This window comes from Coturnix japonica, chromosome 10, assembly GCF_001577835.2.
Source record: "Coturnix japonica isolate 7356 chromosome 10, Coturnix japonica 2.1, whole genome shotgun sequence".
Taxonomy (NCBI): Eukaryota; Metazoa; Chordata; class Aves; order Galliformes; family Phasianidae; genus Coturnix; species Coturnix japonica.
The window spans coordinates 11,408,500-11,469,447 of record NC_029525.1 but is presented as its reverse complement, the minus strand read 5'-3'; the positions used below and the strand labels follow the sequence as shown (position 1 = coordinate 11,469,447).

Sequence of the window (60,948 nt, the reverse complement as noted above, 5' to 3'; positions counted from 1 at the left end):
GGAGCCTGGAGTAAAGATCTTCAACTCATTGGATATTTCAGCATCTTGTTGCACACAGCAGTTATTACCACACCATCCTTCCCATCAGGCGGACCCAGCCTGCAAAGCACAGAGATCAAGGCCACTTTGGGGAAAACCTAACAGGAAGGTGGGGGGGAATTGAATCTCCAGGTGAGGAAAATGAGCTCTTTTGGTGCATTGAATCCACCTGAGAATCATTAAGGGCTGTGAGTCTATAAAGGCTCAGGTGCATGATGGTAGGTTGGGTATTTGGGTTGGTGCCTGTGAGAGGAGGACTCTCTGTGCAGAAGGAGCTGGTGGTAGGAAGAGGAGCTGCTCAGGGTCCTGGCTGCAGTTTGATGTGGTGAGTGCTCTGCTTTTGTGGTGCTTGTAGCAGCAGCTTTGCTTTAGGACTCAAAAGGATTGCTCTACCTGGTGCTGGAGAGATACCCCCCATTGGCCTGAACTTGTTACAACTCTGCAGGAGGCACTTAAGGATACAAGATGTACTGTTATTTCAGTAGGAAGCAATGTGGTCTGATGGGTATTTGTCCTTGGTGCCACAGGCTCTGTTGTGTGTGGTGCTGGTCTGCATAGCAGAAGCATGGAGAAAACCTGTGGTCCCCCTGTGTGTTTGCTTGGAGGAGTACAGCCTGTGTGGCCAGGAGGCATCTTATAGTGCCTTACTCCCTGCAGACCAGCCTTGTTCAATGATGGTTTTGCTGCATGGTCTCAAGCTAAATTTAAGATCTGCTTAGGAGAAGTTACCACTATTTTTAACTCTGCTCATCAATCTGCTTTACTGTGCAGCTGTCATGGAAGTAGTAAGGTGGGGCTGAGGAACTGGGGTAGATCAGGAGGGTGTCCTGGTGGCTATGCCCAATTCACACCTGGAGTGGGGCTCTGAGCTCCCCAGAAGGGTCAAAGTGGAAACAAAAGATAAAAGATCTGTCTGCAGGGTTGGGAAGTAGTAGTGGCTGCGTGTCTGCTGTGCCCAGCACCAGCAATTTGGCTCAGACCAAGCTGAACCAGGCTCAGCCCCACCTTGCAGTGCAGTTGATGTTGTGGTGGTCCACCCAGAGAGGAATATATCCCCAAGGCAGGTGAGTTTGCAGCAAGCTGAGGCTCCAAACAAGATTTTCCTCCTTTCCTTTGCTCCTGGTCTCAGAGCTGGACTCCTGTAAGGCTGAGCAATAGCAGTGACATCCTTGCCTGTATTTTAGCAAATGCTCCATGTTCTTAAGGCTTTTTTCCTTATACCAGTCAGTCAGAAGTGGAAGGAATGCAATGGGGAAAAATGTTTTCCACAGTTTAGAGTTGTAAATTCTATAGGATGGAAAACACTTTTAGCTATATTTGCTGTCAGAACAGAGTGCTGCCAGCTCAAATGTTTTTGTGATGCTTCTGTAAATAAGGCTCACAGGTGTGACTGATACAGCCACCTCTCACTGTGCCAAGTGGCTGCTCTGCTCCGTATCTGCGACTTGACCCCAGTGCTGAGCTACTCACTTATTGTATAGGGAGAATAGGCATGGCTTGTTTTCCCAGGGTGTTTCTTCTCTAGAAAGATAAAGAACACAAATCCCTCAGTCAAAGCATATTAATTACACGTGTGAATATTGGAGGTCTTGTGGCACGCTTCTGGGATATGTCAAAGATGACACTGGGCAGTACGTGGATCTGACACTGATGGGAAAACATGAGGAGAACAAATTTCCCCTTTTCTCTTTGAGTAAGTGAGCATTCCCAGCAGTGTATCCATCATAGGATCTGCTGAGATTATCCATCTTCCAGAGCCTGAAATCTGATAGGATTTGAGAGTTTCAGAGTGGGGAATGGAAAATGCTTTGGCTTTGGGCATAGAAATCTCTTTCTGGGGTGAGATTGATGGCACAGGGAAACCAACTCCTTTGGGCCTCAGCTTACAGCCACTGCTCTTATATGAAGAATGTCGGTGCTGTGGGAGCTGCAGCCTTTGGGTTTCCTGCACTTGTCTTGGTTGAAGTGCTGCATGGAAGCTGTTGTTACAGAATGCTTTCTGCAGCCATATGTTATATACTCGAGCAGTTTCCCATTGCTGAGGCAGTGTCAGGAGGAACAGTGCCTTCTGGAGATATTTCATTCCAATGTCTTCTGGAAAGTTCATTGCTGCCTTGACAAAATTCAGTTTTTATTAAAAATGATTAATGTCTGGGAATTTAATCAATGCGTGTTCACACGGAGGCGGCTTTACTATAATAGTTTGATTTTAAGCAGCTTGTGTCCTGATGCGTGAGGTGCGTTATGCTGCCTGACAGCGGTGACATTTATATTTGTAATTACTAAATGGCGACAACCCACTGCAATGCCTGCCCCACTGGAGGGAACAGAATAGATGTAAGTACACAGCACTGAGAAGCATGAAACTCACAATACATCAGTAGATCCCAAGATTAAAAAGCAGGGGATGACGTCCTCCTTCCAACGAAAGCACGTGAGTATTCTGAGATCATTTGCTGAGTTCTATTTATTTCTTTAGTGCTTATGGAATAGACTCTTCCCGCTTATCGCCTGGCCCTGTTGCTTTTATTTCATATTGTGGGAACATCTTGAAAACAAAATGTGGCATGCAGGAAGATGAGCCTCTTAGGGTTTGATTATAGAATGCTGAAAAACTGGGTGAGTCAGGCTGGGGTAGAGATCCCAAATTTGATATAAATCTCGATAAATTGGTCAGGGAGAATATTTGGAGCTGCTGTTTTTAAAGTGCTGAGATGTAGGATAAAGTTATCAGCTGGTGGAAGCTATTTTGGAAGTGGCTTTAGACTATTAATGCTGTGCAGATAAAATCCTTTCCCTGCAGGAAGAAGCTCGGTATTTATCCAGGTGCCTGAAAAACTGGGGCAGTAGGGAATGTAGATATCCTCTGGCCTGTTGGTAATTAATAGGATTATCTCCTAGTTAGGAATGAGTTGTGGGATGTGGTTTGCTACTGAGATTGGGCAGACACAGAAAGCATGCAGAGCTTTAGATGGAATTTGTGGTTTACGTAGCTTGTGTTACACTCAGATATCTTGTGGTGCTGGGCTTGGTTTGTCCTTGAATCCCATCTACTTTGCTCATCTGTGAGGTATCATAAAGCACTTCATAGTGCCAAACTGGATATCTGTCCTATCTACAGAGCAACCAATGGGAGAGAGAGACCTCATTGGATGTGCACAGCAACTAGAAAACCCATTCATGTCTGGTCCTATAGAAGATCCAAGTTCTTTCTAGTTGACCCAAGGACCCCTCTGAGGTGGTGCCCATCCATGGGTTGAGCACCTGGCTTTGGGGTGCACAACAGACCTGGCTCTGCCTAGTGGAAACACTGTCCACCCACCTTCATACAGCGCAAATTGCTGCTCACAGCATTTGGGCTTTTTTGCTCAGCTCCAGTTGCAGAACAGGTCTCACTGAGAGCCCTCTGCCACGAGCTCTAAATAGCAACCGTGTGACTTCCTCCGGCGGGTGTTGCACCTGGGTATGTCTGATAGTCATAAACATTTTCTCTTCTTGTGTATTGGATTTATCCTTTGCAGACAGTAATTTACCCTGATTGCAGCTCATCTCGTCTTGCCTGCCACAGCGTTCCTTATGCTTTCTAATTTTCTCAAGTGCATTGACAGCCCAACGCGTGGGGAGCGCGGCACTGAATCCCTGCAGAGAGGTGGGGATGGGATAAACCACTGACACTGCCCAGTGCTTTTGCTCTCTAATGTTTCATAATGATAATCCAGTGATGGCAAAGGTAGCGAAAGGTTTATGATGGCCAGCTTAGTTAAAATCAGAACGCTGCCATAAATAAGTGACCCATTTGTCATCCTGCATAGGGTCCTTCAGTCACAATTAAGTGTTTTTTTCTTGCTATATACTAAAGCCTTCCTCCCCGAATGGTTTGCTAGGTTTTTAATCACATCTTGCTTTCAGGAATGATCTATAATCTCCACCAGTATTTATGTAAAAAAGAGTTCATAATTCAGCATGGAGAAATGAAATATTTGGGTAAGATGAATCCTGAAGACATCACTGCTTCAGATGTGCAATCCTTCATCCAGCGTCATGGGCGTATTTGTTTGGCTACTAACTTTTTCCTTTGAACAACTCCAGTCTCAGCACAACCTAAAATATGAAGGAAGGCTTGGATAGAAAGAGAACACGGTGTGGGAATGGAAGCTGCAGGTCTTTAATCCAAAGGCAAACTGCATCTGGCACAGGAACAAATGTAATTAAAATCACTGTGTTCTGAAAGCAGTCCCTGACCATATGTGCCCACTTAGTGCAGTTTACAGGTTTCTGTCCACAGTGTCCCTTGCAGGCAGTGGGGGGCTGTGGTCACACCGCCTGCCTGGGGGTGAAGCTCCACTGGCTCATCCTGTCATAGAATTGTTTGAGTTGGAAGGGACCCTTCAAGGCCATCTGGTCCAACTGCACTGAACAGGGACACCTACAGCTCGATCAGGTGCTCAGAGCCCCATCCAGCCTGACCTGCAGTGTCTGCAGGGATGGGGCACCTCTCTGGGCTACCTGTGTCAATTCCTACCATTTCAATTGCCTTTCAGAAGTTGCAGGGGTTGTAGCTCACTTTGGCTTACCTTTCTTCTGGGTTGGCCACCATCTCGCCATCCTGCTGACTGGCTGCTCTCTCCAGCAAAGCATTGCTGCGTGCTGCTGTGTGTCTCAGTGCATCGCGGCCGGTTTCATTAAATGAAATTGAATTTCAGATGTCCTGAGGCTGAGAGAGATTTTGCTTACCTGTCTACAGTATTTCCAGACCTAAAGCCTGATTGCTGTTGTGGCAACCTTGAACTTTTGCTGTTTCTCATCTTGCAGCTAAAATATTCAGCCTGGCAGGAGGCTGGTGAGGCACTGAGCTGCTTATGAATGCATAGCTTATATCAATAAGGAAAATGAAATAATTCCTCAAAACCATGCCACGAGTCAGTTCAGCCACAGTGTAGCAGTCAGCTGTTGGCATTCCGTAGCTGATTATTTTGCTAAAACATTGTGGAATTGATCCCCTGCTCTGTTTGGGGGTAATTAATGACATATGGCCAGAATAAAATCCCAACCCACCCAGGCCTTGGGCAGTTGGAGCTTATGAGTCTTAGAGCAGGTGCTGGATCCCCACCTGGTGCCCAGCCCTGCCATTTTCCAGGTACTTCGAGACTGGGATGAGGAATCTGGGTATGTCCTGAAGATGCAGCTTCTTAGAGCATGGGATCAAATGAGCTCTCAGGTGTTGTGCTTGTTTGTTTGTTTTCCATTAGAAAAGAGCATCCTGCTGCTATCCCACAGGGGACAGGGCCACAGGCAGTCACTGTATTTACAGCAGGTGCTGCTCTGCAGTGAGCCTGACCTCTGCTCCATGCCAAGGCCTGAGAGTTTTATTGGTCTAAGTATGAATGATAAAATTGTGCTGACATTCCTGCAGTTGTATAATTGAACATAAGTCACAACTAGTTTGATTCTGCCCCTAAATTATTCATTTTTCCAATATTAGGCTCGTCTCTCTTTCCTTTTAAGAAAAACTGTATCTGCTTCCTGGAAATATGCAGTGAAGTGAGCCTCTAGAAAGGCAGTAGTTTTCCTGCAATGGATGTATGGTGATTTCAGCATCTCTGTCCATGTATGGGAATTCAAAGCCAGCAGCCTCATGTCTCTGAGGGAGTGAAGGGTACCAGGCTACTTTGTTGGTATTGCCTGGAAGTTCTCTTGGATCAATAGCAAATCAAAGCAGCTGTAGTAGGGTTGATCCTGTCTGCCCTGCACAGTAAGAGAATTATTTGTCTCTCATGGCTGTGGCACGGATGTGATTGTAGACATCTGCTTGGTTTTACAATCCATTTTGCCCCTGTGCATTTCAAGCGGTCAGAGTTTAAAGCTATTGAATCACTATTTGTTCTGCAATGAAGTCAAACGAAAAGCAAATATGTAGCACAGTTGCTGCTGGTTAACAGTGTGATGTAGTGATTTCTAACAGTCAGATTCTTGAGTGCTCCAAACTGGCCCCTTGTAGAAAGCTATGGTTGAGTTTTTCCTTGCACTGGGTGAAATAATGCATGAGGTATCATCTCTGACCATCGGGTCAATTCCTCTGAAAGAAAATCTGATCAAACCCTTAATTTATCTTCAAGCGAAGACAGCAACAGCACATTGAGAAGGCTCTTATAAAAACCACTTCAACCTTAATAAATCCCAGGGAAAAAGACAGTTCTTAATTTTCCAGTTGGCTACGTGGAATTTGTTAAAGCTGTGTTTGGTGAGAGTTGGCCCCTCGCAGCCAACATACAGTCAGGCCTTAACAAAGGGCCTCTGTGAAGCAACAGATGAGCACTGAGATCTGAATAGCTGAGTATAGTAGGTGATTCATTCAACCTTGATGATTTGTTCTTGTCAACCTAATATGCAATGGGGCCATATAAATTGTCTTATCCTTTGTTCATGTGACCCAACTTCCCAAAAGTCATCCCATGTGAGATGGAACTGCTCAGGGAACAAAGCAAGGCGTCAGGGTGTTGGACTTGATGGTCTCCAGAAGTCCCTTCTAACCCCTATGAGATCCTACTCCCTTTGGGTCTAACTTATGAATGAAGTCTACTGTCATACTTCAGTGGTTGATCCTGTTCCTTAGAAGAGCCTTTACCTTACAGAGACTTTGAGCATACAAGTTCCTTGTGACCTTTTTGTAGTGGGTGTTTTGCTGTGAATCTGCCTTCTGCTGCTGACAGCTGAGTTGAGACCCAAACTATAGGGAGTATCACCATAAGGTTATGTGCTGAAGGAGAATGGCGTGTTTTGTGCACAGACATAATACATCCACCTGCCAGCTCTGCTCTTGATTCCAGCACTGTGTGGGACTCCAGTATTTGCAGAGCAATCCTTCCAATATTTGTTAAAGCTATCTATAATATTGGGCAGGGCTTCCTCTTGTGTTGAAACAGAGTTACTGAATGTATGCACAGAGATGTTTCCAATAGGATTATTTTATAAAGCAGAAAACAAACTGAAAAGCAGCCCAGCTTAACAAACAAGCTGGATTTTTCTTTAATTCCTACTGCACACAGAAATTAAGACTATTCTTAAAAGAATTTTCCCTTGCAGGGACCAGTTCTGAGCACTTGCGTGTGACTGAGTGGTTGGTAGCTGCTGCCTGCAGCATCTGGAGTGAGGTGAGGGTTGGCCTTTTCTCCCAGGTAACCACTGATAGAATGACTGGGAATGGCCCCAAGTTGTGCTGGGGGGGTTCAGGTTGGTTGTTAGTAAAGAAAGTATTCTCTGAAAGGCTGGTAATGAATTGAAACAGGCTGCACAGGGAGGTGGTGGAGCCAGTGTCTCTGGAGGTGTTCAAGAACTTGTGAGCATAAGGCGCTGAGGAATGCAGGTGTTGGGCATGGTCAGGGTGAGTTGACAGTGATCTTACCGATCTTTTTCCAGCTTTCCAATCTTAATGATTCTATGGATGGAACTTTTAAAACAATGACTCTTAGGGCTTAATTCATGACTTTAAAGCTCTTGAGGGGGGGAGTCTGAGGCACATAAATAACAGTAATAGCCTCTTTGTTGATTGAGCTCAAATGAGGAATGTAGGACACCAGCTGTGCTTGGTAACGATGGCAGATAAGTGACAAATCCTGGGCAGTCTCTGGTCTGAATGCACCTGGGTATCTTCACTTGGCAGATATGAGCCTGGACTGTTTAACTGGATATCCTGACTCGGAGCAGATAGGCTGAAGACCTTCTTATCTCCAGTGAAGGCTTGTCCTTCAGGAAGGCAGGTCCCAGTGATGGCGTCCTGACCTTTTCTAGTGCCTCCCACTTCAGTGTAGTAGAAACACGTGGTCTTGGCTTGTGTTTTTGAACCTCTGTGTGAGAGCCATCACTTGGGAGTTAAGCTGTCTGTTGAAAATCAAAGGGCTTTGTTGGAGTTGTGTGAAAGTCAAATCTCTGGGCCTAAATGATTAATGATTAAGGGCTTGCAGCTTGCAGAGCAAATCCATGAGTTCTGCTCTGAAAGGAGGAGTAAAGCAATATATCCTGGCTGTCAGGGCAGTGGTAATTCAGGCAGGCTTCATCGCTGGGCTGGAAAGCTGTTCTTTTCCAGCAAACAGCCATATGAATCCCTACTCCCTCCTCATATGAATGGGGGGGGGGGGGGAGTGGAAGTCAACCACCCTGTTTAGCAGGCAAGTCAGCTTTCCTGCAGCCTGATAAATGCTCCAGGCTTGATAGTCTAGCTTCCTCCACAGCAATGCTAGTAGTCATTTGCCAGCTGTTTGCTCTGACCTGCAGTCATCAGTGTCCATCAATGCACTTTTTCAGAGGTGACAACACGAGATCCAGCAGCCATCAAGTAATCTGCAGCATTGCCCAAAGATCTATTAGACAAACTGAGTGAAGCAGGAGCCAGAGCTGGAATTTGCCTTATGCTCCCAATCTTAACTGCAAGAAGTATTTTAAAAGCAAGGCTTAAGTTGGGTAGAACAACATGTATAAGGTAGGCTGCCTGGAAATGAGTTATAGGGAAGTATATGCTTAGGTTAACATTGCTTGGGTTTAAATGGTAATATAGGAGGGAAGCAGCTGTGAGTGAGCTTTATGTGCCTTGCACGTGGGAGCAGGACAGTTCTGCAGTGGATGTGTTGGTTTATGCAATCCAGACAAATCTTCTGGCCAGAAAAAGTACCGTCCAGGGGAAAGGATTCTAAACTGTGCTGAATGCATAGAATTTTGCTGCACATGCCATAAATATTCTGTGGCAAATAGCAACGGCTATAAAACAAACGTATATGATTTTGTTATCAGCAAAACACTTGTGCTGTCATTTGAATTCTCCTCAATCAGAAACTTTGCCAGAGCAGCAGTTTTTTATTTTTTTTTATTGTTGCAGCAGACAAAGTTTCTTGGAAACAAAATCACATTTCAGAATTAATAAACGCTGATCCGAAAGTTCCTGTTCAGGGATGATTTGCTGGGCAGGAATTCAAATGTTCTGGTTTGCCTGCAGTGGTTTGTTCTCATCTGAAGCACCAAATGCATCCCCTGTGCCATAGACCAGGAGCTGCCACCAGGGCAGGGTGAGAAGTGCCCATCTCAAAGCTGTCTGTGCTGTCGCCATCAACGCGGTGTTTAGGAGCTGGGTGACACCAAGGCAACAGCTCTGAACTTAAGGCTGAAATAGCAGTTTTCTGTCTGAATGTGGAGCTGGTGCTCAAGGCAGCGTGCCATGGCTGAGGGATGTGGTTAGTGGGCATGGTGGGGAGGGGCTGACAGCTGAACTGGATGAGCTCTGTGGTCTTTTCCCGTCCTCATGATTCCATGGCAGAAAGCATTGTCTCCCATTTTCTGGGTATTGGATTGGCTGCCTCTTTTTCATCCTTCCCCTTTTGTCCCTATTAGAGGCTTCCTACAACAGTGCCAAACCTGTCTTCCTCAGAGTGCATGTAGAATGAATGAAACCTGGCTAAATTGCCACATTTCTTGGGGTGGTACAGCAACAGCCACCAAATTGAACAACCATTGCTGGTTGATTCTTGGCTGGTGGATGGGCTGTCAGTTTTCTTGATAGCAGGAACAGATTTTTTTTTGAGGTTATCTCATTTCCATTGTATTTCTTCTAGGTTTGTAGCCTATAGTAATAGATTAAGGACTGTTCTCCTTGGTGATATACAGTAGAACCTCTGGAGAGCACAGTATGTGAAAATGGTGAGCTGATGTCTGTTTTGCAAAGTAATCTGTGCGTTGTGCTTTGGGGAGAGCTCTTGGCACTGGTTGTTTGTGTTAATTGGGCATCACTGCTGGAGCCCTAGAAATTCCTCAGAGATGCAGTTCAGCCTCACAGCTTTCCTCTGTTCCTGTCTCATCACCCTGACTTAAACAGCAGAGCCCTGTGATGGTGCAGTGTTTAACGTGGGATGTTTTCTCAAACTGCAAAGCCTTTAGCAGTGCTTGTCAAGTCATTGGCACTGGAAAAGGACCTCTCTTCAGGGGATGAAGCAGGAATACTCCCTATCCTCACCCAGCAAACCTGCTGCTGAGACATAGGCAAATCATAGATGTGGGGATTTAAAAGGCTTTCTAAGGCTTCTGCTGCTACTTGGGACCACGTCTGCTGTTGCAGACTCCTCCTTCCCTTAGGCAAGAGGAAAGGACAGATAAGCAACTATTCATTTGAGTCTTGTTAGCTCTTCTCTGCCTTTTGCTGGGTCTCTTCTGCAGCCCTTTCCAGGACAATTTTGCTGTATCTGAAGACCAAATATGCTTGGGGACAGGGAGTATCCCGTGACCCCCGGACCTCTGTAAAAATGCCTTATTACTAAATATGCCTTACTGTCAATCTCTAATTTTAAGAGCTCTTTGGAACAGTAGTGTTCTTCAAGATTGCTTTCATTAACTTTGGCATTAGTTTGAAGCAAATGTGAGATTACATCTTCCAGCAGCACTTTTTAATTTTAAGAAACACTGTACTTGAACCTATCAGAAGTGCTGTTTGCATACAAAACAACAATTATGTCCAGTGAAACTTACTGAGTAAGCACTAATTGCTTCAAGTTGATTAAATATGATATAGGTTGTTTTCAAGAGAGGAGAAAAACTGAACTGAAAAGGGAGCTGGAGACATTTAACTATTTATCAGCCAGTCTAGGCCAAATATTGACTGTATCCAGAGCAGAAAATGTGGAAAGGTTAAATATTTTTCTGTTGAAACAGAAAGAACATTCAGAAAATGAAGAGCACTGTGATATCCTTGCTTTAGGTTTCAGAGGAACTTCTCACCTGATAAGAGTTGGGGATACTTCTGCAGTGTGGTAACCTCATCCAAAGCCTTTGAAATCACACAATCATTAGGGTTGGAAAAGATCCCTAAGGTCATCTAGTCCAACCATCAACCCATGGTCTCCAAGCTTCTGTGCAGGAGTTTGTGCAGCCTCTTGCACTCCTAAATGACTCTATCAGAGTTGCTCTGCCTGTCATTGCCGGGCTTCTCATCAGTGCTATGTGCTGAGTGGGAGAAATGTAATTCACCATATATTGGGAAGAATAAGCAATTATCCCTTGTCAATTAAGCCTTCAGTCTGTGCATATAAACAGCTGGTGATGCGGAGCTGTCTTCATTTAAAATTAGCAAACCTTTTTGGAGAGCTTGTTAATTTCCATATGTTTACCAAATTCTCTCCCTATAAAAAGCCATATCTTCTTTAAAAATCTGTGACTTAATCCTCTTGGTCTCTGGGGCAAGCGATATATTTTTAGTGATTGGCTAAGTGAACATGTAGAAGCAGAGGGGGACTTGAGAGCTGCTCCGTGGAGAGCTCTATCACTTGATCGTTTGGGCAATGGTTGCTGGCTATGATCCATTGCCAGCTGTTCCTGGTTTGGATGGATGGGGTTGGACTCTCCCAGGGAGTTTGTTCTTAGGCTGAGCACAGCCCTGTGTGCTGGGACAGGGCATGGGAGAGCATGGGGATGGTGTTGGGGTGATGCTTCTTGATGAGCGTTGCTTATAAGCTATTATACAGCTATGTGTAACACGCATGGCAGTTAATTTTGGCTTTAATTTTATTTAATAGTTCATAACATTTAATCTCTGTATTTAACTCGCTTAAATAGAATGAACATCTTGTGCGCTTTTTACATTAATTGGCAATATTTTGCTGCTGACTGCTCCTGGGCTCTTGGTCCTTTTAAATCTTTCCCTTGACCTGAATTGATGCTCACTGGACCTTTTGCTGCATTACAGTAGAGGCTGTTTTTCTGCTATTTGTTACCATTTTTGTGCAGAGCATCCATAACAGAGCAGGGAAGTTTGAAAGCAGACTTGTGGATGCCTTGGTCCTACAGCCTCTCTGGGGCAATTTTGTCTGCTGGGCACATCTACAACCACCATTCCCAAACACTCTGAACAATGTGAGACCCCATACAGGGTGTGATTCCAAGAGGAGAGAGAAAACTGGAGCTCTTGTCCATGACCAATATGCTCCATTGACTGGAAGAAGTCAAATTTATTTTGCTTTGTGGGATTGCTACTGTTTTAGACCAAAATGGAGTTTACCAAGGAGTGGAACAAATTATACCACTTTGAAAGTATGTGCAGTGGGTGGCTTGGGGAATGGCTGGCTTTGGGGAAGATGCAGAAGTGGAAGAACTCAGCCAGAGATCAGAGCTTATTTTGTGAAGAAAATACCCTCACCCCAACATGGCGATAATAGTTCTCCATCAGCACAGCTGAGCAAGGATAATTTTTCTCCTCTCAAGTGATGATGGGTGGAACAGCACTGAAAAACCTGCATTCTACCTGCTGTCTGATTGAATTTGGGTCACAGGACTTCTTACTGTCCACTGCCCTCTTGCCTGGTGCTCGTAAAATGAATGGAGCACAGTAATTCATTCTGTCTGTGTTCCCCTTAATAGACTACATCTTATTAGAGGGCCTAATAGGTGCCGGGAGCTCATCTATATAACTTATCAGCAGTGCATTTCTCCCCACCTTTCTCCAGGGTACCTATAAATGTGCAATATGCTGTCTGCACTCATCATTAAACTGGAGGTAGTCGGTGTTATTTCTTCTCATGAGATGGCAGAAGTTGGGGCTGTGTAAACTCATTTGCACCAGGCAGGGTTTGGAGGCCTATATCTGAACTTTGTCCTGTCACCAGAGTTAATACTCAGTGATAGATGCTGATAGCAGAATGATGGATTGACTGAGGTTAATTTCTGTGGCGGTTGAAGGATATGTGTAGAGAAGGAACACGTCCATCTCACAAATCAGTGTTCTATATTTATATATAGGGAGCAATTGCTGCCGCTCAGCTTATCAGGAGAAATAGAAATGTGACTTTGTCACACAAAACCAGAGTTCTTCGTGTCTCTGTTGCTTTTTGTTGCCCACATTCTTTATTCTCCTTGGAAGCTGTGCTCATAGAAATAAGATTTAATACAACCCTGCAATGCATTTCTTTAAGTGTGTATTCCTATCCCCATTTATGCCTCTCCTGTGGGTTGGTGAGGTCCCTGCTCTACTTGCACTCCAGTGCAACCACAGCCATCTGGGAGCAATAATGAGAGGAACTGCAGCTTTGCAAGTGTTAACTGTGCTCTTTGAGTTCTGTTATAGCTGCGCAATTAAGCTTGGAATAATAAGTTATGGCTAATGTGTTTATTAGGAAGTCTAGTGAACCAAAGCAAACATATCCATACCTGATCTGACAAAGTTATTTTCCACTGAAGTTAATTAAAGAGGAGAACTTCTCCTGACTTAATATTTTTTTTGCTTTGCATCTTAAGAGCAGGTCACTTGAAACTAATTGGATTGTTAAGTATTCTCAACCAATTGTAATTCTGACTGCAGGGATTTCCTAGGACATAGTCAGGCTTTGTATCTATTGAGTGCCCAGTTGAGCAGGACCCAGTCTGGTGCTTGGACATAGGAGAGGGATGTTTGAGTGTTTGGCAGTGAGGAAGGGGCTCTGAAGCCAGGAACTGGGATGTCCAAAGAAGTCCTGGAGTGGTCTTTGCTTGAGTGATCTCGAGTCCCCCCAAAAGATACTGAGGGATGAACACCCCCAGGCAACTGGTTGTGGTGCTGCTCCAGTGGTGGCTGATTAGGGCTTGGAGTGAAATAGTAAAAGATTGGTGTCAGTTTTCTTGTCTCTCGAAATATATAACTTCCTGCAAGTAACACTTAATCATCTTCTATACATTTCTGAGCCTCTATACATAGATGGTTCCCAGTGAGCTCCTGAAACTGGAACTTTGCAATCCAATTTTTTTTCTCTGAAGACTATTGTAGAGATACTGTCAGCTCTGTCACAGTGTCCAGCTTAATATCGCAGTCTCTTCAAAAGCTGTCATTGCTTCTGCCACCTGTTAAGCAGGAGTGATATTTGTTTAGTAGTGAGCAAATGCTTTTACTTATTGAGTGTTATCCAAGATTAAAAACTTGATTTGGTTACATTCTGAATGGTGTATTGGTATGATCTGATATTCGTGTGGTAACTCGAGCTGATTTGATTTTTTTTTTTCTCTGACTGAAATATTCATCAGGGGATGTGAAAAAAAACAAAATATTCTGCAATATTAAATTCATATTCTTCCCCTTCTCATAAAAGATCGAATGCTTGTGATATTCATATATTTTAAGCTTGCTAGAATTCCAATTGCAGGTGTTGCCCTTTGTAAGGAATGGCTGTTTATTCATTATTCCTGCAATAATAAGTGAGATCTGGCTTGTTGTCATTGATTTCTGTTCCACAGTGGCTGAACCTGTAGTCTCAGGGAAAGCAGAGCTGTGAATTGGTGTGTGCCTGAGCTGCCCTAAAGCAGCTAAATGATTACAAATTACATCACTATAGGTCCTGCTTCTGTTGCCTATTGGCAAGCCAGTGTTCAGCTGTTGATGAGGCTGCTCCTTATAGGTGCTTTCCCAATGGGTTGAGCACCTTCCCATCCCCAGCCTCCTCTCCGTGTTCTTTGCCACAGTACGATCCAAGAAGGGCTTGGGTTGGATAATCCATATTATCATTCACATCCTTGAGCGGGTGATATCCTAGCAAGTCTGCTTGGTGCAGAGCTGTTCTCTTCAGCAGCCTCCCTGATAGCCTGTGTGCTGTTGGTCGTTCTTGTGAATAGCTCCTGAACCTGAGATCAGAATGCTTTTGATTAGAGCATGCTGGGATGGAGACAGAAAGTGCCTGCATGATATTTCCAAAATAGGCACCTTTGCAGCACTGCCACATTATGGCCTGGAGACAGGAAGATTGTGTGCCAGCTTTCTATATTGTTTTTTTTCATTTACAGTATTCAAATAACTTCCTTTTAATACTTTGGCTTGCTGTGGTTGGGGTAGAGAGCTGTATGATGTTATCCAGCCTGATTTGAATTTTATAGCAGTCTCACACCACTCGGTGTGAGCAGCCTTCCCTGATTTTATTCCTTTAATTGCCATACAGATGCATTCATGCTGGTGAACTGCCATTGCTAGTAATAGGAAAATCGTGCTTTGTAGGCACCAGCTTGTGGGGTGAATAGCTGGGGCAGCAAGGAGAGCTCAGGTGGGTCTGTGTTCCTGCAGGCCAAGAGGAGGATGGCTTTGAGAGATCTGAGCACTACATGGTTGGCTGCTGTCTGGACTAATGTCATTCCTATAAGGTACAACATCTTCCTGTGGCTGAGGAAACTTGTGCACAGGGCATTTCTGCAGCGATTGGTGTTGGGTTTGCATTGTGCTTAGTACTGGTTAAATAGCCATTAAAAAAAAAATACAGTGAGCTCTTCCATTTGAATCCTGGAGGATGGTTCAGTATCTTTTCCTTGCTGGTAGATATCCTTTCCCAAACAGCGCTTTTCTGTACTGTGGGAAGTACTGCATGACTGGGGAGATTAGAAACATGATGTTTTATGATGTGAAATTCCTACAAAATATTTTACAAACAAAGGAGATTTACAGCACTGTCACATTCTGCTTCTAAGGACAGGAAATTGTTGTGCTACTTGAAACAGGCTCGTTCTGTGTGTTGGTTTATAAAGCACCAGAGATGTGAAAATTGAATTTAATCAACTACATATATAAAAAAAAGCCAAAACAGCAAACTGACAACAACAGCAGCGACCTTAATCCTTTAAGGTTTATCACAGATAAGAGATGGGAGGGCAAGAACAAAACACAGGGAAAACATTGTGCTGGCAACTGGTTAGTGCTAAATGTGGTGTGACTGTCAGCTGGGGGATGCTGGGCAGGGACATGTGTATGTCACTAGTAAGGATCTGTTTGCAGCCATATAAAGACAGAGTTGTCTTTTTTTACATAAGAACAGCGTTACTGTTCCCAAGGTGGTGATTTCATAACTGCATGTGAAAAGAAGATCCTGAATGGATCTCCTATGGCCTCAAGTTGCCCCAAGGGGAGATTCAGGTTGGATGTTTGGAGATAATTCTTCTCTGAGAGAGTGGTCAGATGCTGGAAGGGGCTGCACAGGGAGGTGGTGGGGCCAACAACCCTGGAGCTGCTCAAGAAATGTTGATGTTGAACTGAAGGATGTAGTTTAGTGGGTAACACTGGCGGTAGGCAGGCAGTTTATTGCCAAGTTCTTCACAGATATCCAAACAGATTAGATCTACCATATTTCCCCTGTTGAAAACCAGTTATCTTTTCGAAGAAAGATATTGGATTTGTCAGTTTCCCTTTGTAAATCTATGCTACTTTTTATACCACTTTCCATTAACCGTTGTATCTTTTAATTACTGTTCCCTTCATAACTTCTTCAGGAAATCTTGCACAAACTTGCAATTGAATTAATGGGGTTTTCTTAAACGTTGTTCTACATTTGCTGTTCCCTAGCACCCACTGCCATCTATGCCTTGATAGATTAACTTTTTTAAATTCACTATCCTCAGGAATTACCTAGTTCCCCAGACTTGATTGTTCTAAGCTCTGAGCTTTACTTCCACTTCAGATGGGGGTGATTTCCATTTCTATGGACTTGTTTGTATTAGTCAGTCTGGAGCTCAAAATCTACCTGAGTACATACTGAAGCTTCAAGTGTTCATTTAGTTTTGGGTCCACATCATGTGATATTTTGTCCATAGAAGTTGAAGCACCATCCCTGGAGCTATTCAAGGCAGGGTTGGATGGGCCCTGGGCAGTCTGATCTGGTGGCTGGCAACCTTGTCCATTGCAAGGGGAATGGAGCTCGATGATATTTAAGGCCCTTTCCAACAGAAGCCATTCTATGATATTTATTCTTGACTTCATCCTGTCATGCAGGAGGCCCCTGTGGTGGACGCTGCACCGAAGAGACTTTGGGGTGAGATGGGAGCTGTGTAGGTAGAGCACAAGGGGAGCAAAGCATGCAGTGACTCTTCCCTTTTGAGATTTGCCTTTATTTCCCTTCTCTATACCCAGGAACCCAGAGTCCTACTTTGGTGCCTGTACTGCACCACCCACTTGCCCCTTGAAAAGCAATGACTAAGATGCAGGAAGTTCCCAGGGTTGCTCTGAGATTGCTATCACTTCCCGTAGAACCGTAGGATCCTTGGAGTTGGAAGGGACCCTTAAAGGCTACCTGGTCCAACTCCCTTGCAGTGAATAGGGATACCTACAGCTGATCAGGTGCTCAGGGCAGGAGATGTAAATGTGCCCCCCAATGCAGTTTGCTGCTCTCTTTCTCCCACAGCACAGTGTTGTTTAAAGGAAAAAAGATTCAATTTAGTATAAGGCTGAAATCAGCCCTTAAAGAAATGCCTGCAGTTTCTTTTTGTATTTTCTTTTCCCTTCATATGAAAAAATAGGAGAATGCAGCCTGAAAGTCTCATTGTGCACACAGGCTTTTCCTGTGATCAAAAGAAACCCTTTCAGCTCCCTATCAGCTCTATACCTGCACCCAATTTGCATTGATGCGGCTGTGCAGGGACCCCAGATTTGTCTTTATTGATATTTGCAAATATTTAATTGAAGGGTTTGATGTGACTGTGTGTTAGAGCTTTATAGGTTAAGGGAGAGCATCAAGTCTTGTTGTAGTGTTAATTAGAAGAGGGAAGCAATCTACAAAGGGAAATGCATGCTAGCAGCCTGATGGGGGTGGGTCTACTGTCCCAATCATGGCGTGGGGGCACTGGGGGGATCCAGAAGGCAGAAATAACCAGGACCAGAGGTATCTCTGCACTCCAAAGAATGGTAGTAAATGGTCTGATGAAAAGTGTGAGCTTGAAATTGATTGTAGTTATTTGTTAATGACAGCTTGCCTGAATGGGGTAGGTTTTCCTGTTCCAATCAGGGGGTTGTGATGGAAGGAGCCTACTTAGCAGGAAGAAAATATGGAAGAAAGGATAAAGATGAGGAGGGAGGGGTAAGGAAAAAGGTGCTTTTTTGGTTCAGCATAAAGAAAAAAAGAAATGAAGATTAAAACCTTTGCTTGCTGAATTTGGAACGCTAGGGAAGTGGCGCACAAGGAGGCTGAACAAACCGATGGCCTTGATGAGATTGTTTGGACACAGCAGGATTGAAACTGAACCCTGAGCAAAACATTGCTTAAAAGCTTGTAAACAAAGGCTGCTGGGAGCACAGGGCTGGAGCAGCTGGGTGGGCTGCAATCCTGCAGCACTCTGCTCTCGATGTGTCTGTTTGGAAACACTGCTCTCTTTCTACTGCTGTAAGCACGGGGGGTAATTCATCAGTGTGTTTTGCTTTTATTTCTTTTCTTTTTTTTAAACATGGCTAACCCTGCAGATTAAAAAGGGACCCATGAGTAATTAGGCTTTTCTTTTTCCTTTGTTAAGTGAATAAGTGATGGTGACAGCTGAAAAATGCACGTGTTTTTCTCTCTCCCATTCCGCAGACCTTGGAGGTCCCTGAGTGCAGGAGGAAATGTTCCGAGATGCACATTTTCTTGGGTTCCCCACGGAATATTTTTCTCTGGCTTTTTCAGTGCTGTCTGCACAGGTTATAAATCTAGTTCAGTAGAAGCAAGGCAATTTTTAATGGGATTTTTTTGGTTGCTGTTAAAACTAATTAAACATCTGTCCCCCTCATCACCGCAAACGGACAGAAGATTAACTACAAAATAATGGCCGGCTTGGAATTTGAGCAAGGAGTTTGGAAGACTTAATAACTTGCATCCACATCCTGCTTTATAGGTTACTGTGTTTTCTGGGTGTTACAGGAAATTGCAGGCAGCTCGGGGGTTGTGCTCACTTGTGATGGCTGTAGAGCAGGATTAATACAGGCAAACATTCAAGGGGTGGGAGCTAATTAAGACCACCATCTCCAGCGGTGATTTTTATTCCCTTAATCATGTCTTCATCATCTGCAGTTTGCAGGCGAGCCTTGACTTCACGCATCACGGTTCTGTCAAAAATCAAACTGGCTGTTATGGAAATGCTGGAAGGCTCTTGACAAAATTGGAGCAGACACCTTTTCTTTGCTCTGACGTTTTGTTGTAGGTAAGGCTTAATTAGGTTTTGAGAGTGGTCGCTCTTCCCGCGAATTGTGTTTTTGACAATATTATGCCTTATAATTGTGGGAGGTGCTCACAAAGTGGCCCTGCTGCACCATGTTTATCTCTTCCCTTGAAGTTAAGCAGCTGCAATGTCAGTCCCCAAGTGTTAAGGTTTGTGGCTTGATGAAGGCAAGCACCAGAAATCCTCTTTCCATCTGCTGAGCTTGAGGCATAAATGTCATAGTGATCCTTTCCAAGCTGAATGATGCCAAGGTCACCCAGTCCAACTTCAACCCACCCCACCATGCCCACTGACCATGTCCCTCAGTGCCACATCCCCACAGTTCTTGAGCACCTCCAGGGATGGTTGACCCCACCATTCCCTGAGCAGCTGTGCCACTGCAGCTCTGCTCTCTTGGAGAAGAAATTTCTCCTGACAATGGCTCTCCTGGTTGGCAGGAGCTCCTTGGGACTGCAGGTAAATCTCTTCAGTCAGAGTTTCTTTTCATCTTTTTAATTGTTAAGCACATTGATTTAGCACTTCTGCTCCTATTATTCTGTCCTGTTTTCAGACATAGGAGTCTTTCAAGTATTTTGGCAAGAAATCTGTGAGTGCATTGGCTTGATATTCTCCCACATTTAATATTTTGATGTCGTTCTTTTATTTCCTTCTCCTTTCTTTTTTCTCTTTTGGCACCTCCACCTTCATTTGTTAAGGAAACAAACCTTCAGAACAAAAGAACTTCTTTGTGTTTATAATGCTGTGAATAAATGAACGTGGGCTCTGTGATTAATGTGCCTTTACGCAGTGTATCATCATGAGGGGACAGCAAATGCTTCGCACTCATGTTCTGGAGAGTGTGCAGGGAGCTGGAGGCAGCACCCAGCATTCTGGGAGAAGGTAACAGAAATGAAGGATGACGATGCTCTGGATGTAGAAGTAGTTTATTATATGAAGTCACAGATAAGCTTTAAATCTAATGAGCTTGTGGTTTGTGCAGGGCAAAACTAGGGAGAGATGTCTTCATGGTGACCCTGTGGTTCCAAGCCAGAAGGGTGCAGCTGCAGCTCCTGCTGCCTCCCCATCACTGCCAGCATTGGGTGGTCACACTTTGCTGGTGGGCAGAACATCTTTGCAGTGTCCATAGTGATTTCAGAACAGGAGTGAGGTGGTGAATCCATGTGGAAATCGTTTCCTTCTCCAGGTGGTAGCTCTGTGCCCTGTGGAAACACTGGAAAAAGGAGAGGGATGCTGTAGGGCAGGAGGGGAATCTCTTCCCATGATAGCTCAGCTTCCCCATCTACCCAGGCTGGCATTTACTCTCTGAGGGGTTGAGCTCTGTGAGTAAGCACAAACAAAACAGAAAGTGGCACTTCGACACTAATAGAAACCAATAGCACAGTGCCAAAACAGGGTAGATGCAAACCCTATAAAAACAAAGGTTGGAGCCAAGATCAATGTCTTTGACATTCAGCTGCATTTAGCACAGAAATCACATAAGATATTCACTTAGCAGGAGAAAATGAGATTAACGCTGTTAGTTGAGAGAATAATTAGGCAATCTCCAATTTTATTTACTTTTTTTCTGATTGGGAAAGTTCTTTTCCATTGTTTTTTGTCTGGCCAAGGCTATGAAATCAAATGGAGCATCTTCAGGAGGGAATGGGGAGCAGGCAGTGGTATACTTCATATCATATCCCCTGCTTATTGTCCTGAGGGATGGTGTGGCTTTGTGCTCGCTTCCTTGGTTTTGTCTGTGCTGGAGATAACTGCTTTCGTCTCACTGAGGTCTTTGAATCTAGCAAGCTTCAACATCTAATGCAATTTGAATAATCAACAGCAGCAGATAATGAAATGTTGGTGTCAAGAGGAAAATTCCTACAGCTTAATGTCCTACTGCAGAGCATGGCAAGATGTGCTAAGAGTTTTGTAGCCTACTAAACTAATAATGAGGCTGACTGAGCCATGAGTGTACATATGCGCCTAGAAATTAACCTTTAAAGCTGGTGGGCTCTGTCTCAAAGTCTGGGAGTTGAGGTATTTTCTGTATAAAATGAGGGTTGTGGGTTCCTCACTTGATAAGACCAAGTGAAGCTTTAGGTTGGTTTGCATAGGAAGGTTGAATTTGTCTTTTCATCTGTCATTGTCTGCATCTGTGAGCATTCAAGAGGGTATATGGGAATGCATAGCAAGAGGTGCATCTCTGCCCTGATAAAATCCCTTTGTATCTTAACAGCGCTTCACATGGCTTCAAAAAGATTGTTCAGATCTTCAGTTTTTGGATGATAACAGGCAACAAGGAATTTCAGTTGTATGATTGTTCCAGTCTGTTTGGGGTAGCTGGCATTAAAACAGAGCAGTTTCTGTAATTGTGGTGTGAACAGGAAGACCTGGGTGAAGTGAGAAGAAAACACAGCTTCTTCCAGATGACACAACTGAAGTGTATGTGCCAATAGACACTGTTTGGGAGAGGATGGAGAAGCCTCTTTTACCTTCATGTAGATCACTGAGAATAAGTGTTTTGCATTTCTTTTTTTTCTTTCCGGGGGAAAAACACACATAGAGAAAAACACTGCTGAGCAAGGACAGTCTTTCTTTTGAGCTCGGAAAAGCACGTGTGTGTGATATAAATCCAGCCACATGTGCTGGTGGCTTCACTGAAGGTCCTGGCCTCTGCTCTCATCCTGCTGTGGGTGTGCAGCACAGAACAGGGTTTGTGTTCATTGCTTGCAGTCAGGGAGCCAAATCCAGTTTGACCTGAGAGTTTTCTGTGTTTTGCAGATGTTTGCTGTCCTGATGCAAGCTCCCATGTCGCTTTTACAGATGGCTTCACACGCAGGGCAGGAGGAGAGAAAACCCCTCTGAGTGGACCGGGGGTGGGCTAATGAGCACAGTTCATTGTGCTTGTGTGCATTTTGTTAGTCCATTTGTGTTCTCAGTGTGTTTAAGTTGGAGCACAGCTGTGTTAATGAGGCTAATGTTGTGTGCTGATCTGTGTGATAAGTGCTCATACAATCTCCAATTGTTTTTCAGTATTTCCTTTTGCTGTGCTCTTTCATTGGCAACTGATCCTTGTAATGCTGGCTATAGAAACATCCCTCTTCAAAATAACATGTTTCATTCTGGAGGGATTTCAGACATGTTTAAGAACAGAATTCCTCCAGTGACTTCTTGCAAGCCCAGTGGATTTCTCCCTGCCACTTTCATCTTGAACTTCCACTGTCTTTTGCAGCTGTTTACTTGTATTTGTAGAATTCTTTCCCACGAAAGGCCCTGGTGTAACTCTTCTGCCGTAGCCAGGACAAGTTGTGCATGAGTTGTGTGGCAGAACAAGATGTTCCATGGTACAGAATTAGCGAGCTTGGAAAAGGCCATTAAGGTCTCCCAGTCCAACCATCAACCCACCCGTGCACAGTGCCATATCTACCTTTTCCTTAAACACCTCCAGGGATGGGGACTCTGCCACTGCATCACCACTCTTCTGATTTTTTCTTTATATCATTTCCAGAGGAGACGAGGGGGCTTTAGGAACCCAGTAAGAACCTCCCAGTGCCAGTGTTGTGTTTGGAACTGGGGCCCCAGGCTCTTAACTGATGTTGTCTCATCTTATTTGTATGGGAGTCTTGGTGAGAAATAACTCTTTTGAAACGGGTGAGCCTGCAGTAAAACTCAATGTACTCACACTGATAAAAGTGGTAATAGGTAACCCAGTTCTGGGCAGGCTCTGGGCTGCTGTTCAGTCTTCTCTAGAGTCACCAGAAATGAAAGGGAAGGATGGGGGAGAGGAAAAACAGATGTCCCAGATACAGCGTTCCTGATAAGCTGCCTCCCAAAATAATCTTGTTTTGTAAAAATTGATTTTGTTCTTTTTTTTTTCTATGAAGAACAATAGCGTGAGCTTCTGCTTCCACAAATCCTCTCTGAAGGCGCAGCTCTACATAAATCAAACTCTGTTTGGGAGGTTTTATTTATTTATTTAATCTTTAATATTTAATTTAAGCCATCAGCTTGGACTGACGTGTATTCGCTTTCAAAGGGCGTCACTCCTTTATTTTTTCTTTCTGTAAAGAATTGATATTCCCCTTCAGTAGAGATTTAACACCATGTGAGGGGAATGGGGAAGGCTACTCAGCCTTGCTTTCCCCTCAACTGCAGTTTTTCCTTACAAGTTCCCTTAATCCAGGGAAAAACACTTTGAATTCCAGCACTAGGTATTAAAATGAATGTGTTTCTCTTCCAGGAGTTGGTTCGGCCTGGAAATAAAATCTGCCTTCACACACAGGCAATCTACAGGGTTTCAATTTACAATTCATTGGGCTTCATAGAACAGCGTGCAACTTTTCTTCTGGTGTGTGTAGAAGTGTATTGAGGACCATCTTCATCTGCATAAACTGGGGAGTAAAAGCTGGTTGAGGATTCATAGGCCTACAAAAATGTACGTTACTCTTGATTTATCCTCCTGATGAGATTTATAAAGAACAGCGATGGTCTCTGTTATGGGGAATAACACCAGCTTGTATAAATACAGATAAAATTGATGGCCATAATGGTGTTATCAGCCCACAGAATAAGAAGCAACGCGAGCTAAGAGATGATGTCCAGAGTAGAAGAATGCTTTTCCTATTTGTGCAGAAGGGGTATGTGAGCTCATTTGGGTATGCAGGAGAGTTCTCATGCATGACATGAAGCAAGAGCAATGAGAATGATGTTGCTATTGCCCCGCTCATTGAAATAACAGTATACACTTAAGTCTCTGCTGCTGGATTCCACTTGTTTATTGCTAGATCATTTGACGCTTTCCAGTGTGATACACAGGGACTGAGAATGCATACATCTCAGGAGTCTTCTATCTAATTTCCTTGCGGATTGCAACAAAATGTAAAAGCAAAGCCTTGCATTAGCTGTGTGCCATCAAATCAGCTCTGCTGCTGTGATGTAAAAATACTCGAGAAAATGATGTATTTGCCCTGAGAAAAAAACAGCTTACAGAAGATGCTGGAATATATGATCTGATGGGAAGGGAGTGTGCAAACAGAGAGAGTGAATGTGCTGCACTGAGATTCAGCATAACAAAGTGGTATCCTTGGCTGCTGTGCTTTTCCATGGGAAGGGCTGTCTCTGGGGCTAGGAATGGCCTTGGTGTTTGTTTGCTGGGTGATATGTAGAGTGCAGGTGAGGAAGGGCTGCAGGATGCTCTGTAGTCCCTCCTGGCTGCTAGACTGGGAAACCACAGCCTTGTTGCAAGTACTGGCCTTGTAAAGATGAAAACACAAATCTATTGGAGGCTCTGTGGGTGCTGTGAGTTGTCTTCCTGATCTGTTTAGATGTTATTAATGAAAACATTATTGAGGTTCATTTTGTGATGAAATCTGTTGTGAAAAAGACCAACAAATGAATCTCAATTGTCACGCCTGCAATACCAAATGCAGGCAAATAAAACATTCTTGGGCACCTCCATTTCTCAGGCTGTGTGCAGTTAGCTTAACTTCAGGTTGCAGCCCTATCTCAATATATTTAACCTCTGTGGTTCCTGCAGGAACAAGCAGCTCAGGTATGATAGAAGGCATTTAGCAAAGAATGGCTGCAATAAGGTTTGTCATGAAGGTGGAACATACTGAATGTACTCTCCAACTTCCATCATTCTCCAAAAACTGCAAGCTAATGTGGTCTTAGCTGAGCTGGTGTGATAGATGGCTGCGTTATAATTGAATTAGTTGGGAAGCACTGACCTTTTTGATATATAATGTCTCTGCATGTGAACAACAAATACGAACTAATGCTTTTATGAGTTTGCTGGGTGAGTTTGGTCATCAATTGACTTGTGATAAATAAGATGTTGTACACTCCAGTCAATGGAAAACATGTTTGCAGGTCCTGTGCTTATAACAGTGTACTCTGTGTAAGCATCTCTGCAGGCATGTTACTCAGGTACAGCTTTTACATTCTGAACTGTACCCAAATGTGAAGTCAAGTCCTCAGAGGACCTCATACATACTTCTGGGTAATGATGAGCCCAGCAGTCAGTGCTGGGTGTTAATTGTTTGTGCCCGTGCTGTGTGGTCAGATTAGCTAACAGCGACCTGATGAGATTTCTGCTGTTTCTGCAGCACCAGTCCTGGTCAAAGTAGTTGTAGATCGATAGCTGTTACCTCCCCAAGTCGTACTGAAAGGGAAGTTAGAGGGGAAGTGCCATTAGAGGAGAGGAAGCTGTTTGCAAATTGTTTGTGCTGTTGTTGTTGCACTCTGGGTCCTCCCAGCTTCAGGGCAGGAAAGGAACTTTGCTATTTATCTGTTTTTGTTAGTTTGGTTTTGACAGGGAAATCAGTATTGCTCTAACCTGGGACGTTTTATTAGTGACTATTTGGCCATGATAAATTCACATAGTGCTACCTGCAGCTGGAGCCAAAATAACATGCACAAATACCCACCATCCCAAGGGCTTCTGCTTGGAGCAGGAACATTGCCTCTGCCCTTTGTGCCTATCTGCAGTTGCTGTCAATTCAAGGTGTATTATCAGGGTTTTCTGCACTTTCCAAGCGCAGTTTGCAGTTGCTTTCTTACCCACAGGAGTTGCCAAACTCTTTTCCAGATCTGAGCCTTGCCTGATGTCGAGCAAATAGCTCCACAGCAAAAACCACTTCTTCTGGGTACTATTGATTTAGGTAAAAGCATAAATGTTGCCTTCCTCCAGTTTGTGTCTCTGTCTCTGGCCTCAGGCTCTCCCTTTTCCTCTGTGGGATCAATTACCTTCTTATCCTCTGATGCAAAGTCTGGCAAGCCCTGCTGGAGTGCAGAAACAAGGGCACCTCTGCGACAGATCAGATCAGATGGATCCCACTGATGCAAGGTCTGGTCACTGTGGAGGGGCATCAGCAGACATCTTAGGGAGCATTGTAGAAATGCATTCCTAGGGCAGAGTTTTTATCCAAGCAAGGAAAAAAAACCCAACAAATCTAAAGCATTGTAGTGTACCAAAAGTGAGGCTGATGTAAGCCACAAAAGAGCAAAACCAGGGCAATCAGCTATGGGAAGAAATTAAACTATTCTCATCATTTCCATTTCTCTCTTTAAGTATTAAAATTTCCCCATATTCTAAATGAATCCTGTAAAAACTGTTGTATCAGATATGGTTCTACACAGTCCACTCTGATAAAGCATTTATGGAAAAGCTAGACTTGAACATGTGTGTAATCTCTAGGATACTGCAAGAGAATGTATGTGTATGGACTTGGAATAACTAATTAAATTCAGTAGAGATGTAGAAGGAAGAGATTATTTTTCTCACTGACCTGCTCATAGTCAATGGGAGAAAAGATTAAATGCTAGAAGGGTTTCAGTCTATTTATTGTGGTTAAAGAGGCTCATACAGGATGTGTCACCAGCAGTTTACTGTCTCCATAATGTAATTTAAGTTATTGTGATCCATGTGGGTCATCTATCTTTCATCTGCCATTTTTCCCAGCATGGGGAAGCGTGATTTCCTGGCTAATAGAAGCGAGTTGTTGTGATGCATCTTATTTATGCCATATGTTATTTGATATGAATGATGCAGCGACCCACTGCAGGGCTGTTAGGAGGAAAAAGAATGTAAAAGGAAGAGAAGTCCTGGAGATGTAGCTCGAAGGAATGGATACTACGAGCTGTGAAAGGTACAGAGATTTGGGGCAAAATCTGTGGGATGGCTCTTCTGGTTCTTCCATGAAAGGTAACATCCTAAGGAACCTGACCTTGGGCCCTGTACAGCGTTTGCCTTCTGCCTTTCCTTTTGGCTCTTCCCTTTCCATAGGCTCAGTCGGAACGTATTGCTTAATTTGTGAGAGCCTTGGAGCTTCTGGTTGGTATGAGATCCTTATTCCCACAGCAAAGGAGGAGATGGAAATAAAAGCAGAGCTGAAGAAGCCTGAGGTTACGTGGAAATGCATCCTGCCCACTGTCAGATGTGAACACGCTGGTTCTAGGGCTGCTCCCAAGATAATTGCTTCCTGGAGCAAAACTCACAGGGGAGATGGGAAACCAGAGCCTAAAACAGCAGGGAGACAGTTCTGAGAGCTAAAGGCAAACACATGCTACATCTGATCTGCTGCAAGGAGTCAGAATTAATCCTCTCTGTTACAGTGACTGGTGCTTCCCTGAGCCTTTGGTTCTGCCTTGAAAATAGAAGTTTCTGTCCTTTACTCACCAATGAGTAACAAAAGCTCTTCCTTCATTTTCCAAACCTCAAGGCTGAAATGAGGGGCAAGTAGAACAGTACCCAATGTTTCTGTGAGGCACCTGGGGTTACTGTGGACATGAACCTGAGAGGACGCTGAGGGTGGATGAGGCTTTGGATGTTGATGCTCCCCAAGCTGAGCTTCTGAAGGTGCTCAAATCCAAGGGGAAACTGTGATAAAAGTTTCACTTTTAAACCCAAGAGGGATCAAGAACCAGACAAACCCCTGAGGTCAGTGATAGCTTCTTCATACCGTGATGTATTTGGTGCAGACTGAGGCCTTCATGGAAGGTATTTTTAATCAAATACTAACTGCTCGACACTGTGGCTATTGGGTGAGATGCTATGGATTGTTGTTCTGCAGGCTGATGAGCTAATACTCTGTTGCCCCTAAAATCAGAATGGATGTTTTAAGAGGCTTCCATAAAAAGGCCACCCTCATAAAGAGTTACTCAGGGTGGTTGGTAAAAGCAAAGCGCTTGTGAATTCTTTGGTGTCCATGAGAGGCTTAAGGACTTTGCACGTTACCTTGCTGCCAGTGGGGGCAAGCTGACCCCTGATGATACATATAGAAGACCTGGTTTCAGTGGGCACTTAGTGCTCTTTTCCAACCTTACTGATTCTAAGATCACCTAGTTCAATCATCGGCCCATTCTTGCTATCTGTATCCCTCAGTGCTGCATCTCCCCATTTCTTGAACACCTCTGGGGATGGTGAACCCACCACCTCCCTGGGCAGACTGTGCCAATGAGTTAGAAAAGCAGTGCCAGGGCTCAAGGGAGGGCTTCCTCCATCCCTGAGCATTGCTAGAGCTGAAAGATATTCCTTCAGTATTTAACTCTCATGGGAGGGTAATTCTATTTTTCCTCTATAAAACCTTGACCAGTAAGATTTGAGAATGAGCCAGTAAGCAACAGAGAGACAGACTGCATAGAGGATTTACTTGAACTTGCAAGAAATCAGCACGTATTTTGCACGGCTTGGAAATACCTTCACCTCTTCAGTGTGTGGTATGGAAGGAAACAGCTTCCTCAGAGCTCATGCAGTACAAACATGTCCTCAGCTCCAACCCGTGGCCCTACTACACATCCTGCTGCTAAGCTGTGGCCATGGCCATCTTGCAGAGCAGACAGGTGGTCACCTGTCACATTGAGAGGGAGCAGTGCTGAAACAGAGTGAAACCTGAGCGCAGATGGGTGTGAGCCACGCTGACTCCATCTGCACAGTCTTCCAGCAAGATGCTCCCTTCCTCCTAGGGGATCTGTTTGAAACGTAGCCCTTAATTATCTCTTCCTTTTTCTCTCTAAACCAAGTTGTACCTGTGCTTTTGTGCGTGTTCACTCAAGGGAGGGAGTCTGAATGTGCTGCTCCTAAGAAGTGCCTGAATCTGTTTCTTGCGGTTAATGATGCATTCAGAAAGAGCTGAACTAAAGAGTTCAGGTGAAGGCTCATTTATAACATAGCAGTCATGAATACAAAGACTTGAATTGTGGCTATGCTTCACTTGGTCACACAAGCTTAAATGTGAAGTTTCTGCTCTCAGGTGTATCAGCATGCGACCACTTCAGTTATCTATGTTTTTGTACGTGGTCTAACCTGGAACTCATGTTTAAAGTTTAAATCAGTGCTCACAGAATTATTTTATATTATCTGTTATGCTCCAGATTGTCCGTTCTCTTTGTTTTTAAGTATTTTAGGGGAAAAGCTCACTTCTGTCTAGGATTGGTGTCAAGTGTTTTGCTTTGAACACTTGGCATAACCTCTAGTTGATACATCTGGAATGGCTGGATGCTGCTCAACAGACTGTTTTGTATCGTTGCTATATTTCAGGGGATCCTGTGCTGAAACCTGTTTAGCTGAACAAGAAGTTTTCCCATTATCAATCATGCGCTGCGCACTGGCCGCAGAAGCCAACTTAAGCAATATTGGTACCCTACTGAGATATGAGGGAGCGCAAACGTGGAGTGCTGGATAAAAATAGCAAACTGCAGGCTGCGTATTGCTAAGTGCTATTTAATGAAGCAGGAAGTTTGGGAGTTTGTCTTAACCTCTGAGGGAAACAAATGTTTTGCCCAGACTGTGATGGGGAGGAAAGCAGTCAGGACAGGGCTAAAGCAAAATGAAATTCATTATCTTTCAATGGTCAGAAAAAGGGATTCATCAAGAAATGAGCTGGGGGTTCCTGAGATCACATGAGGATGGCAGATGTGTGCAGCCTTGGCTTGAGGGGATGTCACCATCCCTAAACATGGGAGGAGAGGCTGGGGAGGTGGGGGGAAGGTAGAGGCTATGAAAGAGTTAGACAAGAAAAATGTGCCAGCAACTGAAGGAAAGAGATGAAAGGGAAAAGGAGTGTGGAAAACAAAGTGTAGACGTCAAGGAAAGGTGGGGAGGGGAAATGATGATGGTTCTAAAATTGGAATGGGGACAGGGAGAGCTGCTATGATGCTCACCTCTGGGATGAGATTCCCACTGCAGCTGCTGCCCCACAAGGTTGGGGTTATAGGGGTGAGGACTGTGGCCTTTGTTGTCCAGATGGGAAAGTGGGGGATGTGGTTCCCTGCAGCATCCTGGGCTGTTTGGAAGAGTTCCCTGTTTGGAGCTGTCTTTGCTTCGTGTAAGCTCTGTTTTGACTCTCTTCTCTCCAGATTTGCCTTCAGCTCAGGACACGCCACTGTGTCTGTGTGAAACCAGCTGCAGCATTTCATGGTTTCAAACCAGTTTTTGCAGGTAATTCCTAATATCCACTGCTGCTCACAAACAGGTAGTGAAAGCCTTGCCATCAGTTATACCTAACTTCTGTTCTGAAGGGGAAGTGAGGGAACAACAGGAAGAGCTCAAACTATGCTCTGGCTGCAGCCTGAGTTAACTTCTGCCTTCTTAGTATTTGTAGTTCTGAAGGACACAGAGATCTTTGTGGTGTATTCTGGTGACCTGAAGACATGCTCTATAAGATGTGGTATAGAGCTGAAGTCATCCAAGCATGCAATTTACAACTAAGTGGCTGCTTAGAGTACGAAACTCTCGGAGAGAAGCATGGAAAAGGGGGCTCAAGGACACTGCCTCGTTCATTATTTCTGTCAAGTGGTGGGTAAGAATAAATTCAGTGCAAACTCTTTCAATTTGCAAATATACACATTTACCTTTTCTTCTTTTATTAATTGTTGCATGCATGTGTCTTTATATTATTTATGCATATATATATGTAGAGAGAGAGAGACTCATAAATACTGGAAAGACCCCTGAAGGTCATCATCCCATCACCCCCATACTGCTGACCCATGTCACTCAGTGTTGTGACATCTACCCTTTTCTTCAATCTATTATATTCAATGTGTGTATGTGTGTACCCTGAATCATGTGCAGATTTCTTTCAAAGTCAGTGGAAGGGCTTTGTGTATCAGTGGGTTTCAGACAAAAACCCTCTCTGTCTTTTCCAGAAGAGCAGAATTATCTGTACCCAAGTTTGTCACAGTAAGTAAGACAGGGATGTCCATGACATGCAGTCTTTTAGATGGAGTCATTATGGAGAGAAAACACGATGTTTCACCTCCTGAAGATTACTGAGAGATGAAATATGAAGCTTTGATACCTTCCTGCTTTTTCCACCTAGCAACACCTCTATTAAAAACTCTCTGCAGTATTTCCTGGGTGGAACAGCAAGTTGACCATCAGGAATGGAAAGATGCATTGATGCTGGATGAGCTCTGGTGAGTGTGCCTCGGTGCTGCACGTGTACAACAGCCAAGGAGCTGATTGCCCTGTGCAGCCATTCTCTGTACCAGTGACCCCATCCCAGCCAGGGACACTGACCCTCTGTGAGAAGAGCTTGGGTATGAGGGCTGCCATCCCTCTGTGTGAGGTGGTTTGGTATCACGGACAGCACCACATGGTGTCCTCAGCCCGGTGGGCTCAAAGGGGTGGATGCTGGGGGGAGCGAGGTACCCCTGCATCGAGCCACAAGTGGGAAGATGCCTCGCTATACTTGCACCCCAAGACACCCAATGCGTGGATTTGGGGTGCGGGAAAGAAATAACAGGGCTGAAAGCTGGACGCTGGGTCGCTGCGAAATCCACCGTATGATAAGGATTTGATACAGCTCGGAAGATGCAGCATCCCTGGTCGGGCGCCGAGCCCCAGTGCCGCAGCGCTGGCTCCCGCCGTGCCGGGCCGAACCCCCTCCTGCAGCTGCGGGCTCGGGAGGCGGTGCGGGGAGGTTCGGCTTGTGCAGCCCCCTCCCTCCTCCCGTCCCTCCTCCTCCTTCTCCCGTGCCAACCTGCTACCGCCTTTGTCAGCGCAGCCCGGCGCTATGGCATCCTGCCGGGGTTTCGAGCTTTTCCTCCTCTTCCTCCTCCTCCCGGTTGGGAAGCGACTGCTGCAGAGGAAGGGGCAGCCCTGACGGCCGCGCTCCCCTTGCAAGAGGCAGGAGGAGCCCCAGGTGAGCATCGGGGAGACGTGCGGGATGGGGTGTAGGGGACGAGTGGTCCCCATCTGCCAGGTGGATGCACGGATTGGAGGAGGGGAGGTGACCTCAGCATCGGTACCCCCCGATGTTGGAGATATGGGGTGCAGGATGGAAGTCCCCGGTGTTTTGCTGACACCTGGGGGTGTCACCTCTTTGTTGGGCTTCCCCAGAAAGGGGAGACTTAAAAATCTCAAAACTCCATGACTTTGGCATGAGGCATAGTCCTACACAGATTGGTTTGTCTTTGGAGGTGACCAACACTGTGAGCCCCAACACTGGCCCCTAAATCCCTGCTGGAGATTCTGCAACCCCTGGATTGAGGAAGCCCATCTGAGTGAAGTCAGGTCCAGTGTGTTTGTAGGTTTGCCATGCAGAAACGCAGGCAGAGCACAGATGGAACGATTCGCTTGTGTTTGACTTGATCTGTGTTTGTCTGGCAGTGTTTGCAGTGATTTTTGTTTCACTGTGCAGAAATTTTTTGGGGAAAAAAAGAAATTAATTTGGGTGTGCTTTGATATAATGCATTGGCAGGACAGTGTTTGTGTGTGCTTGTTGGCCAGTAGTTGGCAAAGAACAACTGGGAGCATATGATGCAGTAATAATTCAAGTAATTTATTGCATGGTTTTAGACTGATTGTTTGCACTTTGCCAGACCATACAGAAACATTAACCCGTGTTACATAACCAAACAATACAAATAATAAGCCTGATGTTATTGTGTGAAGAAAACCTACGGCAAACCCTGTTTGACACTGCTGTGGGGACACGCTGCCTTTACCCACAAGTTCCCCATCAACCGATGCCCTGGAAGGCTTTGGAGGCTGCTGGATTTTATTGGGGAGCTGAAATGCAGAGTCTCTTTACAGTATGGGAGCTGGGTTAGCACAGTGTGCTTTCACAGGGATTGTTTAAACACAGTGCTAGAAAACAGCAACTTCTCCCATTGTCAGCCCACCCCGGGTGAACATGGATGGGGTTGGCGGTGGCGATGCCCGTAAAGATGCTAAGTGTGCATTGTTCCTGTGCAGAACAGAGCCAGTGAATGAGCCCCTCCGGGCTGTCTGTCTGCAGCCATTCTTCCCCTCTGGCTCCAGAGGAGTGAATTAAAACCCTGGCAGGGCAGCACAGCGCAGAGCCAGCACAGCTCCCTCCACCCTGAGGTTATGGTCTCTCCAATGCTGCTGTGTGAGCCAGAGCTGCTTGAGTGGGCTTTTCCATTCCCATTGCATGGACAGGGCTCTGAAGTGCACTTTGGAGTTTTCTTTTTAATGAGCAGAAACAGGGGGAGGAATAAGGCATGTGAGAAGGGACTCTGCTTCCACCGGGTGGAAAGCAAACAGAGATTGAGGTGCTCGTCCATCAGCATTTCTTAACGTGTGGGCAGTGAGATGTGTTTGTGAGTGTGAGAGAAAACAAAACCAGAGCCCCGTCTCCATGCATTCCATGTTTCATGCAGTGTACCCTGCTTGCCTTGTTTTATTGTATCTGGCGCGGGGAAGACAGGCTGTAAGATTTATGAGCTGAAGCTAATAGTAAAACAGCATATTACAGCCTCTGTATTAATGTTCTCCTGCACTGAAGTAGCTCTCTGTTCCTGGGGGAATTGATGTGAGGATTGCATCTATCTGTGGTTGAGGTGATAGTGCTGTAGGGTGGCCCGATAGTCAACAACAGAGGTAGAACAACAGCAAACCAAGGGAAGAGGGAAGTGATGACTCTGGTAACCACATCCATGTGTGAGTGCTGGGAAATAGGGAGAGCAAATGTCAGAGACACTGAGAGCAGGGAAGGAAACGAGGAAGGGCACCATGGAGAGGGTTAACATGAGCTGACTGCCAGCAGCTCCTATCTGGGCTCGTGCAAGGCACCTTTCCATTGCCAGAGGTGGGACTTGGAGTCCCATGTTGGGATTGGTATGCCCCAAAGCAGGGTTTGGGCTGTAGCTGTCATGCCCCAGCTCTGAGTTGAGCCACCAGAAAAAACAACAGCACATTCTCCTTGTGATGGAGGCTTCCATACTCTTGGTTTGTACCCCCAGAGGCTGCGAGCATCTTTGTGGTAAGACGAGAGCTCCACTCGCTGCTTTTGGTGCAGGGCAAAAGGAATTGATTTGTGGTGAGCCCGGAGCTCATCTGCACACAGTCAGAGCCAGAGCCCATCGACTGCCCGTGCAATATGATGCTGCACAGTCCACGCTGTGATATAATTGTGCTATTAGGGCTGCAGATGTCGAGGCTGAGGAAGCTAAGTCCAAGTAACTCTCCTGGAGTTAATAGAAGAAAATCATTAAGGATGAAGTGTTAAGTGGCCTGTTTGATCAGAAGCTGTCTTGCTGAGGATAAATAAGCTGGATCCTGTCCCTGTGCCCAGTATGCTCCATCTCTCTGGAGGATAAAATTGGCCTGGGGAGGGCTGACTATGAAGATAAGGCAGGAGAACTCAGGTGGAATTGAGGCCATGTGTGCATTCCCCCCCTCCATCCTTCCGTGCTGATGTGCTTGCTGTGGGTGCTTTCATTCTCTTTGCTGCCTTTGACTGGTTCATGACTCTGTGCCCTCTCTGAAAGTTCTTCCTGTTCTTATTTTGGAGCTTTGCATTTGCGTGCCACGTCCAGGTCTATTCTGGTCTTGCTTTGAGACGTGATGAATGAACATGGCCCCAGTGCCGGGGATGTGGCAGCTCCTACGGTGACTTGCCAGGAGGCTGCTGCCTCTGTCACAGGTATAACAAGAGACAGGAGACTGTAACTTGCCACTGAAAGCCTGGGCACCAGCTTCGCCTGGAAACAAGATTTGGGGGCTGTCATATTTAGTCCTTCTGTGGTATTACACCTTATTTTATTCTCGCAGGGTGAATCTGCTGTGTGTTCCACTGGCAGAGTTTCTGATGCTCTGACACAGGAGTGCTCTCATTTCTATGCTCAGTCTGAAGCCCAATGAAGCTTTTGCACCTGAGCACGTTCACACTGGAGAGGTGTTTGTGAGCAGCCAAGGAGTGAAGAGGGAATGATTCCAGCTCCCAGCTAGCTTGTTTCTCCTCAAGGCCTGCATCTAATTTTCTAGCCTGCCTTTTCCATTCCCAGATCCCAAAGCTCAGCCTCAGTTGTGCAAACTGGCCAAATTCCCACCTATACAGGGTCATTTCTCTAAATGACTCTGTTTCAAAGCTTTTGTCACCTCCTTGTTCCCATGCTTCCCCATTAGCTGCCTTACCATCGCCTTGCTGGTGCTGGTCCAGCTGAGCAATGTGAGACATGGGATTGCGTAGAGCTTCCTCTGAACCCTACGGAAGATGTCAACACTCAGCACTTTGAAAAACAGACTGCACCTAAGTTGTAGGACTAGAGGTAATGGCTTTGAGTTGCACCAGGGGAGGTTCAGGTTGGGTGTTAGGAGAAATTTCTTCTCAGAAAGAGAGATGAGGCATTGGCACAGCTGCCCAGGAAGGTGGTGGAGTCACCATCTCTGGAGGTGTTCAAGAACCATGGGGATGTGGCACTGAGGGATGTGGTCAGTGGGCATGGTGGGGGTGCATTGATGGTTGGACTGGGTGATGGTCTTTTCCAATCTTAAAAAACAGAGAAAGCAGGGCTTTGTCAGACTGGTACAGGCAGAGCAAAGTGTACATCAGGCTGTGAAAATGCATGTCCGGGTGTGGATTCAGTGAGAAGCTGTGAAGCTCCAGAAGGGAGGAGATGTTTGCTTTTGCTTGTATTCAGCTCTGAGGTGGTAAAACAGCAAATTGCCACCGTTTCCACAAATGGCAGATTTATAGCATACTGAAAATTGAGTTGCTGCGCTGCTCTCCTGGTTGCTGGCCCCACATGTCAAGTTAATTCTGGGAGCGCTTGGTAGCTTTGGTGGCAGACTAGAGCAGCTTGGACCTGGCTAGGATGCTTCATTTCCTAATGGTGACATGTCAGACAGATGCAAAGGCAGGGTAATAAAGAGGCTGTGCACAAGCACACTCAGTTGATAAAGAGGAAAGGGGTACAGCCATCCTCCTGCAGCTTTCAGCATTACTTTCTGCAGCTGAGCACTAAGCAATAGAACATTTTTGCTCTTCTGTCAGTTAGCAGAAGAGCTGTGCTGCTGTGCATAATACGGGAGCTTTAAAAGCAAACATGCTTGCAGCAGAGGTGCCTGAAAATCCCTGTAGCCGCTGGTTTCTGAGGGTGGTGTTTACTATCAGAGGGACACATTCATGCTGTTGCTACTCAACTCCTGATTGCAGGCAGCAGGAAGGTGCTTCTGAAATAAAAAAGAAAATCTGCATGGAGATTTCCTTACAGGCTTTTCTTTTTCTTTTTATCCCTGTGGAAGGTGCTGCTGTGATGTTGGCTATGAAAGCTGGTGTACGCTGGCTTCTGACACTGATAGGGATCAGCAGTGTAACATCAGGTCAAGATGAAAGGCCACAGGAGAAGGAGGAGTTCAGTGTTTCTGCTCAGGAATTCTGATGTTTTTGGATGGGAGGGGGGTGGCTTTTTAAAAGATTAGTAAAGAATCTTGCAAGCCAAACCTGTGCTGTGCCATTCAGATGGATATAATCATTCTCAGGGTGGGAGTGAATGGGGGGAGATACCACAGCCTTTGGGGAAGGAGAAATATTTGTGTCATTCCTATGAGTAAGGAGAACAAGTGACTGAGCATAGGAATTTTGCAGCATACTGTGACCTGCCAAGTCCTGTGAAGTGTTAGCATCCTTTCCAGAGCCGTAACAGCCAGAGGTTGGTTCCCACTCTGAAAGCACGGTTTTACAACCTCCCCAATACATTGCTCACATTAGCTGTCCTTGCTTGAGTTATTCCTGTTATTCATAGTAACATGCAGCCTTTGCTCCCACCTCTGCCCTGTCTCTTCAGGCTGGTGAATGGAGCTGCAGTGCCCAGCTTTCTCTGGGAGCACATCGCTGAAGAGGACGTGCTCTGTCCTTGATATTTCTCAGCCTTCAGATGCTCCTTGATTGGCAGGCAGCCCTCTGGCATCTGCTGGATCGGTTTCAAGATTGTGAGATTTTTTTTGTCTTAACTCTTTGTATTCTTAGTTTGTGAAAGCCCAATAGCAAGCAGGTTGTCACGGTACATCTGCCACGAGTTCAGCCCCTGCAAAGCTCCTACTGTTTATTCACTTGCTCATTTTGGCAGATACTGACACAAATGAGCCTCCTTGGATGAAATCCTGCTTCCATTTAAGCACTGTTGACTTAATTGATGTTAGGATTACAGCCTTGGAGGTTGGATATTTGGGTCTGGGTTATACAACCGAGCCCTTGATTGCATGACTAGGGAGTCAAATCCCATCTGTGGCTGAATTACAAGGTTCTGTACGTATTATCTATGGGTGACTTACAATCTTTTCTGTTTGCTGTTGTGTGTTGCTGTAGAAGTCGAACACAGTTTCCAGCTAAACGACAAAATACACTTAAGCTATGGAGTCCAACCAGGAGACCTCACTCTTCCTGGTGAAGATCTTGGAGGAGCTGGACACAAAGCAGAACACTGTTTCCTACCAGGATCTCTGCAAATCACTCTGTGCAAGGTTTGATCTGTCCCAGCTGGCCAAACTCCGTAGCGTGTTGTTTTACACTGCTTGCCTGGATCCTAATTTCCCAGCGACTTTATTCAAAGACAAAATGCGATGCACTGTAAACAATCAGCAATCAAAGAAAATCATGGTGGCAGCAGATATAGTAACGATATTCAATCTCATACAAATGAACGGGGGAGTGGCCAAGGAGAAACTTCCAGTCGCAAGGCAGAAAGTGAAGAAGAAGGAGTCCTTTGAGTCATGTAGGTCTGACACAGAGATCTGCAACATGGCAGAGTGTGTGCCCAACTGTGAGCTGAGCGAGCAGGACTTCAGCCAGGGCTTTGCAATCAGGAGGTCTTCAAAATGCAGGAAGATGGACTGCAAAGACTGCCAGCAGTTTGTTCCCTCGTCAGAGCCGAACTTCTTGCTTGGAGTTAACAAGGAGATGAAGGGCCGGGCTGCCTCTCTGGATAGGCTGCAGGCTCTGGCTTCCTACTCCATCGCCACATCTCCGCCATGTGAGATGCAGAGCACGTATTTCCCCATGAACATTGAAAATGAATCTATTTCAGACCAGGATTCTTTGCCTATAAGCACAGGCCTGAAAGAAACTTTCATTTCAAATGACGAGCCATTCGTGATGCAGTCGTGTGTCCAGAAAAGAAATATATTCAAAGAAGATTTTCATAATCTGATTACAATATCTCCCAACTTAATACCATCCAGCAAAAAGCCAGAAGATGGACACAGAGAGCCTCAGAACAGAAAAGAAAGCTCTAAGCAGACTTTTTTCAACCACAGCTTTGAAATGCCATACAGCAGCCAGTATTTGAATCCAGTTTATTCTCCAATTCCAGATAAAAGACGAGTGAAGCATGAAAGCTTAGATGATCTACAGGCTTCAACGTATTTTGGCCCAACGACTATTCTTGGGCCCCAGGACACCAAAAAGTGGACTGGAAAACCAACCAAACAAACTGCCTGGCCAGCTAAAAGCTGGAGTTTAAATACTGAGGAGGTACCTGACTTTGAACGATCATTTTTTAATAGAAAGCAGTCAGAAGAGAAGCCGCGGTACCAGAGCTCAAACAACCCATCCCCAAACTTCCCTTCAACTGACAGACATAAATCCTACCTAAATCCAAAGGATCAGCAACCCATTATGCAGACGAACTATGCTGTGAAGCAGAATGGACACAAATCCAAGGAAATTCCTTCTATTCTAGATGTGGAAAAGCATGAGCCAATCAAGAAATTTAAGGACAAAAGCATTAATTGTACTTCTGTTCAAATCTTAAGCATCGACAGAACCACGAGCGTTGGAACACAAACGGAGCAGCTAGTCCTGGACCACAAGAAATGCAAGGATTTATGTGCACCTGGCCAAGCCAAGTATGCAGAGCGGCACTCTCTTAAGCACTCAGACGATGACTCTGAAATTGTGAGCGATGATATCAGTGACATTTTCCGGTTTTTGGATGACATGAGTATCAGTGGGTCCACGGGAGTGATGCAGTCTTCGTGCTACAATAGCACTGGTTCCTTGTCTCAGGTGCATAAATCAGACTGTGACAGCTCACCTGAGCACAATTTGACTAAAATCTCCAACGGGAGCGCCTGCAACAAATTAGATAAAGTAGTCCGGGCAGATATGGGTAACGTGGATGATGAACTGAAAACGAGTGTCTGCAAATTAGTTTTGAGGATTGGCGAAATAGAGAAGAAACTCGAATCGCTCTCAGGTGTCCGAGAAGAAATCTCCCAAGTCCTGGGGAAATTAAGCAAGTTAGATCAAAAAATTCAGCAGCCAGAGAAGGTCAGTGTACAAATAGATCTCAACTCACTGACGAGCGATGCTGCATCAGATGAAAGCAACTCCCCACAGATATTTCAGTGCCACAGCACTCCTCATGGAGGCAAGCTAGAGAACAATCCTGAATGGTGCTGTTCAGATGCCAGTGGAAGTAACAGTGAGAGTCTTCGAGTAAAAGCCTTAAAAAAAAGTCTGTTTACTAGGAGGTCATCAAGATCGTTAACAGAGGAAAATAGTGCAACTGAATCCAAAATAGCAAGCATTTCAAACTCTCCTCGAGACTGGAGAGCCATTACTTATACCAACAAAGTTGGCATCACAGAGGAGGAGATAAAAGATAGAGATGGAGGAGAAAACAAGGACTGGCACAGGAAATCTAAAGAGGTAATTTAAACCTTAACTCCCTTAATAAGCACTTAAAAATAATCTGGTTATGAATGCTTTCCACAGTCATCAGGAGCCTCAGGGTATGACAATACTTTGTCCTGCCATGTTATTCCTGTCTTCATTGTTATCGTAATTGAGTGATTTTTGTACCTATGTATTTTGTGCTGAGCAGCTGAAATGTGGTCAAGTTGTCCCTAAAATCACTTCACTCTTTTGTAAAGAGAGAGGAGTAATTTGGGTGAAGTCTTCCAGAGAAGATGATGTTCTTCATCTTCATCATGTAAGGAGGCCAGGTAATTAACTTATTGAAAAGAGTGTGAGGAAAATTGTTACAGTCTGAAATTCTCCAGAGGTTGGTTTAAAAGGATGGTTTGAAATTGCATTGTGATGGCTATTATCAGAGAAGCATATTTAAAAGGCAACAAAATATATTCATGGTTTCAAATCACTGAGGAAAAGAGTCCTTGTATGTGCACCGTGAGATACAAACTGTAGTTACATATCTGACTGTCAGTTGTTTACAAGTGTCTGAAACCCCCCCCCCCCCTGACAAGATCTGGTCTGGAAACACAAGTCTGGAAGCTTGCATGGATTGCTTTACCAGGTCAGGATTTTCTGCATGTCAGGGATATTTTCAGAATAGTTTTATAACCTGCAAATAGTACAAAACCTAAATTTCCTCTTTGCATCTTTGTGTTCATGCTGTGGAGAGCCAAGTCTGTAAAATACCTCTTTGATCTGGTTGTGAGAAGAGGGTGGGCAAACAGATTAAGGCCAACCAAAGCCTTTGTTCTAGCTGGTACTTTTCTTATTGTGACCTAAGCAATATCTTATGGTGAGTTTGAAAGGGATATCTCTGTCCTCTGTGTTTAACTCCCTCATAGTCCTGTTTCTTTTCTCAAATTCTTTTGAACCCTATTGCAGGCAGACAGGCAATATGAAATCCCACAGCCACACAGACTCCCCAAACAGCCAAAAGATGCTTTCTTGATTGAACAAGTCTTTAGTCCTCATCCTTATCCTGCATCACTCAAGTCACACATGAAAAGCAACCCGCTCTACACAGACATGAGGTTGACAGAACTGGCTGAAGTGAAACGCGCCCAGCCATCGTGGACCATAGAAGAATACACAAGGAATTCAGGGGATAAAGGCAAGATTGCAGCATTGGATCTACAAGTGAGTCCCATTTGTCTGATGTGATTGGCTTGTTTGTGAGCAGATGTTGCCAGAATGTGCATTTAAGAAGGGATTTGGATAGCTCAGGAAGGGAGCTATTTTGTGTTGAGCCACTAGTCTGGTTGATCCCTATCCATCCTTGCTAAGGACAAAGAAAAATGTGGATGTTTGATTGCTGAATGATGATCCTTGCTGGGTTGGTGATCCCTCTTATTCTGTAGTGGAGAGATGTCTGCTAAGCCATCACGGCACTGGTAGCTGTAATGAAGAAGACAGAGATAACGAGGTGCGGAGATGAACTGCTCCCTGCTCATAGCAGGGCAGTGGGCAGAATCTGGCATTGTTGCTTTTTCTTTTATCCTCGTTCTGTCTGAACTGTTCACAGAGAATTTGTGTTAATGCTTTTTCCATTTTGGAAACGTGAAACAAAATATTTGTAGGAGACGTTCAATACTGTATCTCCTTTCAAAACACATTGCTGTTACAGCACTGAAGTGGCTGTTGGGACTACAGTCACATGAAGAACAGACTGGTTAATAATGCGTCTTGTTCACAGTTTAGTTCAGCTTGCAAGTGTGTGCCCTTTTGTGGTAGTTCACCCAGTAGTCCCTGCTTACCTGATTTTGGTTCATGCTGCAGAGTGCCAACTGGGTTTGTTCATTTTAAAATATATCGTGTATTGTGTCCCCTGAGCAAATGATGTGTTCCCAACCACTGATGAGCCAAACCAGATGTAGCCCCAAGCCACTTCTCTCCCTTCAAAGTCAAAAGGAGAGATTTACTGCTTTTCTGCTGATCCGCTTCTACCAGGTTGTACAACTTGTTCATGCAGGCATAGCTACATAGACTAAAAAGAATGACAGAAAACAGCAGAGTTGGTTTGTGGAAGACAAACTCACATTTAAAATTTAATTAAACTCACAGTTTAAATTTTCCCAAATCACAGTATATTTAAAACTGCAGTAAGAGGGGTCAGGTTGAATGGAGCTCTGAGCACCTGGTCAGCTGTAGGTGTCCCTGTTCATTGTAGGGGAGTTGGACCAGATGACCTTTAAAGGTCCCCTCCAATTCACACAATTCTATGATTCTGTATAGCAGCATGTAGAGCCAGCAGGGGACTGGTGCTGACTTCAGGCATTTTGGGCTGCTTGCAGGCATGTGTGTGTCCCAGAGGTGAGCAAGCTGCCTTGGTTAGCTGCTGGGAGGGCAGCGTTTGGAGCACACTGACCTACAGCCCAGGGCTGATCAGCAGTCCATGCCATCACCCCACAGCGCTATAGTGCATCTTGCATGAATGCTCGTGCAGGAATTTGGGCACAGCATATTTGCCTCCCAGCTCAGCTAATACCCTTATCCTCACCAAGCTCTGCTCCTTGCAGTGGCTGAAATGCACTCAGAGAGAAAGCGAGCAGCACAGGGACCTCAGCTGCCTGCTGCTCTCTGGGATTTAAAAGCATCAAGGGGTTTACCAAATACCTTCTTTTGTCATTGCAGCCCATGTACTATAGTAGGAATAGGCTGAAAGCAGTTCCTCTGCAGCAAAGCAGCCCTTATCTGCTGAGCAGAGGCAACTGGGGAGGTGATATTTGGAAGCACAACTCCCCTGGGAGAAGTGTTCTCCATCTGGTCCTTGTAGGACTGCTTTCTTCTATGTAAGCAGCTCTGCATGACTGTGAGCAAAGCAGAGAAAGCAGCTTAGTGCCATCGTTTATCTTTAGGATAAAGGTGATAAAACTTTATGGGTTTGATTCTCTCCCCCCTAAAAGGACTGTAGGAACTGCATCTACTCCACAAACCTCATGTCTAGACTTCATAATAGAGCTTACTGACAAACTTAAAGAACAGACACAGACTGATGAGTGGGTTTTTCCCAGTGATTAAGTTTATTAGAACTGAAAGTAAATACATTATGCCTTAATGAACATTCCTACATCTGGCAATGAAATGGGAAAGGAAGCTGATTAACAGTAATGGGCCTTTTAAATAATGCATCTTCCTTCTGAAGTAGTTAAAAGGTCAATATCAGTGTAGAGGGGTCCGAAAGTATAATTTCCTTGAAGCACAGTGTTGCTGTCCTTGCTTTTGTTTATACTATTGTTTGTTCATTTAAAACTTCTCCTGATCTTTCTTCATAGCAGAAATTGCAAAATGGCATTTGGACCAAAGTTATGGGGTCTGGGTGAGGTCCCAGTGCTTTGTCCTGTGCGTAACGAGGCACTGTCAGGACAAATGGTGCAGAGTGGAGGCTCAGCTGATGGTCTCTGCTTCAGCTGTCATTGAGATCTCTATTAAACGATCATGAAACTGTTGCTTAATTGTTTATTTCTGAGGTGGCTGTACAATCCCTCCTTGGAATGCTTCTTTACATGAAGCAAATTGTGCTTTCAGGCAGAGGGAGGTTTCAGCCAGTAGCTCATGGCCACAAATCTCAATGAGCCAATTAAAGGCTTACCCAAATCCCTCTCAAGTCTGCTGGAGTTTCTTTGTGCTGGGTCCAGCGAGCTTTGCATTGGGCCCGTTATGGCACAGCAACGTGTATGTTAGAGTATTCTCACAGGGAGATTTCTATAGGGAATCTTTTTCATTTTTATAAAGAAATGGCCTTTTGGATCTCAGACTCAGGAGCAGCTTGAAGGAAAAGTTGTCATTTTTCAAAATGGTTTCTTTTTCCCCTCTCCTTTTTAACATATTTGCTTTCTTTCCTTCTGCTGAATGCAACACAATGTCAGCTAGTTGGATTTTCCACTTCCCTCCCTCCCTGGTTTTCCCTTGGAGAAAGGATGAGAAGAAAAAACAAACAAGCAAGGTGGAAATGGAAAGCTCAAAAATTATAATCAAAACAAAAAAGAGGGAAGAAAAAAACCATAAGAAACAAAATGCTCAAAAAACCCAATGTCTTGAGGGGGCACATATGGAGCCAGAAGTTGGACTCTATGATCTTTATGGGTCCCATAGAACTTGGGATATCGCGTGGTTCTGAGATTCCAAATTAGGGTTAGCTTTGTAAAATGTCAGTTGTAAGGAGTGTGTGTGAGGAACCCTTCCTACCAGCTGGGCTTTAATAATTTAGAAAGCAGTAACAGCCCAGTTGTTGACTTCTTTGCTGCCAAGGAGATTAAAGAGATCTTGTTTAAATGCCACCCAAGATGATGATGTTTCTGGCAAATCAGATGTGTTGGGGGATTCTGCAGCAGAATTACACCATTGAGGGATTTTATTTCTTGCACTATTTTGTTGCCATTTCCATCAGTCTTATGGAATTGGGATTGGGAGAAGTGGAGTTGGAAGGACGTGTGGAGCAGCCACAGCTCACTTTATCCTGACAGCAGCTGGGGGGTCTTTGGGCACAATTGCTTTGCTTACTTTATTGATGACAGATCGCAGGCAGTTAACAACTCTTTCCTTTTAATTTTTAGACTCAAGAATCTTTGAACCCAAACAACTTAGAATACTGGATGGAAGACATTTATACTCCTGGCTACGATTCCTTATTAAAGCGCAAAGAAGCCGAGTTCAGAAGAGCAAAGGTGTGCAAGATAGCTGCCCTGATAGCAGCGGCCGCCTGTACCGTGATCCTGGTCATTGTAGTTCCCATTTGTACAATGAAATCCTGAACCCACGGACAGAGCCGTGACTGCAGCTGCGTGCATCTCAGATAGCTCATTCCGTGTTTCAAACACCCGGTGGCAAAACTGTAAAGGAATTTGGTAAGGAGGAATGTTTTGAGGATGTCCTGGTGGAGAATGCTGTCAATGCAGACACAACGCAAAGCGATGAGAGAAAACGTTTCCTGAGAAGTATTACTTTAAGTAACGGTCTGTGTGCGTGGCAGAGCTGATGGAAACTTGGTTTGATTTTTATGCATTTTTAGAAGTGCAATATTATTTTTTTTCCTAAAGAGACAATATAATGTTTTCCAGGATCAGAGACGAATGAGAATCCAGCAAAAGGGCAAGGTTGTCTGAGCTATGTTGCATTCAGTGGAGGTGTGAGTACCTGCAGGTAGCACTGTATAGAAGGGAATGTTCTATATGCATTACAGTGGGGAGCTACAAAGGTCTTAAAGCTCTCTACAATGTAGAAAACTCTGAATGTATTGTATTTATTTTATAGTATTTATGTATTCCATGATCATTGGATTGAAAGCAGACTGTGTAGCCATGAACAGAGTTCATTCCTATGTTCAGATTAAAAAGGGCTCTTTGTATTTGGTCTTGCCCTAAGACCCACTATCATCACTGAGTACTTAGATAAGTGCAATGTGCTGCAGACCAAAAAGATTATGTTCTAAAGCAATCAAAAGAGGTTTCAGTTGCTTCTGTTGAATAACATTTGCATAGAGCTGGCAAACACGCCTTGCCAAAAGGGTATTCTTTACCTCCGCAGACAGTGGAATTGTCTCAATTTCACTCCTGCCAGCAAACAAAGCTGGCAAATCTAAGCAACGCTCTGCTAAAGTTCTTGCAAATGTAATCTGAACAGTTATAATTTTGTCACTAAGTCTTTGTGCCTTTTTTTAGACTGTAGATTAAATAGAACGGTTTAATTTTGCTATTTTAAGCCCATAACATAAATCACAGCATAATGGGTACTAATGGAGCTTCTTTTCCCGCAAGCCTTCTATACAGTTCAGATTGCTCTTCAGATTGCAGGGCTGGTGGTTACTGAGCACTTATATTAAGGGCACAGTTTTTCAGCACTGGTGGAAACTTGCTGTTAATGCAATGCATTCAGTGCAGGGAGCCCTTCTGCGTCCCTAGCGCTAATGTACATAAGAATGATGGTTGACTCTGCTGGGCAGCAAGAAGTCTGTAACCCCGTGAGAAACATCCATTTAATGCTTTATCCCAAATGCACATAGCAGGTTAAAAGGAATTCTCAAGCTATGATAGAAACTCCCTGCCATGGTTAGTAAATACCTGGACAGTATTTCTCTTCTGTCAATAGAAGAAATAGACAGGAATAAATGACTACAAAAAAGTATTTCCACGAATTAATGTGATCTTGCTGGTCCTCTAAGGGGAATGAGATCCTTTTGGTGAATGTTCACTACGGAAGGTAATTTGGCTCCTTCATAGCTATGTAGTAGCTGTGAGAGCATTCCCTGCCCATCCCTCTCTGGGTTGATGGGATACACAGCCTACACCAAAACCTCCACCTCCTGGTGCAATCCTGACCCAAATCCTGTGTGTTTTTTTCCCCATTCCTATATTAAGATCTTTCTTTCCTTCCAGGTGCTGCAGGATGGAGTCACTGTAGGCAGGAAATAATTCACACTATCTATTTTGGGCTCCCCTTAGGCCTTCTATCACCATGTGATTCAGAGCACCTATGTTTAGGAGCTCAGCTTCCAAATGTAGTAAATATAGACAGGTAGAGTAACCCCCAGGGATGTTTCAGAACTGCCAGCAAGATGTCTAATTTTAGACATGTGAATACTCTCCGCAGGGCCATTGCTCTGCATTTTACCTTATGCACAATTTATGTTGATTGTAGATGTAGAAATCTCACTGGTTCCAGGTAGCAACAGGAAGCCCTAATGTCATTTGTTGGCATCAAGGAATTTTTGCATTAGGGACATCAGATATCCTGAGGATTTGGGAGGAAATGGAGTCATGAACCTAAGAGCTCAGCATCTCAAGTACCCCTTAATTTAATTTACTGAGGTGCTTTTGCCCATCCTCCCATTGCACAAAGGCAACCCGTCCCATTGAGGTAGTGGTTTCCCTGCATGCCAGCATGTGGTTTGGAACAAATACCTAATTGGAGCTCCATTTGGCTCCTGCAGTGTCTGGGAGCATCTCAGCAGTGCTGGGAGCCCATGGGCAGTGGGGAAGGCAGAGCCTGGCTCCACCTTCATGCTTCACAAATACCTCCAGGAGCCGCCACCTTGCCTTCCCTTATAGAAAATAGTCATCCCTAGGGTTCCCCTGTGGAAAATGGACATTCCAAGTCTTCCCATTGAGTTCCACGTCTTTGCTTAAAATAGGTAAGGGGGTGGTGCAGTGGTGGCTGCTGCTGCCTGAGGAGAGCAGCCCAGGAAGGAGGGACCCTTCAGCCCTGCACAGAATGTATCAGACAAGGGGGAGGTCCTACAATAGAAACCTGTGAGAATATTGTGGTTGACCTTGTGAACCAGTTATCAACTCGTATATGCTGTATACTACATGATAGACTTTTGTATTTAAAAAGAAAAATAAATTAAAGCTATAGGTACATTGTAATCCTTGGTGTGATTGAAAAAAAAAAAAAGTGTCCTAGATTGTATTATTTAATTAAAATGATGATGAGCATATTGAACTGTTTTTCGTATTTATGCCTTATACACTTGATATATTACACACGATAAAATGCAACTGCAAGAGTTATAAAAAATAAAGAAATGAATGGTTTTCTGGGATCGAATCCTGTCTACCTTTCCAAAAGCAGGAGAGCTGCAGAATTCAGCTCCATAAATTGTGTGTGTAGAAGAGCAAGAACAGAATCTGTCCCCAAATGACTTTTTAGGATGATGATTATTATTATTTTTAATGGGACTTTGGTTAATGTACTACGTAATAACTTTATTTTATAAAGTAACTGTACAATGTTGCCTTTTTGGTTCATTCAAATATAATACCAAATAAACTTGAAAATTACAGCGTCCCAAGTTTTAATGAAGCAGTTACGGTAATTTATTACCCCATTGCTTTTCCTCTTTCTCTTTTCCAGGGACATCAAGATAGCCATGGGATGCGAGCATCGCAGTGTTAGATAACTAAGCACCCCATCTAGTTCTTGGTGGAATTGCTAATGGATTTCTCTCTTGTGAAATAATAAGATGGCAGAAGATAATGAAAAATGAGTTTGTTGGGCTTCTTTTAAAATCTCCTTTGCATTACATTGTCTGAGCTTTTGGAAGATTAGCTCTTGGCACTAATAATGATATCTCATTCTATGTGTTATTTCATGACTGAGTTATGCCATATCAACTGTTCTAACAAGGTCATGACTAATATTTTGGAATCTAGTTCCTTTATGTGTTTGTGCAACTGCTGTTCCTTTTAAGTCAGTATAACAGATAACTATGAATAGGCCTTTACCTGTCAGCGGGAGATTCATTTGCTTGGGATCCCCATCTGAATTTAATTTGTTATTTTTTCACTTGTTAATTGCACAATGACATTGCTTAAAATTCCAGGTGTTTCAACTACAAGTAATCCTGCATCAGAGGCTGCAAAGAGGAGCTGCAGAATAAACAGCATATGTAAATGGTGAACATTGACAGGAAACACAATAGGATAAGATTCCGATCTCCTCACCTCTGCTGCATAAACCCCTTTTATGCATTGCTTTAGCAGTCCTATTGAGGATGGGTCTGTTGAGTTCCCTGTGTGGGGTTCTCCTTGGCCGTGAGCTGGGCTGCAAACCAGCACAAGTTCCTTTGAGAGGGACTATCCTTATTTTGGGGGTTTGTAGCATGGACTCACACTTCTCTCTTGTACCCATCAAGTCCAGAAGATTACTGGTATAGGTGCTCTCTGAAATTTTATAGTGCAAATCCAGGAATAGGAACTGTCATAAAGATGCTAAATGTGGCCAGCCTTATGCCAAAAAAGGTCTCTGGCTCTAGTTCCTCAGCCAAGAAACTGAACGTATAGGATATATAGATCTTATCTGTGTCATTGTTGTGCTGGAAGGCCAGGAGGCTGCCAAGTTTCTGCAGCCATTGCTGGAAAGAGTCTCTGAGTCCTGGGGTAGAAGGAAGCTCTCACGTACGATGCTGTATCTTCCACAAGGACACAGCCCCATGCAATCTCTGCTTCTGTGAGTATATTGCTCACAGCATTCAATTGTCCTGGTTGAATAAATTCCTTATTTCAAAGAGAGCTTTGGTGAATGGTTCTGCCTGACAGATAAAAGAGTCATAAATGAAATATTGGATCTCTGGGCCGTATTGAGTCACAGTGCTCCTGTGACTCCATCACACTGAATCCACAGACCGAAGAAGAGAAAGTAGCCTGCAGCCCAGATTGTCTGCAATGTGGTCCTATTTAAAGGAAAGGTCAGTAGTGTTAGTGTGCACCTCGGGAAAAGGCGGGTGTCTGTGGGAGTAATTATAAATATGAGGTACTTTAATCTGATATCTTCTTTGTTATGTTTCCAGGAAACAGCATTATGCCTTAAAAAGTGCTGTTCTGCCAGTAATCCCTCCAGGAAACTTCACTTCTGATGACTGTGGAGACCATGGACTGTTCAGTCTCTTCTTGTAACACAAATCCTCACAGACTGCTTAGGAACTGGAGCAACTCCTCAAAAATAAAGGAAGAAGCAAACTATCAGCAGCCAAGCTCCTCCTTTGAGTAAGTTCCTTTTGATTTTGTTTCTTTCCTCCAATACGGTCAAACTGTGAGAGTCACAGAGCCCTTCTGAAAACAACAGTACACTCATCCTTCCCAAGGCTGATAGATGGAGATTTTCAAGGAAGCCTCATGAGTAGTCCTGGATGAGTTCAGCTCAAGAAAGAAGCAGTGTTTGGCCTGTGCATAGTATTATTTGGCACTGCAGGTCCTGGTGGGCCAGCAGTGGATGTGGTGTGGAGGCTTGTATGGCTCTCTGCTGGACCAGAGAGGTTGTCCACTAAACTTAATACGTAAGGTCAAGGAAATGATGGAGAGTATGTGTCTGGAGATGCAGCTGCTGCTGAGAATGGAAGCTTTTAGAAACAAAATGTTCTGTGGCAGCTTCTTTCCAATTATCCATCTCTAATCCTGCTTTCACTTCCCTCCTGGGTCTTTGGATTTTAGGAGCTCTCCTTGTCCCATTGATGGGGCTGGCAGCCAAAAGCACATATACAGAACTGGAATCTGGACCCTCCTCTTGCTGACCCTCAAAATGTCATGGGGGCCTGGAAATCACAGAGTTATGAAGATGCTCCCTATTAACTATAACACTGGGCTTTGTGGAGGTTGCATTTCTACACCGCACTCTACAAACAGAAGACTGAAAACAAAAATAAGCGGATGGAACAGGTTAGGTAGGAGTGTGTAGTTCTGATTTCTGGTGCTTAAAAAAAGAATGCCCAGCTCTGCTATTCACAGAATGAACATCCTCTGCTCTGTTCTCCAGTACAAGCTGTGCTATCTACACATTGTTCCTGTCATAACCTGAGGCTCCAACCCATGCTCACCTCAGCCACGTACAGGTGTCCCCCTGTGCCAGAGGATGGGAATTACCTGTCCTGAAAAAGCCCTTCCTGGGAAAAGGAAAAGAGAAATGCGAATTATTCTGCCCAGCCCTGGAAACGATGGACTGTCTGCTCACTGCTAAAAAGCTTTGCTGTGAGTTCTGTTTTAGTGACAGATGAATTCTGCACTGAAAATTCCCAATCCTGCCGGGCTGATGCGCTACCTGCAATAGAACAAATCTTTGTCAATCTGAGTGTTTTTCCCCACCTAAAGGTGAGAGAAAAGGGGAGGGACAAGGAGGCTGAGTCACTTGTGTTTGTACCTTGTCCTGCTAATGAAATATGGCTGCTGAACTTTACCCTGCCTTTCCTGTTACCTATATATATATATATATATATATGTATATATATGTATTTTGCAATGGTTACATATATACATATGTTATATACATATATACATATATGTATGTTGCAATGGTTACCTTTTAAGGGGCTCATAGAATTGCATTACAAAAATTTATGATGATGCAGTGAATGTGTGCAAGTGTATTAATTCTCCTCAAGGCCAGCGTTTCATAGCTGTAAAATTAATGTTATGGTGTGATTTCTAGTATGGCTAATTGCTATTCAGTAAAGCAGAACTCTGTGTTTTCTCACCTTATGGCACTTAATTCCTTCAAACAGCCTTTCCTTGGGGAGTTTCCCAGGTAACTGTCAACAAAGGATATATGCACAATTACTTATATATTGGTTACTAGGAGAAATGAGTGGTGATGCAGTGGCACAGCTGCCCAGGGAGGTGATAGTGTCACCATCACTGGAGGTGTTCAGGAAACATGTAGATGTGGCACTGAGGAATGTGGTCAGTGGGCATGAGTTAATGGTTGGATTAGAAGACCTTAGTGCTCTTTTCCAACCTTGATGATTCTGTGATTCTAAATATGTATTTTTCTACATTTAGTTAATGTGATTGAAGCATTGAAAATCTTGTGAGCTTGTTCAGCTGGTTTTGAGTTCCTTTGGATGGGATTAGTTGAAAGATTTATTAGCAGACATCTCAGGATGCAGTGGGTTAAAAACGTGCCTCATAACCATAGATAAACCCTGTGATGTTTGAAAGCAACTGAGGGTCAATAAAATAGGTCAATAAAAGCTCAGATCGCTTGAAATTTCTTATATTTATCCTTACGTTTTCTTACTAAGTAGAAAAAATATTTTCTTGCTAGGAGGGTGGACTGGTATTTGTATCACTACTGATTGAGAAAGATGTGCTAATCGCTTATTCCAGCTTGAAAACAGTTACAATAAAAAGCAACAACCAGTGCTGAGGCATTGCTTGTGTACTGGATTAACAGAGCGGGTTGTAGAACAATCTCAGAGTGATGGGATAAGAATTTAAAGGGGATCCAACACCACTTGCTGTCATCTTCAAGGCTTTGTTTGACTGCCAGCATTAGAACTGTGCTCATTGTTGTGGACTAATGGGCATATGGGTTGTGGAATGAGCAATATCCTTGTTGTCTGTCACAGATACAACCATGACCACTTGGGACTCAAAGAGAAAGTGTGAAATGTTGAGGTACCAAGATCTATTGGTGCTCAAGGGAAGGGTGGTGAAATCCAAATCAGCATATAATCATAGACTATCTTGAGTAGGAAGGAGCACATGAAGACCATCGATTCCAGCTCCTGGGTCCAAAACACAGGACCACACAAAAAAATCAGACACTGTGTCTGAAAGAAATAGGCTGAGATATCTTACAGGCATTAATGCTTACAATGGCATGATTGTTATCATAGTTACAGCCAATTGTAGCTCTGGTGGCAAGCAGTGATACAGCACCTGGGAGGTGCTTGGCTCTGCTTGTCAAAGTGTTCCAGTATCATGAAAGTGATGAATGACACCAGGAAAGCGTTTGGGGAAGGAGAGTAGAGGAAACACGATGCTCTGCTGAGTGGTGGTGTGGGGTGGGCAGGATTATTACTGCAGGAGCCAGGCAGGCAGCAAGCATCTGCTTAGAACCAACCAGATCAGAGCACAGTGGGAACAAGAAATCCTTGGACTGGTTATCAAGGAGCTGGGAAACTCCGGGATACTGTACTCGTGGGGGATTTTTACTACCCAGACATCTGCCGGGTAACAAATGCAGCTAATCATGGAGATAATGTACAGCCCTAATTCACTATGAATTCTCTCCCATGTGTTTAGAATTGTATTTACAGTAGGGAGGGAGTGATGGTTATTCATGAATCAAGGTGAACTGAGGAGCCAGAGCAGAGATGGCCGTATATTGTGGGAAATACTGTGTGATGGGCTGGAGCAGAATCCCTCTGAAAGCAGGGATGTACGTCTGGTATTCTAAGAAACAAACATTTCTGTAATTACTGATTGCTGTTACATGAGCTGATCAAACTCTTCATTTCTCAGGAAGCTCTGCTGACCTTGAGGCACAAATTCGCAGGTGGACTAAACCTCCTCCAGTTCACTTCTGCTGATCAGGAGGGTGAAGATGATTAAGAAAAAGGTAACAAAGGAATGGTATCATAGGAGAGAATGTTCTGTTGGCACGACCTTTCTTCATCTGCAGGCAATATTTTCACTTTGGCCCCAAAAGAGTAACGTGAGCTCAAACATTAGTGATATCAGGGTGTCATGGAGATGTTCCAGCTGGTTCGTGGCCAGCTTCAGTGCTTTTTGCTCCAGTTGGGTGATTCCCATTGTGTTTTGGTAAGGAGGCTGTATGTGGAGCACAATGGCTTTACTGCTTATTCCTCATTTACAGTTGTGAATGTGCCACTCTGTGGCTACTGGTCAGTGTAATACCCCTGGCCATGTGTGTCCCCCACTGGCTGAGCCTTCAAGCCATTTGCTGGCAACAAGAATTTTCCTGTATAGGGTGAGAAAGAAATTTCTCAAACAGCTGCTTGAAATAGAGAAAGAGGAAAAGGTAACAAGAGCGGGCTGCAAATCCCTAGAAATAGGAGCATCTTTTAAAATAAGAGTTTGAAATGCCTTTTCCCCTGTTATTTTCCTTGCAGGAGCCCATGTTCATGCAGCTGATGAGAGATGGATGGGTCAGATTACTCCACCCCAGCACTGCATCAGTGTACATCCTTGCCATCTCTATCCCCCATTTCTTCCTGCCCCGTCTGCTTCCTGCTGGAAATCCATCTGCAGAGCAGAAGGGCTGAGATAACAACCAGCTGTGAGTGAGGCTGTCTGTCCTCAGCTCTTGGTGGTCTGGTGCGTCAGGAGAGGACTGGCTTGCTGGGAGGATGGGGATAGCATTGTGAGTGGGGGGGAAACCACCTGGCCAGGCTGGCTTTTGCTTTGGGCAGAGGAAGGATTGGTGAATTGCAGTGTTTTAACATGTGCTGAGCTGTACATAAATGCCTCGGGCAAGAGCTTCCCTCCCCAAAAAACATTAATTGATTAACTTCCCCTTGTTCTTCCACTGATGTTTTTCTAAGAGTATTTTTAGTGTTATTGATTTTTATTTTTTATTTATTTATTCTGTATATTTCCAAAGAAGTAGAGAGAAAATGAGAGCAATTGCTCTTTTTTCTGGAAGAAATAAGCAAACCAGGAAAATCAATGCCCTCTAAACTTTCCTGGACAAGGGTGAAATTCTCATGCTATTGAAGTCCAAGTTCTCAGCACTGCTGCAGAATCTGGATGTCACTCCAAATGCCCTGCAGGGCGTCTGCACTCTGTGCTATGGGGACCAGCATTCAGCAGGAAGAGATAGTCCTCAGATCCAGCTGCCTTTAAAGCATCACACACCCCTGGTCTCTGATAGGACCAGACTATGTAGATTTGATCTTGGGGACCTTTCTGGTCAAGTTTAGACACATGCACAGAGCTCACAGTGAGAATATGTCTCCTATGTAGCTAGTGAGGATGAGAATTAACTCCTTTAAGCTGTGACAGGGGAGTTTGAGGTTAAATATTAGGAAAAATTTAATCTAAGAAAGAGTGGTGCTGCATTGGCACAGCTGCCCAGGGAGGTGGTGGAGTCACCATCCCTGGAGGTGTGCAAGAACCGTGGGGATGTGGCACTGAGGGATGTGGTCAGTGAGCATGGTGGGGGTGTGTTGATGGTTGGACTGAGTGATGGTCTTTTCCAATCTTAATGATTCTATTCTTAAGTTTGTTTGTAATCAAATGTATTCCTTAAAAGCTCTGTCAGGTTGTTATTGATTTCCTTACAGTTCCAGTACTGATGCTGTGAGCTCTCACAGTGCCCAGGGTCACCCATGCTCCTCTTCTTCCCTTCACCACAGACCTGTTGGCTCCGTCTACAGAGACAACATTTGTTGGCACATTGAGGTGAATACCGATGCTGAGAGGATGTCACAGCAGTGCAAGTCAAAATGTGCAGGGAGCGCAGGGTATCTTGATGGATTTGAAAGGAACACTTTAGCCCATGCATGGGAACACGTCCTATGCCATTATGTGTTAATGGATATGATTTATTTCAGGAAAAAGAGGAGAAGAGAACCCAGGGAAACGTAGAACCGATGATGTATAGGTAACAACACTGTTTGGAATATAAATACAGACAAACAGCATCTTTGTTGCCAGTAGTGCAATGTTCTTTCAGATAATAAAGCCATTTTGTAACTATTTGTCTGTGTCCTGAGCTGCGTCTCAGTTTTTCATTTCTAATGAGGCTTTCAATCCTGAATATTTTTTCTTAGATCAACAAAAATGGTTTGACGTCCTTTTTGCTAAAGGCTTCTGTTTGAAGTATCAGAACGTCCTGTTCCCACATCGCTTCCTCCTCTTCCCTGAATCTCCCCTAGTTCTTCTGTATCAGCCGGACAGAGAGGAAAATACCTGCAAATTGAGATGTATGTTGCTATATTTTCTGCCGTTGCTACAAGAAAATGTTCCTCGTGTTCCTGGGCTCTGTTTTTACACTGTATTTGGCAAGAGTGCATTGCACTGCTCTTCTGGAATCTCAGCATGAACTTGAACTTGGGGAAAGCATTATTTTGCACATGGTTTTTGACTTTTTAGATGACTTGGCACGGTAAGAGTTGTTCGTCTTACTTTTACTACAAGCTACCGTACCATAAAGGTAATGGAAAAATAACAAGAGAACTCGATTTTCATCTTATTTCATGAATATAGTCATACACGGGGATTCTTTTTCATCATGTGCAAATGAGCTGTGTCTTTTTTTAGGTGAGTTGTAATCATGGAAGGGAAAAAACCTCCTGGGAAGTGAAGAGCTGCATTCAGGGCAGGTAAAGGACAATTTCCCCTAATAATACTGAATTATCTGCTCTTCTCTGAGCAGGTTGCCATAGGTAATAACTGATCAGAACAGAATAAAATCCATCAGGAGTAAGTTTTACAGCGATGCTCTGTTTTACTTCAATATGTGATCAAAAGATAATGCCACTTTGGAGGAGCATTTTAAAACACGAGCAAAATCTGGCAACTTGTTACATGCCCTCAGTGACCGCAGTCCTAAGTGGTCGCCTTGATCACAGCTTCCTTCCCCTTGCTTCCTGTTGCTCTATGCAAAAATGTCGTGACTGATTTACTTTAAGAAGGAAAAGGTAAATTTGTTCTGAAGGTGGGAGACGGTTGATCTTTGGGCTCGAGTTGAACACAGATTGTGGATAATCTCTGTGCAGATTTAATGCAGGGGATATGCCAAGTGACTGACAGCAGGGGCACACCAGAGAACACCACCGTAATGAGTTGGAAAGGTGACCTGCTGTCAGATTTCATTATTTCAGCCTTGGGGATGAACTTCTCTCAAAACTGCTTGCCATCCCATGCATCTCTGCATTAACCCTCCCACCAGCCCTACCTGCTCTCCTACTTTTTGAGGCATCCTGGAAGTTCCATATCCTGAAATGGTACAAGCTTCTCCCTGCAATGCCCTGAAAGGAGGTTGTAGCAAGTTGGAGGTCAGCATCTTTTCCCAGGTAGAAGTGATAGGATGAGAGGTGGCGGCCTTAAATCATGCCAGGGGAGGTTTATTTTGGATGTTAGGGCAAAGTACTTCTCATAAAGAGTGATGCTGCAGTGGCACAGCTGCACAGGGAATGGTGGGGTCACCGTCCCTGGAGGTGCTCAAGAACTGTGGGGATGTGGCACTGAGGGATGTGGTCAGTGGGCATGGAGGGGTGGGCTGGGGTTGGACTGGGTGATCTTAGTGATCTTTTCCAGCCTTAATAACTCTTTGATTACCCATGGTGTTTACTGAAGCACTTTAGCTTTTATTGAGATATAGTGCTAAAGAGAGTGATTCTGGTAGTGCCAGGTTGCTGTTCTGCAACTGCAGCATTACATTGCTGTATTTCAAGAAGAAAAGGGGAGAATGACTTTTGCATTTGAAGCCATATATGCTGTCTGCCTCAATCCCTTTATAATTACCCTTGCTGGAGCAGGGCTATGGGGAAGGATCTGCAGTTCCCCATATTCACCCTTATTTTCAGCACTTCAAATGAGAGACTGCACAGGATGCGTCAAACTGAGTGAAACAAAATTTGTCTCTATCTGGACATTTCCTTCATCACAGGCTGCTGGTCAACATGGCTTGAAACATGCTGCTCTTCCAAGGCTCATCCAGTGAGGGCAAGGAGCCTTTCCCATTCATTCAGGTGAGTTATGAAGCAGGCCGTGAATGTGCTTGTTTTCCAACACAGCCAAAATACGTTGTTGAAGCAGATAATTTCTACCTGTGACTTTCCCTCTTACAATAGAAACCTTAATCCAGAAAAACACTTTCGTGAACGCTTAACTGGAAATTTGTAGTGGCTCTGCTGATTTCAGGGGATCAGCTCCCCTGCTTGAGGTTAAACATGAGGGGTGGGAGATGGCAGGTGGGTGGATGAACACGATTGCCCAGGGCCCCTGCCTTATTAACTGTGATTATACAGACTTAGTGTTTGGCTGGATCCTGGCCCATTTGAACAAAGAAACAGGATTAGCAGGCGTGCAAATAGGGAGCAAAGCCAGAGGGTTCCGGCAGTATCGAACACAACTTTGTTACTCTGACAGAATGTATAAAAGTGAATGAAAAGGCTGTATGATTGCTCTTGCCATCCCATTAATTAGGCTGAACTCATGCTTCATTAGTGCTACAATATGCTTCCATCTTAACAAAGCCCTGTTGGGTGTATGAAGCCACTTTACTATTAGTAAAGTGAACCCTTATCAGAAAGCCCTGTAATTCATTTCATAAGACATGTCATGACATATATTGTACTGAAATTTCACTGGAGAGACAGATTACTTGCTTAACACTTGCTTTCCTAATGAACAGGAAAAGATATTTTCCAAACCAAGCTGTTTATTGTGTTGGGAGCTCCTCTGACCTCATGCCTAATTATGTCGCATGGTCCTGCAGCAGGGTTTCAAGTACTTAATAACTAACACAAATTGAACTGAGCTGCTTTTCCTCTTGCGCAGCCTCTCAGTGGCATTGTGAAAACACAGCCAAGCATTTAAATCCCTGTTTGTTGCTGTCATTGTGGGGAAGAGAAGTTTTTTGTGTTTAACGAGTGCAATATCCCTGCAATAGGAATGCAGCAGAAACATTAGCACAACCCACATTCCCTGCTTGCAGCAGCACTGATTAAGCAGCACAGTGAAAACCTGATACAGAAGCGAGAAACAAGATATGCTCGACCATCCACTCATTTGGCCGAGGAGGTTGCAGATACCCCATCCCTGGAGGCATTCAAGGAAAGGCTGGATGTGGCTCTGGGCAGCCTGGTCTAGTAGTTGGCAGCCTTGCACACAGCAAGGGGCTTGAATCTAGATGATCATTATGGTCCTTTTCAACCGAGGTGATTCTATATGATTCACTACCTCCAAGGGGACAATGCTCTCCCCTTATACCACCCCACTGTGGGCAGAGGGTGTTGTAGTCATGTTGGGATGGATGCTGAATGGGCAGTGGCTTTCTTATGGACAACTTATGCAGGGAAATTAGCCTGGATTGTACCAGAGTGTGGGTCAGCATCATCCTCAACAGAGGAGCTGACTTGAGTTAGTTCTGCTCTACCAACCACCAATTCTCAGCAGTGCTGGTGAGTTTCTGTTGCTGCCTTTGACACCAGACTTGTGCAGACTAGAGTCTGTAAGGGCTAACACCCTCAAAATGAGTTTTTGCTGACATTGTTTATTCTACGTGTCCACGCAGTGTTGCATACGGTAGCCCTCAACAGTATGGTCAGCAAAACTGGAGCACAGTGGGTCATATGTGGAGAGAGAAAGAGCAAATGGGGGAGAAAATGGTTGTAGGGAGGATCTCATGCTCATCTACCACTGAATATGTAACAGTGGAGTAACTTAGTCAGCTGGGAACTAAAAGTGGATTCTCAGAAGGAATACTGTTTAGTGGCTAAGTAGAAATCTTTCATGGAAAATGCTGACCTAAAGTAAATTTGGAAGATCCCAAAATATTTTATCCCAAGAGGTAATAATGTCTTTTTTGATGCCTTTGGGCCACCATCACTGTAAGCCATAGTTCTCGAGTGTTGTCAGGTTGGTTTAAAGTCTGCTGGAAGAAACTGCTTACATTGGCTTAAAGCAATTGCTGAATTGTGTGAGACCAAATAGTTGATAATGCTGCTTATACTGAAGTATGGATCTACAGCTATTTGGTGACTTAATCATGTGGTTTCCTAAGCTCATTTTCATAGAGGTTGCTCATATAAGTGAAAGAGAATAAAGAAAACTGTATGTCAAACAGAAACAAACTGGCAACTGCCAACTGGTGCTTGTGGTTTTTACTCTATATGGGCCATAAGACCATCTAAACCTCCATTCTCTTGTCTAATGTTGTAAATGAATATGAAATAAATGGTCCATTATCAATGCGTTCCCACAGAAACTACTTAACAGCAGTACAAGCTATGCAGTTCATTTGCAAATATTTAATCCACTGTTGTTGTGTTTTTTAAAAACTCATTATTAAATTAGCAGCTGTAAGGTGAAATAGATGTAATTTCATCAGTCAGTGGTGAAAATGTAGTACACTGAGAAGTACAGAATCCTCTTCCTCCATCCCTGAGCTTGTGATCTGTTTGCAAGGAGGGTGGTTGCTATGTATACATATTTGGCTTCAGTTGTCCTATGCCTTAATCTACCAAAGTGTTTTGCATCTGGGTCAGTTCTTTTATCAAGCATTAATATGCAGGGGCGATCTCCAGGACTTTATAAAAATGCTCCTGAAAACTGCATTCTTCCATCTCCTTACTGAAGCGGATTATATTGTGTTTGAACTGTGTTTGAACTGAAAGTACACTCGTGTGAAAACTGTTTTATTCATAACCCACACCCAAGCAATAACAAAGAGCTCAGTTAATGAAAATCAGTCAAAAGGAATCGCTGCTCACCCCTTCCAAGATCAATTAGGAAGATAATTCCAGCTTCCCCAGTACTGCCACACTGCTGTTATACTGTGCAAGTCTTCTTCATAAGGCTGAGGTAGGAATCCTGACAATAATGTGTGATGAACAGTGCTGAAAAAAGAATAAGATTTATTGTGCTATTATCACTGTGAATTCCTATGGCAAGAGACAATGCTTGTGTGGTTTAAATAGGTAATTCCCCTGGGAGGGCATGCTTTGAACGTGGTCAGTGGGCATGGTGGGGGTGTGCTGATGGTTGGACTGTGTGATCTTCATGCTCTTTCCAATCACTTTCCAAATGATTCTATGATTTTAAGAAATACTTCTACACAAAGTAGAGAGGAGAATCTGTGCCTATAAGCACAGGAGTGAAGGCAAACTCGTGGCTGCTGGGACATGATGATACTCCACTGGATTCCAGAGACGTGTGGCAAACAGCACCAGATGAGATCTTGGCTTTGTTGTTGCCATCCCAGTTTTGAAGTGTGTTTGTCCTCCTCTCCCCTTTCCTCATTTCTTACATCTTGAAAGCAATGAATTTTACTCAGGGATTTATTTTCACTGCAATGGAAAGTGAGCTGAGCTTGAACAATGCAGAGCTGAACAGTGGAGCTTCTTAATAATTGGCAAAGGTCTGCAAATGTGAGACTCTCACATTTATCGATAATGAGGAGCTGCCAGCACCGTTCTGAATATTTGTCTGATACTAATTGCTCTGCCAATTTTTTAACAATGTGAAAAATTAGCATGGCCAAAACATTATTTTTGTTGCAAAAAGCAAAATTCACCAGTCCTTGAAACAGCGGTAAAGAATTTAATTAATTGACTTACACAAATGAAAAATGTTCATAATCGTTTTGGTAAATATTTCATTTCGAGTAAGCACAGATCCATTGCAGTATAACTGCAAACATATGTAAAGGAGTGTAAGATTTATTCCAAAGAGTCACTGCATCTTCTGAGTAAGCCTTCCTTCTGCTATATCCGGAAGCTAGAAAGGAGGAGGGAGAAGAAAACTGACCTTTTTTCAAGTGGTCACGACTAATTTGCTGAATAACTACTTTTTGCTCATTACAGCCTTGTTTTAGTATGCAACGCGATGCACGTACCACGCTTCTAAGGGAAAAATGCCTCAACGCAAACAGCTAGGAACAGAGAATGGAAATGCTAATCTAAGTATCCCTGTGTTTAAATAAGAGGATTTGTGGAGCACAGCAGGAAAAAGTGAGGCCTCGGTTGCCTTTGAGCTAAGCCCTCCCTCCTTGCTTTCACACCACACAATTCAGCCCAACGCATTAAGATGCATTAGTTTGGCCGTGTTAATTCCTTTGAAATATGTTTCAGCCCATTGTATTCCCCAAATCACAAAACGGTTGGTTTAGCTTTATATGCTTAGGCAGTGTTGGAAAGATACGACATTTCTTATTTGCCTTTATAACGTTTGCTAATCACACACTTCAATTTTCTTGTCTGAGCTGTTAATAAAAGCTTATGAACTTCTGACTTGTGATTACGATCAGGAAATGTCTTTTTTAAACACAGAAGGTGCTTGGTTTTGTCACGCCAGAAGGGGAAACTTCCAATAATTCCCTCCAATGATAATTTTTATCTTTGCTTTTCTCGCTGCTTATGGCCACCTCCATCAAAGAGCAAGCAAACCATTTCCGCCTGCAGAATTCTAATGAGCACTCCTTGCTCCCACTGGCTGGAAATGGACTTACACCCTCATTGCTGTCCATGGCTGCTGATTCCACCTCAGCCAGACAGGGGTCATAACTGTGGCAGTTATGGGCAGTGGGACTGCCCTGTGTCAGCACCTTGAGCTGCCCTATTGCCATGCTGGGTTGCAGGGCGCTTTGGGGA

The 60,948-nt window shown here is 44.2% G+C and overlaps 1 protein-coding gene and 1 long non-coding RNA gene across 4 annotated transcripts; both read left to right on the top strand.

The window, feature by feature from the left end:
* Nucleotides 1-276: 276 nt before the first annotated feature.
* MINAR1 (membrane integral NOTCH2 associated receptor 1) lies at nt 277-47,191 on the top strand. 3 transcript variants are annotated; one of them, XM_032446892.1, is made up of 4 exons: nt 277-364; nt 37,011-39,353; nt 40,281-40,535; nt 43,952-47,191. In XM_032446892.1, the coding sequence occupies exons 2-4, from the start codon at nt 37,056-37,058 to the stop codon at nt 44,147-44,149; spliced, it is 2,751 nt and encodes a 916-aa protein (XP_032302783.1). In that variant the 5' UTR covers nt 277-364; nt 37,011-37,055; the 3' UTR covers nt 44,150-47,191. The 3 variants fall into 3 exon arrangements, with proteins under 3 accessions (XP_032302783.1, XP_032302784.1, XP_015728584.1); XM_015873098.2 differs by lacking the exon at nt 277-364 and adding an exon at nt 31,264-31,598; XM_032446893.1 differs by lacking the exons at nt 277-364; nt 43,952-47,191 and adding an exon at nt 31,252-31,598 and having other exon boundaries at nt 40,241-40,416.
* A 2,977-nt stretch (nt 47,192-50,168) lies between these two features.
* Nucleotides 50,169-54,328, top strand: LOC116653911. The gene is made up of 2 exons (XR_004308537.1): nt 50,169-52,226; nt 52,741-54,328. It is a non-coding gene; the product is annotated as an uncharacterized LOC116653911 (long non-coding RNA).
* Nucleotides 54,329-60,948: the final 6,620 nt, after the last annotated feature.

What these genes read in the sequence shown, in the direction of transcription:
- MINAR1 (XM_032446892.1), top strand. Translation starts at nt 37,056, where the DNA reads ATGGAGTCCAACCAGGAGACCTCACTCTTCCTGGTGAAGATCTTGGAG. An exon ending in GGCACAGGAAATCTAAAGAG is followed by an intron (nt 39,354 to 40,280) that starts GTAATTTAAACC and finishes ACCCTATTGCAG; the next exon opens with GCAGACAGGCAATATGAAAT. An exon ending in TTGCAGCATTGGATCTACAA is followed by an intron (nt 40,536 to 43,951) that starts GTGAGTCCCATT and finishes TTTAATTTTTAG; the next exon opens with ACTCAAGAATCTTTGAACCC.